The 72,089-nt window shown below is 30.7% G+C and overlaps 2 non-coding genes and 1 pseudogene across 2 annotated transcripts; all 3 read right to left on the bottom strand.

Annotated features, from left to right (window-relative positions):
- Nucleotides 1–20,810: 20,810 nt before the first annotated feature.
- Nucleotides 20,811–53,184, bottom strand: LOC149516869 (aspartic proteinase A3 pseudogene; annotated as a pseudogene).
- On the bottom strand, nucleotides 51,535–51,640 carry LOC149516870 (small nucleolar RNA R71). The gene has a single exon (XR_016345420.1). It is a non-coding gene; the product is annotated as a small nucleolar RNA R71 (small nucleolar RNA).
- Nucleotides 53,185–61,058: 7,874 nt separating the features above from the next.
- LOC149516868 (small nucleolar RNA R71) lies at nucleotides 61,059–61,164 on the bottom strand. Its single transcript, XR_016345416.1, has one exon. It is a non-coding gene; the product is annotated as a small nucleolar RNA R71 (small nucleolar RNA).
- Nucleotides 61,165–72,089: the final 10,925 nt, after the last annotated feature.

The following is a 72,089-nucleotide window of genomic DNA, read 5'->3' as shown; positions in this document are numbered from 1 at the left end:
AAAGGATTTTCATATTCTTATATAGTTTATATATATTTATTGCTTACTTGAAAATATATGAAAGACGAATTTCGATATGAAAGATTAAATTAAAACAAGCATAGAGATCCAAACAATAAAGAAATCAATAACACATAAAATTAAGCTTGCAATTAAATTTAAGCTATCATGAACAAATTGCATGAGCATAATTAAAATCAAACACACCTAAAAATAAACTTTATTAAAAACAAACTTTAAATTTTATATTTTAAAATTTATTTGTCATAATATTCTAAATGAATAAAGTTGCCACTTTATTATTTTTGTAATTATATTCATATCCAAGTTAAAAGAAATATATGAGATCTATCACCATGGTCCTATGTCATCCCTTTTTACTGCCTAATTGGTGTTAGCATTCCATTTTAAACCAATCCATTAAAAATGCAAAGAAGAAATAAAGAAAGCCACAATAGTCCCCATGCCATGGCCTTTATTTCTTCTTCATATGTGGTTTTCTTTGTTTGACACTATTTCTTTATAATGAAAGAGCACAAGCAACCTACATGTAGCAAGCAATGCCTTATATAATGACTACAAACCAAGAAGAGAAAACAATGACCCCATTAAGGTATCACAAGCACACACATTACTACCCTACATTCCTTAAGACAATACCTACATATGACATCTTTTCTATTTCATTTTTTAAAACCAATCAACATGGAACGATGAAGAGATACTCAGCTTTGATAACAAGGACAACAAGAACCGAAACTAGATGGCACAAACTAGTAAAAGAAATCAAAATGGCCTAAGTTTTCCTGCAAGTAGATGCATGGAAAATAAACCATAAGCAAAGGACATGTTGAAACTTTAAGTCTCTTTAAACACACAAGGCAGCAAACATATGAATGATGGAGTTTTAAGACATGTTGTTTGGGACTTCATGGCTTGTACTAGACCCACATGTGAAACTAAGAGTTAGATAAGAGAGGGCGCTCAAACTTTTAAACATTTATTCCCCCTCTAACAACTTACATCCTTACTTTAGAAACCACATTTTGTTAAAGCATTCTTTCCATGTCAAAATGGGAGGGGTTGTATATATAAAAACATCCAAATTGTGACTACTTATGGAAGCTAAGCAACACAACTTGGAAATAGCTTTTTAGGTGTCTTTTTTTTTCAATTTATACTAACTAAAGGACAGCCATGAAAGATGGAAGAGAAAATGACTTGTCAAGACTTTATGGGATGAAGGTGATTGCTGCAGCTGCCATTAGAGGAGGTAGAGAGCATTCGATGGAACCAAAAAGCAAGAAATGGAACTCCAACTATTTGTTAAAAACAAAGAACATGTAAAGCTTCAAAATTTATCAACATTCATACCAAACATAAAGCATGTAAAGTGAAAAAGGAACACTTTGTACAAAAGACCATGAACGATGTAGGAATAGTGTAAAAAAAAATAGGGATGCAAATGGTAGCATATGCCCTTTGTATGGGTTGCCTCACCTTAAAAAATTTTTCTATTTTTGGTTCTCTTCTCTTTTTTTTTTTGGTTTATCTTCTCTCTTTCTCTTTTTTTTTCTTTTTTCTTTTCTCATATGCCTCTCCTTCCTCCCCCCCCACTTTTTTTTCTAGTAGCTTCTCTATACCCTTGTATTTGGCAGTTGCTTCTTCGAAGAGCATGATCTCAATCTTGCTCAATGAGGGCCCTTGGATGAAATCTCATCCAAGCGTCATAGTTCATCTTTTTCTTAATTTCAAGGAGCCACCTTTGGTCCTTGGATTAAAAGTCAACAAAAGATCGAGTGGCTTAGATTAAACTCTGCAAAGATTGAATTTTTATGCTCCCAAGCCCATGAAAAAGACCATTTTGCCCTTTAGTGCAAAGTTTTGGTATTTATGGCCATTTTCTTAGAAATCATTGCTTCGTTTCTCATTTTTGAGATTTTAAAGCACCAAAAATCATAAAATATTATGAAATTGAGATCTAAAAATTTTTGTAAAAATCTGAGCTCGGGAAGGTCAAATTATGAAAATGCCTTTATAAAGGTATTTTCATAATTTTACCCTTCTCAGGGTATGTTATGATTTTAAGTACACAAAAAATCATGAAATTTTATAAAATTAAGATCTAAAAGGTTTCATAAAATTCTAAGCTTACAAAAGTCAAATTATGAAAATATCCCTATAAGAGTATTTTGGTAATTTTGCCCTTCCGAAAGCACCATGAAAATTTTAGTGTTTTGAAAAAAAATCCTAAATTCAATTTTAAACCATATTGATTTCAATTAGGTTTTGAATTGTTAGAATTGATTCAGGCTTTCATCCATTTTGATCAAATTTTATGCAATTTTGCCTTTGTTTGATCGAATTTGACCCGAGTTGGCATTAGGTTTTTGAATAGGTGAATTCGTGAGCTCTTTATAGGTCACAAATGGTCCTCCTAAATGGTCTTGGCCCATGTTTGTAAATAAGCCCCTGATCAATTATGTTGAAAAAATATTCGGGATAAAATTCGTTGCCTACAGTTGTCGCTTTTTGCATACTTCTAAGGATCAGAAGTAATGCAAAGACATAGATAACAATTTTGTCTGGATAATTATTCTGAGTAGGCAAGCCCTTACTTTTTTATATTTTTTATGTTTTTTTTTGTTTCTTTATATGTTTTTTTTTTTAAATAAGATGACTTGGACAACCTACAAGTTGAAAAATAACAAAATGATCGAAACAATACCGTAAGTTGAGAAACGAATAACAAAGAAATGACACCACAAGTTTAGAAATGAATAACAACAAAATGACACCGCAAGTTGAGAAATAACAAAATGATCGAAACGACACCACAAGTTAAGAAATAAATAACAACGAAATGACTCCGCAAGTTGATAAATAAATAATGATAGAATGACATCATAAGTTGAGAAATAATAAGATAATCATAACGACATCGCAAGTTGAGAAATGAATACCGACGAAATGACACCGCAAGTTAGGAAATGAATAATGATGTAATGATACCACATATTGAGAAATAGCAAAATGACCAGAACGACACTGTAAGTTAAGAAATAAATAACAACAGAATGACACCACAAGCTGAGAAATGAATAATGACTGAACGACATCGCAAGTTAAGAAATAACAAAATGACCAAAATGACACCATAAGTTAAGAAGCAAATAATGATAGAACGACACTGTAAGTTGAGAAATAACAAAATGACTGGAACGACACAATTAGTTGAGAAACATGACCGCTAATCTGGGTTTATGTGTCAACTAATATGGGCTTAAAATTTGCATTTGGGCTAGCTAATCTAGGCTTAAATCTTTCGTTAAAGGCCAGCTAAACTAGGCTTAATAGTTTATTAGGGGACAGCTAATCTGGGCTTAATATTTCATTGGTGGTTAGCTAATCTAGGCTTAAATCTTATTTTTGAAGGCCAGTTAAACGAGGCTTAATATTTCATTAGAGGCCAACTAATCTGGGCTTAATATTTCATTGGTGGCCAGCTAATCTGGGCTTAAATCTTTCTTTGAAGGTCAGCTAAATTGGGCTTAATATTTTAATAGTGGCAAACTAATCTAAGCTTAAATTTAATCTTGTATCATATCTCATTTTTCAACAATCTCTTCGCATTTTACAGATCATTTTGCTTTTAACTTTTCAAACTATTTTTTTCCTTTTTTTTCATCTTTCCATGATAGATCTTTTTTTTTTTTAATTTTTTTACCCTTTTTTTCTTTATCCTTTTTCTAATATTGACAAATATAATCATGATATGAATGTCTATTTTCGTCGAATTATGCTAATGCAAAAGTCAATGCGAATGCAAGTATCAATGCAATACAAGAATATGAATGCTTGATACAAGTACAAGACTTTTTCACAATGAAAATAACAATGTTCCTTTCATGTGAATGCCTCAATAAATACCTTTTTTAGGATGCAAATACCATGATGCAAGTGCAAATATCTTGCATGAAGCAAATGCAAATGTCTTAAACAAGTGCAAATACAAGTGATTTAAATACGAATGTCTGTCCTGTGACGCAGGTGCAAGCAATGCAAATGCAAATGTCTTTCATGATATACACATAAGTGCAAATGCAAGTGCTGTAAATGCGAATGATGTAGATGTAAGTGAGGCAAATGTAAATGCAAATGTGAATGCCCTTTTCTTTTTTTTTTTAATTTTTGTCAAATAAATTAGGCTTAATATTTCATTGGGGCCAACTAATCGGGGCTTAAATCTTTCTTAGAAGGCCAATTAAATAAGGCTTAATATTTTTCTTTGAAGGCCAACTAAACTGGGCTTAATATTTCATTGATGGCCAGCTAATCAAGGTTTAAATCTTGTATCATATCTCATTTTTCAATAATTTCTTCTCTTTTTGTAGATCATTTCTTTTTCAACTTTTTAAACCTTTTTTTTTTTTTTTACATTTTGGTTTTCTGTCAAACTAATTTTTTCATCTCTTTTTTTTTTTTTTCGATAATAGATTTTTCTCTCCTTTTGCCCTTATTTTTCTTTTTCTCCTTCTAATATTTACAAAATTGACAAATATAATCATGATACAAATGTCTAATTACATGAATGTAAATGTCAAAGTGAATGCAAATGTTAATGCAAATACAAGAATGGGAATGATTTTTCACAATGCAAATGCCAATGTTCCTTTTATATAAATGCCCCATACTAATACTATTTCTAGTATGCAGATACCATGATGCAAACGTAAATTTCCTTCTTGTGGTGCAAATGCAAATGTCTTATACAAGTGTAAATGCAAGCGATGCAAATACGAATGTCTCTCTCGTGATGTAAATGCAAGCGATGCAAATGCAAATGTCCTTTCTTTTTCTTGTTATGCAAATGTGAATGTCTTTTTTCTTTGTTTTCTTTTGTCCGATAAACTGGGCTTAATATTCATTTGGGGCCAACCAATTTGGGCTTAAATTTTTTTTGAAGGCTAGCTAAACTGGGCTTAATATTTTCTTTAAAGGCTACCTAAACTAGGCTTAATATTTCATTGGGGGCTAGCTAATCTAAGCTTAGATTTTTCTTTAAAGGCCAGCTAAATTGGGCTTAATATTTTTCCTTTAGGGGCCAGCTAATCTGGGCTTAACTCTTTCTTTGAAGGCTAGCTAAACTAGGCTTACATACCTGAAAATTGGCGATCTTTATTAGAAATGAAAAATAAAAATTCTTTCCAAATGGGTTGAATGGTTCTGTATATGGAGATTTTTGTTTATTTAAAATGGTTTCGACACCTACAAAAAATAAAAAAGGCATATACTTTTTCCATACAAGTTCATAAATGAAACATAAATTTTTTCGAAAACATGAATTCCTTGAAAATCAAATATGTTAAACATTTTCTTTAGTCTCTAAATGTGATATTTTGATTTATGTCAAGGTTAGTTGTAAAGGCTTAAGATTTTTAGAGGGTTTTTTTTTTTTTTTTTTGGAAATGGACAAAGGTTAAAATTTTCAAAATCAACTCATCTTAGACTTTCGTGACTTTGATATTTCAGATCTTTTAGTAAGATTTGACTTATCTTGGTTTAGCATCTATATCACATTTAACATTAGGAGTGGTTTTCAAGGTTTGCTCAGACTACCCTTTTTAAGGTTTTCACCTTAGAGCCACTTTTATTTATATTTTTTCTTTTTTCCTTCATTTTTTTTTATTAATACAACTTGCACTTAAGAAATTCAAAACTAATTCGGAAAAGGAAAAGAATTTTTTTGAAAGGGGTTAACAGTCTAAACAGGAAATTATGTAATAAATAGGGACTCAAATGTTTTATGATCATTTTTTCAAGAGAAACTATTTAATTTTAAGCCTTCATACTTGATCTAATATAGATTTTTCAAAAGTTATAATGTAGGTAAAGGTTAGAGGTTGTCAAAGAAAAGGATAGAAAGGCTCAATACAAGTATTTAAGGGTATTAACTAAGAATCATTCTTTCATTTGAAGGATATACTCTGAGGTCCATTCTTTTTTGCTAACAACCCATTCCTTTCTTTTTTTTTTTCCTTTCCTCTCATTTTTTCTTTTCTTTCTCATTTTTTTTTGTATTCTTTCATTGAGTGGATTCAAAACTTTTGCAAACTTTTATATTGGACTTTTGCCTTCATCACATGAGATTTCATTTTGACATCCCTATTCTTAACCCCTAAACGTGTTCTTTTTTGCCCTTCAGTGTGGAGGGTGATCTTAGTTAAGGTTTATTTTGAAAGATTTTAATTAGGGTCAAAGGGGTAACAAGAGATAAATTTTTACATTTGTGAAAGGATAATAAAAGACAGCCATCTGTCATTTCAAGTATAAAAAGCTTAAATTGAAGAATAGTTCTCTAAAGAAAGGTTTTCATTTCAATAGCTTTTTATTTTTGGATTTTCTATTTTGCGCTTTTTTTTTCTTCTCCCTTTTTCAAAGCTTTGAATTTGTCAAGATTTGTTCAAATTTCCTAAATGCATGGTGTTATAACCATTTTTCTTTTCATTCATTCTTTTCTCTCTTTTTTTTTTTTAAAAAACTTGCCTCCAATAACTCATTCATTTCATGAAAGATGCCTAATTTTAACAAACCACTCTTAATGAAAGTTATTGCAAAAAAAGTGTTATGTGAATGAATGAGGAAAGAACCATGCAGGATAAATTCATTTAAGGTATCAAATAATCTGAGTTACTCCACAAAAGAAAATAAAAGGGTTTATCTAATTTATGTTGTCTTAAGGGCAATGATGTCTTTTTCTTCTGATCAACATGCCCTTAAGACACATGAGATAGGCCAATTTTGAGATAAAGAGATAAAAAGGTTGATAAATCTGAGGTCTTTTTATAGGACTTAGGTTGGCTTTGGTTTCAAAAAATTTTGGAAACTATAATGTAATATTGACATATCAAATTACTGTATCTGAATTCTTAAGAAAAATGTCATATTTGCCTGATCTTTTAGGAATCCCAATTTCTTCCCATTTAAATTAGATGTTTCATTATTCATTGCCATGAAAAAGAATATCACCTTTTGATATAATATTGTTATAAGGTGAAAGCAAGGTTCACAAATTCAACTTTATGGCTTTTGAGGGGTCATGGCTATCGAATGGAATTATTTAAAAGGCATAAGGAAATGAGTGTAAGTATCTGACAAATCCCTAATAGTGATTGCCAACTTATACAAGACTCAAAAAAAATTTTTTCTTTGGTCTATTTTTTCATTTTTTTCGAAGTACTTTTTTTTTTTTTTGTTTTTTAACCTTGGGATTTAATTATGTAGGGCTGTATTCAAATCTAACTTTTTTCTCTTATTTATTATTTTTATTTTTTTTACCAATTATAAGTCCAAGATATAATAGAAATTGAAAATATCAAATGACTATGAAATATTCCTGATGCATAGGATTTATTCATGCAATGCAAACAATCAAACATGACCCAAAAATTCATATTCCCAATAATATTCTTAAGATGACACTCAAACTTACAAACAAAGGTTTTTTAATTTAAGCATCATTGACCTGCAACCCTCCCAAAATCACTAATCCATTCTTTAAATTTTATAGGATCAGCATTAATCAAAGCCTGAATTGTATCTTTGAAAGTAGTATAGTCTTTTATGGAATATCTTTTAACCCCATTATGAAACTCACACTTAACATTTGGATTATACCACTTTGGGTACAGAGGTTTTCTGGGTTTTACAGGACCAAAGATCATATGATTATTAACCAATAAGGTGAAGAGCTTAGTGTAAGATATTCAAAGTGAATGATACATCTTGGCTCTCTTTTTCTTACAGCTTCGTGAATGGCTTGAATTGATCCTTGGTTCCGTAAATGTTTATGGTGAATGAATTGGAGCACACAGATGAAGCGGTTGAGGAACTGGAGCATACAAATGAAGTGATTAAGGAAATCACTGGCCCGAAATATGGGTTAGGGACAATATGGTGACCATTGTAAATAGTCATCCATTAAATTTTCTTGTATCATGGTGAGATTTTTCTCATTTCGCCCTTTAACAATTGTTTCTTGGGCTTGTTCAACAAAAATATCTCCCTTTCTTTCATCACAGCATCTATAATTTTTCCTCTTTTTAGCCTATCCTTAATTCTACCCACAATAAACAACAAATTTGTAAACTTTGATGAAGTATTGCTAATCAAATTATTGTAATAGAGAGAAGGAAAGATATTCACAAACAAAGAATTCAGTTCTTTATTAGTAATAGGTGGTCATACTTGTTATGCCATCTTTTTTCATCTAATAGCATATCCTTTGTAGCTATCATTAGGGCTCTTTGTCATGTTTTGAAGGGTTAATCGTCTGGAGCCAACTCCAATATATGCTGATATTACTTTAGGAATGCCCAATAAATCCCTCTAAGTATGAAATTTGACTACTTTTCATATTGTAATACCAATGGGCTATTGCCTCAATCAAACTTTCTTGAAAAACATGAATAAATAGCTTTTTGTCACTAGCATATCCAACCATTTTGTGATAGTATTGAGCCAAATGTATATTAGGACATCCAATTCCATTATACTTTTCAAATGTCGAAACCTTGAGCTTAGGTGAAATAACCACATCTGAAACTAATTGATATTCCTTTACATTAAAAGATTCATCCTTAGCTTCAATAGCTTGAACTCTTTTTTCCAAAAAATTATACCTTAACTCTTCTCTTTTGGGTTTTAAGCTAGATCTTTTAGGTTGATCATTTCCTTGAGCACAAAATCCATTGATAATCTTCTCTATCTCTCATTTCAAATCAAATATTCTTTAGACCCTTTAAAAGAAATCACAAAAATTATGTTTGAAGAAATCCTTATTTTGGAGCATACATGAATTGCATTATATAAATACATAAATGGATGAATGGATGAATGAATGAATGGATGAATGAATCATTGAGTGAATGAATAAATGACAAAGTTTTTTAATGGAAAGTATAAAAAATTGATAAAGGAGTGAGAATGAAAGACAAACCATAATTTACATATCTAATTTCAACAGACAAGTCATATCAACATAGAAACATTTTTTAAATAGAAGAAATTCATAAACCTATCACTTGAAGACCCTCATTAAACATAAGTCCTATCCATGTTCATTATCTTATCATATCTTTCTCATTATTCCTAGATCTTTTAATCCCTTATTACTGTTGGATCAAACCATTTCACATTTGAGTGACTGCACCTTATGCTTAAAACCCTCACAATTCTCAATGGAACACCCCGTATTCCTACCATGGTATTTGCATCTTACATTTAGGCCAAAATATTTTGGGTATGAAGGCTTTAAAGACTTTGAAAGCACAGGGACGATATGGTATCTCTTAAATAGAGAAGGAAAATGTTTTTCATATAAAATGAGGAGAGAATCTAATTGTTTCTTTTTTTTGAGTAATTTTCGGGTAACAAGTTGACTAGGAATCTTAGGATTTGGCAATGGTGCAAAGGTTCACACTCGAGCAATTAGCTGAATAGGTGATTGGGGAATGAATGGCTGAAGATTTTTGTTTAAATATGGACTTTTTAGAGGTTGTATGAAATTTTGGGGCCTGATCATAGATGCTTGGAAAAGAGATTGAAAATAGTTATGAGAATAATTCAAGAGTGGGTTTGGAATCAGAGTGGTTAGTGAGGGTTGTTTGAGGCCAGGTAACTCTATCTTGAAATTTACACTTTTGAGTTTAGCCATTTGTGTAGTCAATTCACCCTATTCCTCTTTTGAGCTTTCTCAAATTTTGGTCACTGTTTGAATCACCCAATGCCTTAGTATGCTCGAAAAAGGTGTTGGAACCAATAAGAGCCAGTTGAATTTGATTTGATGGAATCGAAAGTGATAATGATCCCTGAAGAGCAACAAACTCAACCATGCCACTACCTTTAACCATTTCCAACAATTGAGCCATCTATTGTTTCATCTCTTGAAGCTTGAGCCTAAATTCCTCTTGATTTAACTCCAACTCACTAATCATTCCTTCCAATTGATCTCTCATTTTTGCCCTTCTAATTTCCACCAAGACTGACACTTTATTCTGAGACTTAGGCCAAAAATTTTATATTATTACCCTTGTTGAATGAATGCCAAAAAAATAATTTTTAACTTATATGACACAAAGAATCATGTTTGTGAACACATGAATATGATAAAAATGTCATGAAATGCAAATATGCCTATGACAATAGATTTTTATATGTACAGGCCCCGAATGATGAAAGTTTCCTTATCCATGAATGCGTATGCAAGGAATGTAATGTTATGTTATAAGGATAGTGGTATATGAAATACAATGCATGTGCTGTAAGACCCTACCATTCATGAACCTATATGCATGAAATGCTATGATATACTTACATGAGTGATGAGATATATTCCTATGACAAATGCAACATTCTTGTATGGAATGTATGAACCTATCAAGTGCATAAAATATATCTACTTAAAATACAATGCATGTATCATGTTGGCCTAATGAGGTTGACTCTGCCTTAAAATATGTGATAAGATGGAGTGCATGCACCACCTATTAAAATGTGCATAGGAGGCATGTGCATTTATCAACCTGTATATGAAATAGGATGCATGTATTATCCACTTATGTGAATGGGATGCAATGCATGTATTATGTTATTATGATGTGCATGTACTATCTATGGGGATGCATGTACTATCTATAAGGATGTATGAGATAGGGTGTATATATTACCTTATTATTTCTTCTTTTTTTTTTCAAACATGTTAAATATGTATGTAAAAGATCAAATGAAAATGTGAAAGATTAAATTTTTTTTTCTTTTTGTTGATGACTACCCTATAATGCCTATATGATGCAAGCAACAAAATCAAAGAAAATAAAATGATTCAATAATTCAAAACAAACAAACAATATAACAACCATATAACAAAATAATAGAATGTATATAGTGTCCTAACTTTTGGTATATTTCTTGAGAAGGATGGCACGGCTCTATCCTAGGCTAGATCTTTAGGGTTTACGATATGCTAGGTTAGGATTTACATGTCTAAAGGTTCCCAGACTATTTCCTTACATCATCGTCTATTATAAACTAGTAAGACTCCTTGATCCTCACCCATTACAGGTTACTAACGGAAAAGGTTTAATCTGAGTGAAAGTGTTTCGCTAGCAAATGTGGAGGTTATCACCTCATGAAAGTGTAGCTATTTCACTTTCACTTAAAAAGGACAGAGCCGGGATCTAGAGGTCATGCATGTAAGTGCATATGCAGAGTGTGCAAAATGACATATTAATCAAAATATCATAAATAAATCAATATCATAAATCATAAGCACAAAATCAAAACAAAATAACTAACATGCAATTTATTTTATTTATTAACTTATGTATATATATGTATATATATATTTATTTTGAAAAGTTACAATAAAGGGAATTAAATTAAATATCAAATAAAACCAATTAATCCAACAATTATTGATAGCGCATAATTAAAATTTTTGGTCTAATTCTCAAAAGTTCCTAGTGGAGTCGTCAAGCTGTTGTAACGTATCGGTCTGGAGACTCGATTGCTAAACATAAAAATATTTTAAAAGTTGTGTAAAACATGAAGAGTCATCACCAATCTTTTTTAGGGTGTGATTAGCCACCTACAAATTTTATCTTTTCAATAAAATAATAAAATGGGTTTAAATCTTTATTAAAAAGATGATTTTGATCTACGAAAACAAGATCAGGTTTGTGAGTCAGTTATATATGGGAAATGATTAGCACCCCCACTACACCCATAAAATTAGTACCAATTAATTATGCGCTAATGATAATTTTGGACAAAAATGGTTTCTATATGAAATTTAATTATAATTTCCTTTGTTTGTAAGAAATAAAATTAGTTAAACAAATTTTTTATTGAGGAATATTAAGAAAATCTTCAAATTAAAAAAATACCTTTGAAGTCTCCAACATAAAGGCATAATTCAAAAATAGTCTTTCCATTTAAGATATATCATAACATTCCTTCTAAAAATAAAATAACATTCCTTATAAATTACAATTATTGATGACTCTCCAACATTTAGACAAAGTACCAATTAATTATATTTCATAGAATGCTATTTTAATTTTATTTGTTTAAAACCAAAATTTTAAGAGAACTTTTTATGTCGTAAAAAATGAAATTTAATAATATAATTAACATTAAATAACCATAACTAAAGCAAACATATATATATATATGTATGCATTATAAATGAAGACATTAATTTAAAAATGAAACATATGCAAATGATGATCAAATACGAATTTAGGGTCTTTAAATATAATGAGACCATGCTGACTCTCTAACATTTAGGCAGAGTTTGGGTGTAACTTTTTATATTTAAAAAATTCCATCCTATTATCTTTTATTAAAAATTGTATTTTTATAACCAAATTTTAACAAAATGAATTTATTTTTTTAAGCCATGAAAATGTATGAAAATTCTTAATTATATAAAATTTCCTCAATACCCCAACGTCGAGGTGGCATTTGAGAACAGATTACTTCCTAAAAGATTTTCATGTAAATCCTTATAAATTTTAAACGAGTTTTATGCATTGGGTAAGTTTGGGCTTAAATTTCAAGATTTTATGAACTTCTTTAAAAGTCTCCAACATCTAGACAGACTTTCGAAGCAAGTTCGTTTTTATAATTCCTTTAAAAAGAATTTTCATATGCTTATATAGTTTATATATATTTATTGCTTACTTGAAAATATATCAAACATGGATTTAGATATGAAAGATTAAATTAAAACAAGCATGGAGATCCAAACAATAAAGAAATCAATAACACATAAAATTAAGCTTGCAATTGAATTTAAGCTATCATGAACAAATTGCATGAGTATAATAATTAAAATCAAACACACCTAAAAATAAATTGTTAAAAACAAACTTTAAATTTTATATTTTAAAAATTTATTTGTCATAATATTCTAAATGAAGAAAGTTACTACATTATTATTTTTATTATTATATTCATATCTAGGTTAAAAGAAATATATGAGATCCATTACCATGGTCCCACGTCATCCCCTTTTACTGCCTAAATGGTGTTAGCATTCCATTTTAAACCAATCCATTAAAAATGCAAAGAAGAAACAAAGAAAGCCACAATGGTTCCCACGCCATGGGCTTTGTTTCTTCTTCATATGTGGCTTTCTTTGTTGGACACTATTTCTTTATAATGAAAGAGCACAAGCAGCCTACATGCAGTAAGCAACGCCTCATACAATGACTACAAACCAAGAAGAGAAAACAATGAACCCATCAAGGTCTCCCAAGTACACCCATTACCGCCCTACCTTCCTTGAGACACTACCTACATATGACATATTTTCTATTTCATTTTTTAAAACCAATCAACATGAAACGGTGAAGAGACACTCAGCTTTGATAACAAGGACAACAAGAACTGAAACTAGATGGCACAAACTAGTAAAACAAATCAAAATGGCCTAAGCTTTCCTACAAGCAGATGCATGGAAAATAAACCATAAGCAAGGGACATGTTGAAACTTTATGTCTCTTTAAACACACAAGGCAGCAAACATACGAATGATGGAGCTTTAAGACATGCAGCTTGGAACTTCATGGTTTGTACTAGACCCACACGTGAAACTAAGAGCTGGGAAAGAAAGAAAACTCAAACTTTTAAACATTTCTTCCCCCTCTAACAACTTACCTTCTTACTTTAGAAACCACCTTCTGTTAAAGCCTTCTTTCCACGTCAAAATGGGAGGGGTTGTATACATAAAAGCATCCAAACCATGACTGCTTATGGAAGCTAAGTAGCACGGTTTGGCAGTAGCTTCCCAGGTCTTTTCTTTTTTTTTTTCTTTTCAACTCATACTAACTAAAGGATAGCCATGAAAGATGGAAGAGAAAAGGACTTGTCAAGACTTTATGGGATGAAGCCGATTGCTGTAGCTGCCATTGGAGGAGGCAGGGAACATTCGGCTGAACCAAAAAAACAAGAAATGGAACTCCAACTATTTGGTAAAAAACAAAGAACATGTAAAGCTTCAAAATTTATCAACATTCATAGCAAACACATAAAGCATGTAAGGAGCAAAAGGAACACTTTGCAGAAAAGACCATGAACGGTGTAAGAATGGTGTAAAAAAAAAACAAAGATGCAAACGGCAGCACATGTCCTTTGTATGGGCTGCCTCACCTTAAAAAATTTTTCTGTTTTTGGCTCTCCTCTTTTTTTTGGTTTGTGTTCTCTCTCTCCCTTTTTTATTTTTTATTTTTTTCTCATATGTCTCTCCTTCCTCCCCATTCTTTTTTTTTTTTTTTTTTCCAGCAGCTTCTCCACACCCTTTTGTTCGGCAACAGATCCCTCAAAGACCATGATCTCAATCTTGCTTAATGAGGGCCTTGGATAAAATCTCATCCAAGGGTCATAGTTCATCTTTTTCTTAATTCCAAGGAGCCACCTTTGGTCCTTGGATTAAAAGTCAGCAAAAGATCTAGTGGCTCAGATTAAACTCTGCAAAGATAGAATTTTTATGCTCCCAAGCCCACGAAAAAGACCATTTTGCCCCTCAGTGCAAAGTTTTTGTATTTATGGCCATTTTCTTAAAAATTAATGTTCTCATACTCATTTTTAGTATTTTAAAGCACTAAAAATCATAAAATATTATGAAATTGAGATCTGAAAATTTTTGTGAAAATCCAAGCTCTAGAAGGTCAAATTACGAAAATATCCTTATAAGGGTATTTTGGTAATTTCACCCTTCTTGGGTACTATTGTGATTTTAAGTGCACCAAAAATCATGAAATGTTATAAAATTAAAATCTGAAAGGTTTCACAAAATTTCAAACTTAAAAAGATCAAATTATGAAATACCCCCTATAAGGGTATTTTGATAATTTTGCCCTTTCAAGAGCCCCATGAAAATTTATGTTTTGAAAAAAACCTCAAATTTAGTTTTAAACCATATTGATTTCAATTAGGTTTTGAATTGTTAGAATTGATCTAGGCTCTCATCCATTTTGATAATTTTTTATGCAATTTTGACTTTATTTGACCGAATTTGATTCGAGCTGACTTTAAGTTTCTGAATAGACAAATTTGTGAGTTTTTTATAGGTCGTAAATGATCCTCCTAAATGGTCTTGGCCCATGTTTTTAAATAAACCATGGATCAATCATGTTAAAAAAATATTTCAGACATAATTCGATATTTACAACAGTCGAAACACCAATGCCAATAAAATCGTTTGTTATACTAACACAAGTTTTTACAGTACTTTAAAATGTCTTTATAAGTGATGGATTCTTAGATAACGCTTTCAAATGCCTTTAAAAGTTTCTTTGACTTTAAAAGTAAAAGAGACATTTTTACAAGCAATGAGTTTTATTTATTTTTTTTTCAATACTAGGCAAAAGTATTGAGTTTTATACCATAAACTACACTCTCTCATTTCCTTCAATAAAAAAATTTAAATTTTATTAATAATGTTATTTTTTGGTACAAGAAAATAACAGCTATCAAAGAGTAAAAGACATAACCCATAAAGAATGTCTTTACCAGTAGCAGGAAAGGCAAAATAGAGTTACCTTTAGCAGTGTAATTGCTAACTTGTAAATATGGATTTAAAAGAAGAATATCCAATGTTCAGCACTAAACTTGGCTAATAATTTTCCTTTTTGTTATCTTAAAAAAGCAAATAATTTTTTCAGCATAATATTTCCTTTAGCTCCAACATCTTTGAGTAAGATTTAGTTCTTACAGCCTCTTTCCATCCAAGTTGTTCACAATAGTAATTCTTCCATCTCTTTCAATCCTCTCTAGATCTCCGCAATGCAAATCGAATGGAGAGCAAGAGTAAAAAATCATGCAATACATTAATCAAACCTACAAATTCCTACATGGGTATAAAATTATCTAACCTACTTAGAATATTTTTTAAGAAAACAGATAGATCAACGAAACCTTAAAGCCGATCAAAAACAAAATAAGACGATAAGATACAGATAAAAACCTAATTTAAGTATTAAGGTCTAGGAAAACTCCAAACACCAAAATGTAATTGATCACTAATTAATCAAAAAATTAAATGAGCAAAAAGTAACCTGTTACACTGCTGGCAAAACCTCTTCAGAATGCCCTTAACCAAAATAGAAGTAGCCTTTGCATGTTGCTCGCAACTTTGTGGCACTGATGATATTGCCTTTTTTGTTTCAAATTCACACCACATCTATAAACTTTACAACATAAAAGATTATCACTAATGCTACAACTTGCAGAGTGAGTACTATATCAAACTCCTGTTATAGTAAAGTGTAAAAAAGAAAAACTAAAGGGTCATTTGTTTTTGTTTTTGTTTCCGTTTTCATTTCTTTTGAGTTTTTGTTTTCATTTCTTTTGAAAATTGAAAACAAAAATATGTTTAGCAGGTTGTTTTTGTTTTCTGTTTTTGAAAAATAAAAACAAAGTTTTAGAAAGTTTTGAAAATTGTTGAAAACGAATAAAAAAAAAAAAAAAAAAAAGGAATGGTGTTTCCAGATTTTTGGAAATAATTTGGCACCATTGCTTTATGGGCACTGTTGACAGAAATTATAATTAAACAGCTACAGTAACATGATAATTATTATATTAATACAAAATAATATTATATTAATAAATAATATATTATATAGATAATATAATACTATATTATATTAATAATATATTAATAAATTAGTACTGTTATCACAGGGTACTGTTCATAAAATTACAATTAAACAGTTATAATGACATGACAATTATTATATTAATAAAAAAATATAATATTAATAAATGATATATCATATTGATACTATAATAATATTTATTAATACAATATTTATAGAATAATATATTAATAATATTATTATATTAATATTATAATATTATTAATAACAAATCTAGCCTAAAAACTTTAACCACTTTCTCTTACATGTTTTTGTTTAAACACATTTTTAAAACAAAAACGTTTTGTCCAAACATGTTTTTAAATTTAATAAATAAAAAATAAAACAAAATAAAATTTTTAAAAACATAAAATATAAAATATAAAATAAACAACAATGCCAAACTACCTCTAAGTAACTACCTCTTCATTTAAAAGAAAAAAAAAAGCAAGTACAAAACTAAAATAATATATAGCCAGTAGATTTTTAAAATACCTTTATTATAGAATAGTTTCCTTACACTGAAATACCATCAGTGAAATGATAAGTGTTTAAAATACACTTGAATCTGTTATATTTTGACAAGTCAGCAACTTGAACAGAAAGTTTCAAGGCATACCAATGACAAACTTCTCTACTCGTAGCTTGGTAAAGATCATAACCACTACGTCATCATAAACCTGCCGATGAAAAGAGCAATTTTTTTGGCAAGGAATGAGTATTAATTTTTTTGGCAACTAACGAGTATTAATTTAAACGTGCATTGAATAATACGAAAAAAGAATTTAATAAAATGTCAAAATTTTTTAATGAAACTTATATATAGAGCAACAATATATACATTCAAATTATCTCATTAGTTGACAGAATCATATCAATAACCACACAAAAGTGCTGAACTGATAAAATATTTGGATAAACTGCCTAGGGGATAGAGTGGACCATGACAATGGAAAAAGGTTTTCTTTAGGATTTTCAGCACCTTATCACACGTGATTGAGTTGAATTTACTAAATGATAATTCCATTATTTATAATTCAATTGGTATAAATACGCTGAAAGTATAAACTTAAAACTAGTAGTTCCTTTTTCTTCTGATTTTAGAGGTAAGGGAGTCAAATCTACTTTTTAACGAGAATATATACACATACATATCATTGAGTTAAATATTCATGTACATATTGGTTCCATCCAAGCCTAACATCCTGACAACTTTATATCCTTCCAGGAACCAAGGACTTATATCCTTGCTCAAATTAGGAATAACCTCTTTCATATTTACAGTAATTGTTTTCCTTAGTAATAAGATACGACCCACAAACACATCGCCAAAAAATAACAAACTAAAGGCCTAAGATTGCTCATTTCATCAAACTGTTACAAGCGGGAAAGAAATAATTCAGGTATATATAAATAATCTCATCAATCTTCAATTCGTCAATGTAATCACACACAAATGTATCTACATTGAGCACCCTGAAATTAATCAGAAAGAGATATAAGGAGAGCAAAAGGCCTGATTTATTAATGCTGGAAGGTGGATCATCAGGCTTGTTAGAAGACATTTTCTATCGTTAGGAACCTAGCAACCAACCAATACCCAAAGCAGGGTTTATTTCTTTATCAATATATGTACATGGGTCTTTTTTTCTATCTCCTTATAAAATCCAAATGCAGGAGCTTTCCGATACCATAACAAGATAAATATAATCTTTTAAACAATTTGCACTACTTTACAACCGCATCTAAGGCTTAAATTCTAGCAAAACATGTTGAAACTAAACCGTTTTTAGGAATTTGTTTTTTCAATGATCCTTTTTATGAGTTACCTGTGGGGAACATCTTGTTGATGTACTCTAGAATACTAATTTTGTCCATTGCTTCAAAAGTCTAATCCTATAGACCTGAAAGCCATGTAAAAACAATCTTAAGCCAAGTTAAAAGTACGACATTAATCCAAAGCTACACTTAACCCACTACATAAACTTCAACTATTACACAATCCAAGATATGTAGACCGCATTAATCCAAAACCATGGCTTTTCAGTTCAAACTGCTCATAGATGAGCAGCACTAAGAACGGTGAGTAAAGCAACTGACAATGAAACTTAAAGGAAGAAAAAAAGGAAAGAAAATGCAGTAATGCTTTACATCAAACAACATGTGTGCCCCCATAAAAGCAACAAAAAAACTAGAATGAGACAATTAAGCATCTGAACATTAGTGTCAAATGGAGTCGAACTTTTCAGCATTCATAGCAACAAGTAAGTAGAGAAAAGAAAAAGAAAGAATTAAGACGGCAAAGAACAACAAGAACGCAAGACAAGGAACAGTAAAGCCACCAAATAATGAGAATCTAAAAAAGGCAACAGCTAATAATAAAAGGCAAATCTAAAATGCAAAACTTGCAATGGTAAAATTTTCAAGGCCAAGTGTAAGTAGAAGTTAAATTTTCATTTTCAGTGGGTAAACAGCCAAATAAAAAAGGAATTAATAGAAATTTCTGTTACCATTCTGATCAAATATAAATAGGCAATTTTATTGGGCAAATAGGCAAATCAAATGTATGTAGAACATGATCTTCATACGAGCTACTAATAACACATTCATTGTAACCATTCTACATCTAAAGAACCACGATAAAGCAACTTTAGTTGTACTTATCAAAATAGTAAGTAAAATATTTTTTCAGTTGCTAATAAAATATAACTAAATAATTGCATGCATGACTAGGCTTTGATGTTGATCCTATGGTTCCATATGTTGCGGAGAGAGCTTACCTAGGGTCACATTTTATAAGAAAAATAAAGGAACAAAAGCTAAACAAATAAGATCATGTGATTAACAATGATGAACACCTATTTTATACACATACAAGTGCCATGTTATAGGAATAAATGATACCTAAATAACAAGGTTATTGACAATAATCCCAATGAGAAGAGGTCCGGCAAATGGCAGTATCCATGTGGCAAATATTAAGATTCACACTTATTATATTCCATTACTGGTGGTGCAAACAAATGTCCAAAAATTTGCGCACGCATATTGAAAAAACAAATGGCAATAAAACATGAACACTTACTGTATTCCACTACAGTAAAAGCAGCCAAAATGTGAAGAAAACTTAATGTGCCAATAAAACATGAGCACGTACTAATCCAACTACAGGTGGTGTGAACAAATCTCCAAAATTTTGTGCAAACATATTGAGGCCCCTGCTTAGTCGACAAGTTAGCAATTGGTAACACTATGACAGAGAAAGTATATGTATTACAAAATTTACAATTTAAAGGAAATCAGACTCAATTTAATATAAGGAAAATGCTGCAAAAAACATATTTTAATTACGAAATTTCTAGAAGCAACATTTCGAAAGGATATCTAAACAAATATTTTATATACCAACGTAAGGGTCATAATAGATTCAGCCTTCTTCATCAATTGATTTCACACCTATATCTAAATGAATAAAATCTAAGCTATTTCATTTACAAATGGAAAGAAATGATCTCAAGCTGACAGAGAGAGTGAAAGCACTCTGTCATCAGAACCAAGAAGTAAATAAAAACTCCTGTTCAAGCTCACTATTTGTGCTGCCTATGTTAAAACACATTGTAATCAAGAATGAAATGTGGCATGTATCTAAAATATATATAATGCAATAATGCAAAATTTCAACACCTTACATGTTTTTTAGGCGTATGCTTTAACAAATTTTCCTTGGGACAAAAAAATTTTGAGAATTAACTTCAATCACATTATATAACAGAAGTAGAAATTAAAAAGTGATATTTTTGATATGAGCCTTTAAGAAATTAAATGAGATTGCTAGAAAATAAGAAGAAGAACAAAGAATAGAAGAAGGATTAGAATAGAAGAAGAAGAAATTCTTAAAGAGAGAATTGAAATTTGTATTTCTTAACACAATGATTTACAATACCCTCTTTCTCCCTTTTTGAGCGGGTTTAGTAGACTATCACAATTGTTTCCGATTATTTTGGATCACACAAGCAACCATAAAATATAAGGGTCTTGTCAAAACTTAGACCTTACAAACAAATAAAAGTAAAACAAACCCAATTCAGCATACAATAACAATCCAATCCATTAATTAATTGGGCACGTAACAATACTTCCTCCGTGAAGATGATCCTTGTCCTCAAGGATCAAATGCAGCAAAATAATGTTGCACGTTAGACAAATTCTCCAAGTTGAACCTTTCATCTCGCACTGTTGGTTATCCACTTCAGAAGCTCCAATTGCTTGGTTTGTCATAGTCATCACAGTCATTGAACTTGTCAACAAAAAAGTTCCAGAATCTACAATTGTTGCTAAGCTGCCAGCGCAACATCCAATTGGTTTGTCACAAAAAAGAACATCACCGATGCCACACTGTCAATATCCTTTTTGTGTTATAAGAAGACATGCGAGCTTACCCTTGTAAAGGTTTGGATCAAATGCAACTTCACCTATTTCTTCTTTTACATTGTGGTCAAACCAAAATGAAAATACCAGTTCCTTGATAAGACCTTGTTTAATCATGTTATACCACACCGAAGTGGCATTCCCAATTGAATTCTCCTGAAACCCAAGTTCAAATATCTCATGACATTTGGCTGCTTGAGTTGTAACATCTCGCTCAGTAGTAACCTCAATAAATTCTTGATCTTTCACAACCATGTCAACGTGGTCATAACTAAAGTAACTAGAAATAGCTCCAGTGCCATAACGAATTGAAGCAGATTTCCCATTCTTTTTATATGCACTCGGCTCGATGGCCTTGTACTGGGAATGAACATAACATGCAACCAAAAGAGAGCATTTAGTTGATGGTACCCATTGATTTGAACTATATATGTCAAATATGACAGTGAACTTTTGTGGTAGATTCCAACAGCAATCTTACCATGGCAATGGGCATTCTTGTTGTAGACACCCTAATTGATCTGGACTCAAGTTCATTGGACCTAGTTCGATAAGGTCTGGGCCTAAGCCCATTGAGCTCAATTCAATGAAGGCCAAGTGGTTAGGCCCAATTGTTTGTTATTTTATTTATTTTGATTCTTATTTTGATTTTGATTTTTTATTATTTATTTATAGGATATTAGCTTAAAAAAAAAGGGAAAAAGGAAATTTTACCATGAATTTAGGGGCTGGTGTAATTGTAGAAGGATTTAATCTTTAAAAAGATAAATACCATATTTTCGGATAATTTTGAATCCCAACCAAGAGGGAATCATAATTAATCAAAAACTCTTCTGATTAATGCCTATAAATACCCATATAGAGGAACTGATTGACACAGAAAAAACACATAGAAACAAAAATAAAAAAATCACAAGTAGAAAGCAATCAAAAATTTTTTTTAAGATTTTTGGGTTTAGGGGGAAAAAAGGAATTTTTCTTGAAAAATCTGGAAAATTCCCAGATTTTGTTGATTTTTTCCCATTTTCGATGAATTTTTCAGCACTGATTGAATTTTTTGACAATGGTTTCTAGAATCCGGTAAAGATTCTGGCGAAGTTTGAATTTTAAATTTTTTTACAACCGTCCGGCGAACCAACCCAGATTCCGATGATATTTTTCAGAATCAAATTGATATTCAACCAGAGATTCAACTGGGTTAGAGAGAAGGGAGAGGAAAGAAAGGGGAAAAGAGAGAGGGAAAGTGAAATCTGAGGAAAAAGGCTAGGAGCTACCTTTTATGCAAGGCTCAAAATGATGTCATTTTCACCTTAAGAAGACCCTAGGATCTACGTGTTTTTATATGGGTAATCCGACCCGAGCGCAACCCGTTTCACCAACCCATGCCTTATTCTAGCTGAGCGGAGCTCTTGAGCCGAATTGTCGAGCTATTTTCTCTGTCGAAGCCGAGCTGCACTGAGCCATTTTATGTTTTTTTGTGCTTTTTTTTGGTATTTTTTTATTTTATTTATGTGTTTGTGTTTTAATATTTTTGTATAATTAAACTTAGAAAAAATAAAAAATTATTAAAATAACAAAATTTGAAAATAAATATTAATTATCCAATGATGGAATTTATAGAAATTTCAAATGGTAAATTTTTATAAAATTTTTAGGTGAGAAATTTTATCTAAATTTGTGCCAAATGATGGAATAATTTAGATAAAGTTTTAATAACAATAATTAATATTTATTTTCAATCCAATAAAAACCAAAACAAAATAAAAAATAAAATTTTGGTTGAAAATATTTAACAATTATCCAAAGATGAGATTTTTAGAAATTTTAAATGATAAATTTCTAAGAAATCTCTAGGTGAGAAATTTTCTTTAAATTTGTCCCAAATGGTGGAATAATATAAATGAAATTTCAATAAAAATAATTGTCATATTATTTTCTTTCCAAAAAAAAATAAAATAAAGAGAATTTCTAAATAAGCCCAAATGGTGGAAAGTTTAGAAATTCAAAAGAAAAAATATTTCTAATTTGGCTCAAATGGTGGAATAATTAGATATTTTTTGACAAAAAAATCAGAATAAAAATAATTAAACATTTTTTTGATGACGGAGCCTCTTCAAGAAAACAAATAGGATTCTTGAATACTTTTAAGGTGAGAAAATATTTTTAAAAATTCTACCAGATTGATGGAAGAATCTTATAAATTATTTTCAATATTTAACATAAAAATTTGAAACCATTAGAACCAAGACTCTATGATGAATTTAAAATAAAGTGGTACCATCATTCGAATAGGCATGTGTGGGTGCTGTAACATTCCCCACATGTAATCGAACTCTCATACTCTGTTCTAGTTAGTAGACCCGAACCTATTCTTTTAGCAACCCTTAGTCAAGCTTAGGATTTCCTTAAGAAGATAGATTCCTTAGGTGGCCAATCACACCTAGTAAGAAAGATTGGTGGCACTCCATTTTGTTAAGTTTAGCTATAGATTTATGGATCTATATATTATGACAGTTTGGTGACTTCACTAGGGATGCTATAGAGAGTTAAGCCATAAACTTTTAATCTATCTTATCCTTCAGTCTAATGGTTTTACATTGTAATTATTTGTTTGCTAACATTTTTCCTTTTTTGTCTTGTATTTTATTTTTAGGGCATGGACCTATATGTTCCTTCACACACACTATCACATGCATTTGTATTACATGAGCTCTATACCCACGCTCTGTCCCTTTTAGGAGGAAGTAAATGTGATATGATAATCTCCGCAATGGCTAATGAAATACTCTCACTCAAATTGAATCCTTTCCATTGGTAACCTGTGATGGGTGAGGATTGGACTGCCTTACTAGTTTGTGATGGACGATGATGTAAGGAACAATTTAAGAACTTTTAGTAGTAATATCACTTAACCTTGCAGATAGTGTACATTTAAAAGGCCAGCCTTAGGATAAAGCTTTCCTACCCAATGATAGATGTAACCTGAAGTTAGAACATAAGAAAAAATAGTTTGTAATCTAACTATTTTGTTTGTTTGACTTTGTGCTTTTGCATTATCATGTCATGCATCAATTTCATTGTCATTGTGCATCTGTATCATTTTCATTAAATTTCATCCATGAAAATACACATTTCATTTATGCATCAACATATCATGCATAAAGCATAGCATTTCTAATAACATAATTGTGGCGCTCAAAGTTTAAAGATAGCTCTACCAAGCAAGAACCTCACTCACCAATACAATACAAGGGCTCGAGCTAAACAGAGGGAATAAAAAAATTTCAACTGTCTCGAGAGGATAATGAAAGCCCAAGATAAGCTTAAAAGAGAATTGAATAAGTTGAATAAAGGAAAAGGTATAAAAAAAGTACTAGCCAACAAGACCATCCATCACAATAGGTGACCGACCTTCTATACCCTCTTGGTTTTGGGCCACAGCAAGCCCCCAACCCACACACAATCCACCACCACAGCAGTTTACCTATCTTGTAGGGTACACATACCTTAGAATGCCATTAGCTTCAAATCTAAGACAGTATTAGAGTTATATAAATCCTGTCTTTACCAATAAGGCAGTGGAACCAGTATCAGTCCCTAATTTAGATGATCCAGAAGAGAATGAAAAACTGAGGCCCAAGGAGAATGAGACTTTAGAAGTTTCAAAAGCTGACAGAAGATGAACTTGTTGGAGGAAAGGCTGTAAGCAATGGAAAGAATTGGTTTTTATGGTTCAGTGGATGCTATTGCGCTTTGTTTAGTCCCAAATGTAGTTATTCCTCCAAAATTAAGGTTTCAGAGTTTGAAAAGTATGATGGGACAAAATGCCCAAAGACCCACATTACCATGTATTGTCAAAAAATGATTGTCCATACTAATAATGAGAAACTACTTATGCATTTTTTTCAAGATAGCTTCATGGGCTTTGTTGCTAGGTGGTATGTCCAGTTGGATTGAACCCACATTCGTTCTTAGAGTGATATGACCCATTCGTTCTTAGAGTGATATGACCCATAACTTCATTAGTCAGTATCGACATATCATAGATTTTACCCCAGATCACCTTTTTTTACAGAATATGAAAAAGAAAATGATTAAATCATTTAAGGAATATACACAAAGGTGGATGGATATAGCTTTTCAAGTGCAACCTTCTTTAATTGAAAATGAGACTATAGTGTTGTTTGTCAGCACTTTGAAATCTCTCAATTATGAAAAAATGATAGGGAATGCAACAAAAAATTTTGTTGACATAGTGATCTCATATGAAATCATTGATAATGCCATTAAAAATGGTAAGTTTAAAAGAAGGAAAACCAAAAAGGTGCAAGAGAAGAAAGAGACTGAAGCTCAAACTGTGAGCCTTGATAAATAGTTCAGGGGATATCAACCCTATCCATCGTAAGGTTAGTCTTCGTATTATCCTACTATGAACAATATCTCACCTTACCCTTACCAACCATATCCACAACCAGCTTACTCACCAACTTACCAATTAGCCTTTCAAGTACCTACATATGATTCTAGTCATATCACTACATCAGCTTCAAAGCCTAACAACCACGCGAGTGGTTTAAGGAGATCTTGGGATAACTAAGAAAGGACACATATTGACCTTATCCCTATTATTTATATTAAGTTATTCTCAAAACTAGTCAAAAACAATTTGGTATCTTCAATTATTCTAGAACCATTGAAGCCACCTTATCCAAAATGGTACGATACTAATGCAACGTATGATTTTCATAGTGGAAACATGGGTCATTCTATTGAAACCTACCCTGTTTTCAAACATAAAGTGCAAACTTTGATCCGAAAAGGCTTAGTGAACTTTGATGAATTAAGGGGATAAGATGTCAATAAGAATCCTTCACCTGATTATACAAGGGCATAATTTTGAATAAGATGTCAAGGTTGGTTGAAAGTTGCTGGTCATTTTAGAATTTCTTTTAGAGTAATATTAGGATTTCTTTTTTGTAATAGAATTTCATTTGTTATCATTTTAATAAAAGACAAGTTGATGCATTTCATTACATTCTCTTTTTCATTTAACCATTGTTCAATGCTTTGTTACATTTCATAACTTTTCATTTCCATTCTCAAATTTTGGATGGTGAATATTTAGACAATGATAACAATAATTCTTGGATTTAATTTTGAGAATTCATTCACATTGATTTGAGGAGATTATTTGAGTAAAAGAAGCAAGCTACTGGCAGATGTGAAATAGATATATCTTAAAGATATGCAAGGATCCATGAGCTTATTTTTGTTCAATAGATGATCTTTGAAGAAAGTATTCATATTTGGGATTAAAAATAACCATCTTACTTTTACCATTTGAAAAACCATTCATTGCTACCCCTTTGAGCCTATTACGATTTCTTTTTTCTAAAGAACCCTGACCAAAGATCAGTCTCCACACGAAGGGTAATTTTTTTATTTTTTTAAAAAAGAGGTAAAGGATCGCAAAAGGTCTAAAAAATGGAAAGCAAAAAAATAAAGAAAGAGAAAAAAAAAAAAGCAAAAAAAAAAGAGAAAAAAAATGCCATACATGATTTGGGGCAAGGTAAGGAGAATCCTTTTGAGAAGAATAAGGTGAATGTAAATGAAGTGGAATGGGGTAAAATGTCAAGTTGTATCAAATGATATGAAATGATCCTTTGGTTTTGAACCCTTTAAACGCATATTTTGAGCCTATCTTATTAATTTCTTTCATGATCCCTCACTATGGCATATGTTACAACCTTTAAAAGTCTATTTGGATCAAGTGTGAATGCTCGAATTGAATGATCATGTTTTAGACTATGGCATGCTTGTATGGAACAATGAAATCATGCTACATTGTTCTAAAGATTGACGTGTGAAAAATGTCAATAATGGATGAAAAATGAAAGAAGAAAAGAAAAAAATAGAAAAAAAATGAAAAAAATAGAAAAAAATAGAAAAGATGAAAAAGAGAGAAAAAGAAGACTCAAATTGAAAATTCGAAAGGGCGATTTGGGTAGAAAAATCTTTGAATTGAAAGTTGAAAAAATAGTTCACATTAAGGAAGGGCAAAGACATCTAAAGATTTTTCAAAGCTGGGGCAAAGTTCACTAAGTTCAAAATGATTTCGTAATTCAATGGAATGAGTTTTTGAAAAAGAATCCTGTATTAATGTTTAGAATTATTTGGATATTCATTGTTTGGGTATACCATTCATCCCAATGACATGTATCCAACTTGTTTCCTTCCCCATTTATTTTTGTACTAAACTCGTTCCTCATTGATTCTTTTGTCCCAATTCACCTTGTGTTCTTCTATTCTTATATCCTTAGAATGAATCGAGAAAACGTATGAATGCATTATATATGTCATGATTTGAAATGATGATGAATGAATGACGATGTGCATAAAAGATTCTTGCATTCCTTTGAAAAAAAAATCCAAGATGATAGGGAGAAAAAAATAAATAGTGTAAAAACTTGGAAAAATGATTCGAAATGACATATGGTGTGACCAAGTAATGAATGTGGTGATGGATTGATCAATATAATTTATGAAAGGTGATCAAATGATAAGAATCAGTGGACAAGATTTATTTTAGAATGGCTAGTGCTGAGAAGCCTGTCAATGGTAATCAAGTGATGAACATAATGTGGATCAGATGACATAATTTGTTCTGGAATGGTTGTTGCTGAGAAACCTGTGAATGGTGATCGATTGATGAAAATACTATAGATCAAAAAATATAATTTATTTTGAAATGGCTAGTGCTGAAAAACTTGTGATTAAATGATACGGAGCAATGGACAAAATTTGTTCTGAAATTGCTAGTGATGAAAGGCCTGTGAATTATGGTCAAGTATCAATGGATGGAACTTATTCTAAATGGATAGTGCTGAGAAGTTGAAAAAGAGATATGAGAGATGGTGGAGTCTTGAGAACCATATTACCGTATTTAATTAGAATTTCATGATATGGACATCCGCATTACATGCATTTTGTTTGCATTGTTGTTTGGAGAATATTTAAAACTTTGGTTTGGCTATGCATTTGGATTATGCAGTAACCATTTGAATCATGGTTGGGAATAGGGCATTGTGAGAATCTAGATTATTGCATTTGCATCATTAAGAAAGTATTTGCATCATTGATCATGATATTCATTACATACAAAATTTTGACTTTGGTAAAAGTTTGGAAGTCATCTGAAAAAGAAATTTTGAATTTTTGGATGAAGTCTTTTGAGATAAAATTGTTAACCTTCAAATGAGAATCTTTGAGTCTTAAATGAGAATTTTTAAGAAATTTTCTAATGAGAATCTTTGAGTTTCAAATAAGAATCTTTGAGTTTTCAAATGAGAATCTTTGAGTCTTAAATGAGAATTTTTAAGAAATCTTCAAATCAAAATCTTTGAGTCTTCAAATGAGAATCATTGAGTTTCAAATGAGAATATTTGAGATGTGAAACCTTAAAATTCATCGAATGTGAATCTTCGAGCTAGAATAAAAAGTTTTGAACTTTTAGATGTCCAAAATTCAAATGAAAAGCTTTGAACTAAACTTTTGGATGTGAATTTCTAAATTTTTGAGTGAGAACCTTTGAACTTAGATGTGAAACTCTAAGATTTTTTGAATATGAAACTTTGAACTCGAACAAGAAGTTTTGAACTTTTGGATGTGAATCTCTAAAATTTGAATGAGAATCTTTAAATGTTGGATGCCAGTCTTGCGATTTGCAAATACGAATCTTGAGATTTTACGAATCAAATTCTTGTAAAACTAAAATTTTGATAATCAAATTTCAATGAATTCTTGTGAAGCTAAAAGGTTCTTACGAATCTGAACCTTTGATTTTCAAACTCAAATTGTGAATCTTTGAGTTTCCATTACAAATTTTTTTTAGATCTGATCATGACTCCTCTAAACATGATTGTCAATGAGCATTTTACTTTTCAAAGTCATTAAACCTCTGTTTAAAGGAGCTTTGTTTACTTAAAAAAAAAACAAAAAAAATAAAAAAAATGAAGGTGTTGGGATGATCATATATAGGGTGTCTACGTCTTTGAACAATTCCTGTTGCACAGGAAATGTACAAAGAGGGATAGTTGTAGACACCCTAATTGGTCGACCCTAAGCCCATTAGGCTTGTTCCGATAGGGTCTAGGCTTATGCCCATTGAGCCTGATTGGGGTCCAAGTGGTTAGGCCCAATTGTTTGTTACTTTATTTATTTTGATTCTTATTTTTATTTTGATTTTTATTATTTATTTATAGGATATTAGCTTTAGAAAAAAGAAAAAAGGGAAAAAGGAAATTTTGTCATGAATTTGGGGGCTGGTGCAGTTGTAAAATGATTTAATCTTTAAAAAGATATATCTCATATTTTCGGATAATTCTGAATCCCAATCAAAGAGGGAATTAGAATTGATGAGAAACTCTTCTTATCAATGCCTATAAATACCTATATAGAGGAGCTAATTGACACATAGAAAAAACACACAAAACTAGAAATAAAAAAATCACAAGCAGAAAGCAATCAAAAAGTTTTTCAAAGATTTTTGGGTTTGGGGAAAAAAGGAATTTTTTTGAAAAATTCCTAGATTTCGATGAAAGTTTCTAGTTTTCGATGAATTTTTTGATGTCGGTTGAATTTTTCGGTGACTTTTTCGATATCGGTTGAATTTTTCAACGATGGTTTCCAAAATTTGGTGAAGATACTGGCGAAGTTTAAATTTTTTGGTGACCATCTGGTGAACCAACCCAAATTTCGATGATATTTTCCAGAATCCAGTTGATATTCAACCGGAGATTCAACTGAGATAGAGAGAAGAGAGAGGAAAAAAAGGGAAGAGAGAGGGCGAAGGTGAAATATGAAGAAAAAGGTTGGGAGCTGCCTTTTATACAAGGCCTAAAACGATGATGTTTTTGCCTTAAGAAGACTTTAGGATCCGCGTGTTTTTATTCAGGTAATTCGACCCCAGTGCAACCCGCTTCACCAACTCATGCCCTAACCTAGTCGAGCTAAGCCGAGCTCTTGAGCTGAGTCACCAAGGCATTTTTTATGTTTGAAATCGAGCCGCGTCGAGCTGTTTAATTTTTTTTTTAGGTTTTTTCAGTATTTTGTTGGTATTGTTTTATTTTATTTATTTGTTTGCGTTTTAGTATTTTTATATAATTAAACTTAGAAAAAATAAAAAAATTATTAAAATAATAAATTTTGGGAATAAATATTAATTACCAATGATGGAATTTATAGAAATTTCAAATGGTAAATTTCTATAAAATTCCTAGGTGAAAATTTTGTCTAAATTTATCTCAAATAGTGGAATAATTTAGATAAAATTTCAATAACAATAATTAATATTTATTTCCAATCCAATAAAAATCAAAACAAAATAAAAAATAAATTTTTGGTTGAAAATATTTGACAATTATCCAAGGATGAGATTTTTAGAAATTTCAAATGGTAAATTTCTAAGAAATCTTTATGTGAGAAATTTTCTTTAAATTTGTCCCAAATTGTGGAATAATTTAAATGACATTTCAATAAAAATAATTGTTATATTATTTTCTTTCAAAAAAAAAGAATAAAGAGAAAATATTTCTAATTTGGCCCAAATGGTGGAATAATTAGATATTTTTTTATAAACAAAAATCAAAATAAAAATAATTAATCTTTTTTCGATTACGGAGCCTCTTCAAGAAAACAAATGGAATTCTTGTATACTGTTAAGGTGAAGAAATATTTTTAAGAATTTTACCAGATTGATGGAAGAATGTTATAAATTATTGTCAATATTTAACATAAAAATTTGAAACCATTAGAACCAAGACTCTATGATGAATTTAAAATAAAATGATACCATTATTTGGATAGGCATGTGGGGGTGCTATAACCTTATCCACATGTAACCGAACTCCCGAATCCTGTTCTGGTTTGTAGACCCGAACCTATTCTTTTAGGGTTCCTTAAGATGATAGATTCCTTAGGTGGCCAATCACACCTAAGGATTGCCAATCACACATGCCAAAATTACTCACAACACCATTCTTTTCTTAAGGTTCATTGTCATCATCATTAAGGAAAGTAATATCTTCTTTTGAGTCACTTTTATTTGTTGACACTAAATCAGAGTTACGCTAAACATTACCATGTAAAAGAAATGGTGATAAGGGCTATACAGTAGTTTGAATGGTACAGGCTACATCTGATATAGATGGTTCATAAAACCAATACTCTAAGTGTTTAGCTAATTTCAAAGCATGTGTTAAGGATTTTGGGGAAAATAATCTTATTTTTTTAAAGAGATCAAGCTTTAAATTGTTAATGAAGTGATTGGCAACATCTACTATAGGAGATTAGGTCTTTGTGGCATTTTTTTTTATGCTTAGCGGCATTTATAAATGCTATAAAAAGATTCACGACATTTACCAAAAATGCCACTAAGAGTGTCGACTATACTTGTATAAGAGAAAATAGCGAAGTTTCTCTAAAAATGCCATTAATTTAGTGGCATTTGTGTTTAAAAATGCTGCTAAATGCTAAATTTTAAGGGCATTTTCAGTAGAAAAATGCCACTAAATTTAGCAGCATTTTTTACTACAAATGTCGTTAAAATTCAGTATTTAGCGACGTTTTTAAACACAAATACTGCTAAATTAAGAAATTTACTTTTTTAAAAAAATTTCTTTTAATATTGATTATTATCATTAAATAAAAAATGTTAAAAGAAATAAAAATGAACTTAAATTCATAAAATGAATATTATAAATGTATAATTTGTTTAAATATGCATGTAATACAAAGTTTAATAATACTTGCAATTACATTCAAATTATTTTAGTACATTAACCAAAAATTTAAAATGTATGATATTGATGATTGCATAGATTTGGAATATTGCTATTTGATGAAGGATTTTTTTCACCTTGGTCATTAGTGTGCTCAAGAACCTACTTAATAAAATAATACAAGTTTTAACACTTAATAATAAGCTATTTTTATATAAAAAAAATATACATAGTTACTAAATATAATACCTGAGTTGGTGGATGATCTAGATTAGTTTTTTTAAATTGTTGTTGCACAAAATTCATAAAAAGTGTCAAATTGATCTTGCAACTGTTGAAATTTTGCACACTTTTGGTCCATTCTAGCATGTTTTCTTCAATTTTAGCACACTCATGTTCTCTTTCTACTTCCATTTGCTTGACATGTTGTTGCATAGTTTGCAACCCTTCTCTCAATATGGAGATGTCTCATGAAGATTGACTTATTGAGAATGTAAATTGCTAAGAGCTATGTCTATAGTAGCTAGATGACATTTGACCCAATTCAAGGTCTCAAACCTATCCATGTCTTTCTTGTCCAACAACTTCTGTGAAAATCCATTTTTCCAATTCTTGCATGTTGACAGAACCATCAAATGCTACTTTAATCTCAGTGGCCATTTTCTCTTTTACTTTCTCCTATAAATTAATCAGATAAAACTATCAAGTTTAATAATTAATTCATAATATATTTATATTTACTATTTGTATAAAAGAAATCTAACAAATTATCATAATTTCTTGTATTTCAACATTCAGGTAAGTTCCATCTATTTTTGTGTAGGTTAATCGAAAAAGTTCCACATGTCTAGTTTTTTTCATCCATCTCAATCTCTTATATAAAACCATATGTTATTGTTAAATACATATCAACTACAACTTATTCATGCATATCAAGCCTGTCAATGAAGTTCAAACATTCGAATAAGTTTAATATCATGTATTTAATCTATCTAAATTGTTAAAATAGAAATATAATTGTAAAATTATATTTTTACCCTTTAATAGCACAAAAATCTTAAACAAACATAAACAATAATAGCATTTTGCGTTTTCACACATATTAATCATAGAAACCAAATTCAATCATTTGGACAAGTTTAATATCATGTATTAAAGTTATCCAAACTGTTAAAAAAAATAATAATAGCAAATTTGTATTTTTTTCCTTTTAACAGAACAAAAAATCCTAAATAAAGGTAAACATCAACTTTTTCACACATATCAACTGTGAAAAATAAGTTCAATCATCCAAAAAAGTTTAATATTATGTATTGAAGCTATCCAAACTGTTAAAATAGAATAATAAATACAAATTTGCATTTTTACCTTTTAACGATCGAAAATCCTAAGTAGAAGTAAAAGCAACTTTTACACACATATCAACCGTAAAAACCAAGTTCAATCATTCGGACAAGTTTCTTATCATGTGTTGAAGCTATCCAAATTGTTAAAATAGAACAACAATAGCAATTTTGCATTTTTGCCTTTCAAGGCCATAAAAAGTCCTAAACAGACGTAAACGTTAGCTTTTTCACAGATATCAACTGTGGAAACTACGTTCAATTATTCGAACAAGTTGAATATCATGTATTGAAGCTATCCAAATTGTTAGAAAAGAACAATAACAACAATTTTGTGTTTTGCCTATTAACGGCACAAAAAGTCCTAAATAGACGTAAATGACAACTTTTTCATACATATCAACTGTAGAAACCAAGTTCAATCATTCAGAGAATTTTATTATCATGTATTGAAGCTATCCAAACTATTAAAATAGAACAATAATAGCAAATTTGCATTTTTACCTTTTGATGGCATAAAAAGTCCTAAATAGATGTAAATGTTAGCTTTTTCATATATATCAACTGTGGAAACCCAGTTCAATTATTTAGAGAAGTATAATATCATGTATTGAAGCTACCCAAATTGTTAAATAGAACAATAATAGCAAACTTTCATTTTGCCTTTTAAAAGCACAAAAAGTCCTAAATAGAGGTAAACAACTTTTTCACACATATCAACTGTAAAAACCAAGTTCAATCATTTGAACAAATTTATTGTCATATATTGAAGCTATCCAAACTATTAAAATAGAACATTAATATCAAATTTGCATTTTTGCCTTTTAACGACTTAAAAAGGTTCTAGATAGACATAAACATTAGCTTTTTCACATATATCAGCTGTAGAAACCAAGTTCAATTATTCGAACAAGTTTAATATCATGTATCGAAGCTATCAAAACTATTAAAACATAACAATAATAGCAATTTTGCATTTTGTATTTTAGCAGCATAAAAAGTCCTAAATAAAGGTAAACAACAACTTTTTCACACATCAACTATGGAAACTAAGTTCAATCATTTGAAAAAGTTTAATATCATGTATTGAAGCTATCCAAATTATTAAAATAGAATAATAATAGTAAATTTGCATTTTTTCCTTTTAACGACAAAAAAAATCCTAAATATGTGTAAATGAAAACTTTTTCACACATTTCAACCGTAGAAATCAAGTTCAATCATTCGACAAGTTTAAAATTATGTATTGAAGATATCCAAATTGTTAAAATAGAACAATAATCGCAATTTTGCAATTTTGCCTTTTAACAGCATAAAAAGTCTTAAACAGATGTAAACGTTAGTTTTTTCACATATATCAGCTGTGTCAACAAAGTTTAATTATTCAGACGAGTTTAATATCATGTATTGAAGCTACCCAAATTGTTAAAATAGAACAATAACAGCAAATTTGTATTTTTGCCTATTAATAGCACAAAAAGTCCTAAATAGACGTAAATAATAACTTTTTCGTACATATCAACTGTGGAAACCAAGTTCAATAACAAGTTTAATATCATGTACCGAAGCTATCCAAATTGTTAAAATAGAACCAAAAATAGCGAATTTGCATTTTTGCATTTTAATGACATAAAAAGTCATAAACAAACATAAACAACAACTTTTTCATATATATCAATCATGGAATCCAAGTTCAATTATTCAGATAAGTTTAATATTATGAATTGAAACTATCAAAATTGTTAAAATAGAACAATAACTATAAATTTTCATTTTTGCCTTTTAATGGCACAAAAAAGTCCTAAATAGACATAAATTGCAACTTTTCATACATATCAACAATGGAAACCAAGTTCATTTATTCGGATGAGTTTAATATCATAAATTTATCTTTTCTTTTTGCTTTCTTGCAAAACTTTTTGATCCACTTGTGTGGTTATATTTCTATTTTTTTTTTTGCTAGCAATCCCAATCTTTTCTCTTTCCTATCATAAAAAATAATTGCGTATAGAGTAGAAATACAAATATTACCAACTAAAGTCATAAAACACCTTTATTATTAAAACTAATATTAAAAGTTATTAATTAGTACCTCTCCTTTTCTTGAGAACCAAAATCTATCTAATTGTTTATATTGCCATCTATTCACATTACGAGGTAGATTTTCCGTTGTAACCTCTACAATACTATTTCAATCAAAATACTTTTTCTTCAAATTAGCTTATAGTCTTTCCATTTCTTTCACAATGACTTAAGCACAAATGAAGTTGGTATTTCAAGTACAAATCTTAACTATAATAATATAAAAAGAAAAGTTATAATCAATAAACCAAATTTAAAATAATTATTTTTTATATGTAATTAATTATACTAATACTTTAATAAAGTTTAAAGCATCAACCTTAACTTCTACTAGAACTTTATGCCATGTTTCATAGTGAATAGGCAATTTCATTCCATTATGAGCAATCATGCCTTAAAATCTAGTTAACAGTTGAGACTCTTCACCAATTGGTTACCTATCAAAATTTGCAGACACTATAATATGCTTGTTCAAAGGTAATACAAACAATTCCTTCAAAGTTGTCCAGCCTCTAGTCTTCTATTGATCATTGTTATCAACTATAAAAAATAAAAAATAGTTAGCAAATTATCAATACTTTAATTATTATAATCGAAATCTAAATATGAGATTTATGATACCTGTATTCAAATTATAAGCAGAATCAATTACCGGGATACTATCTAAATCTAAACCTCTTGTATTACCAGATCTAGTATTAGTTGAATGGTTAGAAGTGACAGAGTTAGAATCGATAGTAGGTACATTCCCTCCAAAAGATTAAGTCTATGGCCAAGGTCAATAGGTGCTGTAAATGGTTCTAAACTAATATCTCTTATATGTATTTCTTTTAGTCTACACCTTAGCATTGTAGCTTAGCTGCATCATGAAAGTGAATATATAAAAAAACATATGTCAAGAACATATATAAAGACACTGAGAAGTTAAGAAATCATAACCAACGATATATAAAAAATATATTGATTTAATTAAATTAAAAGATAATGTATGATTTACAATATAATAAATATACAAAAGTGAATGCGACGTAAATTACATACAAGCATTTACTACATTATGTTTTAAACACTCTAATTACAAAATATAGATGATCCATCATGGTTCATAAATATTGTAGACACCCTATTTCGTCCGAGAATATTTTTTCAGAATTAGGCTTCAACCATAATAGAGAGATTTTTAAGATTTAATTTCAGAATCAATTGGCATTAAAAATGATGTGGAGAGATTGTCGAGATTTAATTTCATAATCAATTCACATTAAATTGATAGGGAGAGATTTTGGGATTTGATTTCAGAATCAATTCTTATTAAAATGGAAATAAAATAAATCATAGATTTAAGGGGAATTGATTGAGCATGAATTCCTATATAAACCCGTGATCAAAGTAAGGAGATCATTCAGAGAGAAAAAAAAGAGATTATGCAAAAACTCTGCAGAGAAAAAAAAGATAAGTTTGTTTAACAACCAAGAGGTTTTAGGTCCTGGTTTTGATTTGTTTAGATTTTCTAGGATTGGGATTGGGTGTTTTTGGGTTTGAATTTCTATAGGGTTTTGCATTCTAGGGATTTTTGGGTTTAGTTTTCTAGACAATTTGTTGGGTTTTCAATAACTCCCTATCAGCATTTAGGATTTATTCATCAATTTCTAGATTAGTTAGAGAGAAGACAAAAAAATAACCATTTTAGAAATAAAGACATAAATAATTCTGAAGAAAAGTTGAGTGGTGTAGCTTTTATACATCCCCAACACAATGCCATTTTGGATAGCCTAGGATCCGCGCGTGACCCCTTGACCCTTATTCTGACCCATGTGCCGACTCGATCCGAATCGTAGGTTTTCTTTTTCTATTTTCTCCTAATTTTTTGATTTTATTTATTTTATATTTTTAACTTATTTTATTTTCAATTTCTCTTATTTTATAATTTATTCTACCTCTTTTAAAAAAGAAAATAAGACAAAAAAAATCCAAAATAAAAATGTCTTTTCAAATAGAGTTTCAAAATAAGAAAAGAAAAACCTTTCAATAACAATAATAAAAATCTTTTCAAATAAACAAAAATAATTTTTATCCTCTAAACTATTGGAAGGCTACTTTGAAGTAAGCCCTACCAAACTATTAAGAGGCTTTACAATTTTTTTGGAATAAAAATTAATAAATTTGATGACGGAGCCTCTTCAGAGTGGGACACTAGTCTCCATGAATACTCTTGAGGTGAGAAAATTATTTTGAATTGCTACCAAACTATTGGGACAATTATAAGATTAATTTTCAATATTAAATTATTTGGTAAATCATAAAAATGATCAAGGCTTGGATAATTTGAAATCAAACTAGAACCATCTTTTCGATGAGCTACAACCTTCCCCATGCATAACCAACTCCCAAACCTAACATCTATTTTTGCAGATCAGAATATGTTTCAGATGGCCAATAACACATAACCAAAAAAGATTGGTGGTGACTTTTTTCATCCATGTCTAGTGCTAGGTCGACGGATCTATACGTTATGACAGCATGGTGACTCCATTGAAAATACTAAGAGTCAAGCTAATAAATGATTTCTTATTATCCAAGCCTTGCTTAATAAGTTTGAAATTATTTTATTCCTTTTTATTGCTTATATATGCTTTATTGTTTGTTTTCCTTTTCATTGTGTATACCTACTTTTTATTCATTGCTTATATTGGCCTAATTATCTATTTATTGTATATATTTGTCATTCATTTGCATGTGCATAACATAAGCCCTCCACCTATGCACTACCCCTAGGAGGGAGTGAAGTACCTATGCCATCGTGAGATTTCATGTCTCCGTATGGGCCTACGAAACACTTTCACTAAGATTGAACCCTTTTTGCCTGAAGCCTATGATGAGTGAGGATTGGGGTGCCTTACTAGTCTGTGATGGACTATGATGTAAGGAACAGTTTGGGAATATTTTAGAATTAACCCAAATCATATATAGTTAACTTTAAAAGCCCAACCATAAATAGATCTATGTCCTTTCACTCTTTATAATTAACCCAAATTTAGGGTCATGATGTTATTTTACTTGCTTTATAGTGTTTATTTTTTATTTTTTTATTTGAGATGACTAACTGATTCTCTTGTCTTTTTTTATTTCTTTTCTTTTTATGCCTATCCATAAATATCATGTAGATTACATATTATGCTTACTAACCCTATTTTATGTATGCATGCATTCATTCTTATGCATAATTTGATAGATCCATCAACATCATTCTAAATTTGCACCATAATTGTGGGAAATCAAGGTTCAAAGATAGATCAACACAAGTATTACACTCAAGCTAGAGCCAACAAAATGGAACAAGACAATATAGACCAACTTGAAAGAATAAAAAAGACTTAAGAGATATTGGAAGGAAAATTAAGTAAAATCCTAGAGGCTTTAGAAAAATGAAATAAAGGAAAGCTAGTAGAAGAAGACATTTCACATGAAGATACTGAGCCACTATATCCTCTAAGTTTTGATCCACATCAGACTCAGACTATTTCAAGCTTTCATCAATAATAGACCACGTTCCCAAATTTCAATCAAGAAATGTTCAGAGCTATACCAATCTTATCTTCACTGAAAAAGTAGATGAGCCAATCCAAATTCCCAAAATGAATGAAACTAAAGAGAAAAAAAAGCTACAAATGGTTGTACCCCCAAAAGACTCTAAGATCAATCAAGCCATGATTACGATTGAAAAAAGATTACGGGCTATAGAGGGCATTGATTTCTATGGATCCATGGATGCTGCCAACCTTTGCCTAGTTTTAGATGTTGTGATTCTTCCAAAATTTAAGGCACTAGAATTTGAGAAGTATGATGGTACCAAGTACCCCATTACACATATCATAATGTACTATCGTAAGATGGCAACACATGCCAGTAATGAGAAACTACTAATGCATGTATTCCATGATAACTTAACTGGGTTTGCTGTAAGGTGGTATGTCCAGTTGGATAGGACTCACATTAAGTCAAAGAAAGATTTAACGCAATCTTTCATCAATCAGTATTGCCATATTATAAACATGGCTCCTGATCATCTTTCATTATAAGGTATGAAGAAAAAAGCATTTGAGTCTTTCAAAGAATATGCTCAAAGGTGGTGAGATGTTGTCGTAATGATCTAGCCTCCCTTAATAAAGAAAAAAACAAAAATACTATTTGTAAACACTCTAAAGTCATCTTACTATGAGAAGATGATAGGGAATGTGACTAAGAATTTTATCGATATGGTGATCTTAGGGGATATTATTGAAAATGCCATCAAAAGTGGTAAGCTTAAGGAAAGAAAGACTAACAATGCCAAAGAAGGTGGGATGCCTAAAAGAGAATAGGATGAAGCCCAAACAGTGAGTTTTAAATGACAACAATCTAAAAGTTATGCTCCACATCGACCATATGTTCATCTTACTTATTATCTAATAGCCAATAATGTTGCACAAGTTCTTTACCAGCCTTATCTCCTAACCGTGAACAATGCCACTCTAAGTTTTCATTAGCTAGTTTTTCAAGCACCTGTATATGGGCCTTATCCTGTTATTACACTAGTTCTAAGGTTTAACAATCAAGCGAGTGGTTTAAGAAGATCCAAGGGCAATAAAAAGAGAGCTCATATTGATCCTATCTCCATAACCTATACTAAGCTATTTCCAAAACTAGTCATGAGTGACATAGTATCCCTAATCTTTTTGGAACCATTGAAGTAACCCTATCCCAAATGGTACAATATTAATACCACATGTGACTATCATAATGGGAATGTGGGTCACTCTATAGAAACTTGTTCTACTTTTAAGCATAAGGTACAAAGTTTGATTCGAGTGGGCTTGATAAGCTTTAATGAGTCAGGAGAGCTAAATATCCATAAAGGCTTTTTGCCCAATCATCTAGGGGCATGACTTTGGGAAGGCTTATTGAAACTGATTATCATCTTAGGATTTTTTAAGAATATGGATCTCTTTTATGAGCTTGGATTTTAGTTTATTTTTCATCATTTTAATAAAAATAACAGATATGATGTGTTTTCATGACATTCCTCTTTTGTGTGAATCACATTATTTACTTTTACCTTCTCATACCTTTTTTTCATATCCATTATTTAATTCCAAATAATGAATGTTCAGATAGACAGAATGATAATTCAGATTTGATTTTGAAAACATCATTTACGATGGTTTGATTGATAGATAAAGATTGTTGATTCATTGGAACTACTAAATAAAAAGAAGATAAATCTGGTGAAGAATTTTAGAAGTGATGTGACAAATGATCTGTGAGATTGTTCACTCACAAGCTTGCTCCTAGTCGATGAATGTTTTTCATTGAGAGTATTCATGTTCGAAATGAGAAATTACCATTTTTCTTCAATCTTTCAATAAATAAAATTATCCCTTGCTACCCCATTTAAGCCTATTGAAAATTTTTTTAAAAAACCTTAACCAAGGATCACCCCCCACTAGGGACAAAGTTTGAAAAATTTATTCATCCTTAGGGCCAAAGCTTTTTTGTGATCAAGTTTTCTTGACAAATGAAAAAAATAAAAAAAAGGGAAAAAAGTGATGGGCAAAATGTCAATATGCTCCACCAAAAAAAAAAAAGAAAAAGAAAAAAGAAATTGATAGGGCAAAATGCCAATGTGCTCTACAAAAAAAAAGAAAAAAAATTGATGGGGCAAAATGTCAGAGTGTTCCACTTGAAAAAATGATCATTGATTTCATTACCCTCTAAATACTATTTGGGCCTATTTTATCCCTTTCTTTGGCATCCCTTTACCCTAGCCTACATTACGTACCTTAAAAGTTCATTTCGATCAAATATGAATATTTGATTTGAAGAATCATGAATTGAATTGGGGCAAGTCTACCACTGGATTGTGTCAAGCTTTGATCAAAATGTCAACAAAAGAGAAATGAGAAAAGGTATGCAAAAAAAAAAAAGAGAAAAAAAAAGCAAAAAGCAAAAAAAAATGTAAAAAAAAAATTAAAAAAAACAAAAAAAAATAAAAGAAGAAAAAAAATAAAAGAGGAAAAAGAAAGACTTAAACTGAAAACTCGAAAGGGTGGTTTAAGTGCATATAAAAACATAAAAAAATAACTTCATGTGAAGGTCCCTGAAAGGAGGATGATGATTAGCTCAAAGATTGAAGATATTAATGGAATGTGTTTCTGAAGGATGATCCTGAGTTTGAGTTCAAAATTGTTTGAGCAGTCATTATTTTGGATGTCAATGTCCTATTTGAATAAATTGTAGCATTTTGCCTTTGTTTACCCCTAAGTCATTCTTGGCCATACCTTTTTGATCTTTCAATAATAAAGACCCATTTTTTCTTATCCTTCATTAAATGAACATTCCTTGAAAAAATGAAGGAAATGTATCATGTCTGTTACTAATTTGAATAATAGCAAATAAATGAATGACATGTTTCATAAAAAGTTTTTAATTCTTTTGAAAGAAATCCAAGATGAGATAAATGAAAAAAAACATAAGAAATGATTTACAAGGGGGCAAACAAGGTGACCCAATGATGAATCCAATGATAGATTGGTTAATACGACCTGTGAGTTATGATCAGATGAAAAGAATGACATGGATTAGCTGATAAAATTTGCTTTGAGACTATTGATACTGAAACGCTAAGAAAAACTAGTAGAGTCTTGAAAACCTTGTTACCACAATTAAAATTTCATGACATCAGCATTATATACATTGTGTTTATATTTGCATCCTAGATATGACATGCATTTGCATCATTGCATCATTGCATCATCACTCATCACTCATTTTTTATCTCGACTCAGGCCAAATCACTTTTTTGACTTACAACATTGTTTCGATCATTCGTCTTCAACCTCGACTAGGTCTTGGTCATTTTATTTTTTTGATTATTTTAATTTTATTATGAAACCTTTGTGAAACTTGAAATCTTGTGAATCTTTCATTTTTGTGAATTTGAATGTTCTTGCAAACCTAAAATCTTTACGAATCTAGAACCTTTGTGAAACTTGGAATCTTGTGAATCCTTTTTTCTTGCAAATCTAAAAGTCTTTGCGAACCTTGCACCATTGCGAAACTTGAAATCTTATGAATCCTTCTTTCTTGCCAATTTAAAAATTCTTGTGAACCCTGCACCTTTGTGAAACTTAGAATCTTATTAATCTTTTTTTCATGTGAATCTAAAAGTCCTTGCGAACCTTGCACCTTTATGAAACTTGAAATCTTGCGAATTTTTTTTTCTTGTGAATCTAAAAATCTTTACGAACCTTGCACCTTTACGAAACCTAAAATCTTGTGAATCTTTCTTCCTTGTGAATCTTGCATCTTTGTGAATCTAGAACCTTTACGAAACTTGGAATCCTACAAATCTTTCTTTCTTACGAATCTGAGAGTCCTTGAGAACCTTGAATCTTTATGAATCTAGAACCTTTATGAAACTTGATGTCTTATGAATTTTGCATCTTTATGAATTTGAAAATCCTAGTGAGTCTTACATCTTGTGAATCTTTCTTTCTTGCGAACCTGAAAATCCTTGCATCTTGCGAATCTTCCATTCTTATGAATCTAAAAACTTTTGCAAATTTTGAATCCTTGCGATTTTAGGATCTTTTCAACTTTTGTCCAAATTACGAATCTTTGGATTCAAAGTGAAATCTTAAACTTCAATTTTGAATCGTGGTTTTGTCTCGGTCACTCAATCTTAGCTTAGTCCAAATCATTTCTTAAGACTCATGGTTTTATCCTGATCATTTATTTTTGACCTCGACTCAGTCCTGGTCTCTTCATCTTTGACTCTTAGTTTCATCTTGGTCACATGATCTTGGCTCAGTCCAGATCATTTCTTATGACTTATGGTTTTATCTCGGTCATTTGTTTTTGACCTTGACTCAGTCCTGGTCGCTTCATCTTTGACTCGTGATTTTGTCCCAGTCACCTGATCTCAACTCAATCCAGATCATTTAATATGACTTGTGGTTTCGTCCTAATCATTTATTTTCAACCTAGACTTGATTATGGTTACTTCATCTCTAGATTGTGGTTCAATCCCAATCAGTTTTACTTACTAATGTGACTCTTGGGTTGGAACAGAGTAGGTGTTTAAGTCTTTGCACCATCCCTATCTGATAGGAACATGCAAAGAGGGATAGTTGTAGATAACCCATTTTGTCCGAGAATATTTTTTTGGAATTAGGCTTCAAAGATTTTTGAGAGTTAATTCCAGAATCAATTGGCATTAAAAATGATGTGGAGAGATTGCTAGGATTTAATTTCATAATCAATTTACATTAAATTGATAGGGAGAGATTTTGGGATTTGATTTTAGAATCAATTCTCATTGAAACAAAAATAAAATAAGATCCTAGATTTAAGGGGAATTGATTGAGCATGAATTCCTATATAAACCTGTGATCAAAGCAAAGAGGGCATTTAGAGAGAAAAGAAAATGATATTATGCAAAAACTCTAGAGAGAAAAAAAAAGAGAAGTTTGTTTAGCAACCAAGGTGTTTTAGGTCCTGGGTTTGATTTGTTTAGATTTTCAAGGATTAGGATTCAGTGTTTTTGGGTTTGAATTTCTATAGGGTTTTGCATTCCAGGGATTTTTAGGTTTGGTTTTCTAGATAATTTGTTGGGTTTTCAAAAATTCCCTATAAGCATTTGGGATTTATTCATCAATTTCTAAAAAATTAGTTAGAGAGAAGACAGAAAAATAACCATTTCAGAAAGAAAGGCATACTCAAATAATTCTGAAGAAAAGCTAAGTGGTGTGGCTTTTATACTTTCCCAACACAACGCCGTTTTGGATAGCCAAGGATCCATGCGTGACCCATTAACCCATATTCTGACCCATGTGCTAACCTGATCCGATTCGCAGGTTTTCCTTTTCTATTTTCTCCTAATTTTTTTATTTTATTTATTTTATATTTTTAACTTATTTTATTTTCAATTTCTTTTATTTTATAATTTATTCTACCTATTTTAAAAAATAAAATAAGACAAAAACAACCAAAAATAAAAAATCTTTTCAAATAGAGTTTTCAAAATAACAAAAAAAACCTTTCCATAATAATAATAAAAATCTTTTCAAATAAACAAAAATAATTTTTATCCTCTAAACTATTGGAGGGTTGCGTTGAAGTAAGCCTTACCAAACTATTGAGAAGCTTTACTGATTTTTTTGGAATAAAAATTAATAAATCTGACGACAGAGCCTCTTTAAAATGGGACACTAGTCTTTATGAATACTCCTAAGGTAAGAAAATTATCTTGAATTGCTACCAAACTATTGGGACAATTTTAAGATTAATTTTCAATATTAAATTATTTGGTAAATCATAAAAATGATCAAGGCTTGGATAATTTGAAATCAAACTGGTACCATCTTTTGGATGGGCATTATGGGGGTGCTACAGCCTTCTCCATGCGTAACTGACTCTCGAACCTAACATTTATTTTCGCAGATCAGAATATGTTTCAGGTGGCCAATCACACCTAACCAAAAAAGATTGGTGGTAACTCCTTTCATCCATGTTTAGTGATAGGTCCATGGATCTATACATTATGACAAATATCTTCATTAACATCTTCGTGAACCCATTGAACAGAGATACTGGAGATATTTTCATCTAAGTTTTGTTCAGCAAAAGGAAAACATTCAGTTCCATGTTCAACATCATCTTTGGTATATGACTCTATATTAAATAAGTCTCTAGGTTTGTTACGAAGAACAACAAAACAACCCAATTCTTTAGGGTCTTAAAAATAAAAAACTTGTTTAACTTGAGAGAAAAAAAATAAGATTCATCAATGAGTTGTTGTTCAATGTGAATTAATTGAGAGAAATTCACAATTGTAAATCTAACCTGATTTTTCTTAATATCCCTTGCACTATTCATATTAGCCCAATCACACCAAATTAAGATAACTTTTCACTTGCCATAATAATCCAACTCAATGATTTTATTAATCATGTTATAATAGTCAACATTTTCCTCTAAACGGTTTGTGTCTCTAGCACTAGCGTAGCTAGTAGTTGATGAACTAACAACAACTTTTAAATTTTGTGTTCTTCTAAATCTTTCATGAAATTTAGTGTGAAATCTATATCCATTGATGATGAAACCTTTGTATCGTTTCACAATCCTATTCGGCCCTTTTGAAAGACACTTCACCTCTTCACTAACAAGCTTGCCACTCTAAACCTATAAAGGTAGAATAATATATATGTTATTAAGTTTATTTATATCCTAAGCATTCTATGTAGAATTCTCATAATGAGAAGTATGGAATTACTTACAGTTGCTCCAACCATTAATGAAAGTTTTTGGTGAACAACTTATCAAGCTCTAGAGGGTTTGATTATTAATAATATGCACGAGCTCTCAAATTATTTCTATATTCACTACATGCATCAAGATAAAATATTAACAATAAGAAAAATACAATAGATTATGCTTAATGGAATAAATTATTTCCTTGTAGGAAAAGTTACGTGCGAAACAATTCAATTAAGTCATGATGAAAAAAAACACATCGATGTGCTTGTGCCCAAGATTTATCATCTAACTCCACCACTTTAGCTTTGCTTATTGGTTGTCTAAAACTTTCAAAAAGATAAGTGTAGGCAAAGTCATTATGCTGCATACCAATATTTCTTAATGGTCTATTGAATCTCGCTTCAACATCTTCCAAATAATGAGAATAAAATGTCATACACTCTTTTGCTAAATATCCTTCAGCAATAGAACTTTCCGGATAGCATTTGTTGAGACAATAAAACTTTAACCTTCCCAAAAACCTAAGGCATAAAACATTTGTCATATACCTTTTTAACTAGAGTGATATGATCAACACTAACAACCTAATCAAGCTATTTTTGATAAGATACATCCATCGATAATAAACTGGTCAACTGACTTTTGCTTCATATGAAATGTGGATAACCAAATGCATCTTAATAGTGGAGAAGTTTAGAGGGAAAATCTTTTTTAAATGGCATAAAGTAATTACGAATCAATCTTGAAGTTTGTCAAGCTTTTTCACATTTAGAACTTTCCCATAGATGGCTTTAAAAATGTTACTCAATTCAATTACTACTAAAGTGACTTGCTTTGACATTGATGAACATAAAGCAAGGGGAAGTAAGTCCTTCATCAAAATGTGATAATCATGTGACTTCAATGAAGAAAGTTTTCATTCCTTCAGATTCACACATCTTGATATATTTAACGCATAGCTATCCGAAACTTTCACATTTTGCAAAACCTTACAAAACACGTCTTTCTTAGCTTTAGACATTCCAAAATAGGTAAGAGGTAACCGGGATTTCCCATTAGAAAGCAACTTTGGATGAAAGTCATGGCAAATCCCTATACAACTAGGTCAAGCTGAATCTTTAAGTCATTATTTGATCTTTTATTCATATGAAAAATTGCCTCGATAAAATTTTCACAAACATTCTTCTCTATGTGCATTACATCAAGGTTATGACTTAATAAATTATATTCCTAATAAGGCAACTTAAAAAAGATAATTCTTTTTTGTCACAAATCAGACTCACTGGGGTCATCTTCTTTATCTTTCTTCTCATCACTTTGAACATCAAGATCACCAACTTGAATAATAAGTGGTTGGACAACTTCAAAGATCTCCCTCACTCTTTTCCTTGATTGAGTCATTTTTTCATAAGTGAAATTGATATCTTTTAACTTTGACAAGATATTAGACCCACTAATTGGTAATGGCACTCTCTTCAACTATTTAGTTCCATCAAAGAGATTTTTTAGAATCTAAATCGATGATTATCATCTAACCATCGATGATGTGCCATATAACTAAATTCCTACCATTATGTAACCACTTCGAACATGTCTGCGCAACACAACATGGACAAGCATAATGACCATTTTTGCTCTAGTAGATAAATTCACATAAGAAGAAAAATCATTGATAGTCCATAATAAAGCAACACGCATATTAAAGTTATCTTTTTTTGATACATCATAGGTCTCAATTCCTTCCCTTAATTGCTTTAACTCTTCAATAAGAGGCTGTAAGTAGATGTCTATATCATTACTTGGACCTTTCTCTTTAGGAATTATCATAGACAAGATAAATAACTATTGCTTAATGGCAATCCATGATGGCAAATTGGACAAAAGCAATACAACTGGCCAAGTATTATAAGAAGTACTCATCACTTTGAATAGGTTGAATCCATCAGATGCTAGTCCAAGTATAACATTTCGAGAAGCAAAGTCTAAAAACCTAGAATAAAATAATTTGCGTGCCAAAAAATTAGCAAGATGCCTCAGTGATCCATCATTCATCTACTTGTCATGATGCCACCTCATAGAATCTACAATTTTGGAAGACATAAAGAGTAGTTGAAATCTTGATATTAATGAAAAATATCGTAAAACCTTTACAGGCTTTTTTTTTTACATAAACTTCATCATCATCCTCATTCAACCTTTTATCAGGATTTGTGTCCAACTAATGAGAATTACCACACACATGATAAGATTCTTAATTTTTTCTATCACCCCAAAACAACATGCAATCATTGGGACAACTATGAATTTTCTCATATCCAAAACCCAAATCCTTGATCATTTTCTTTGAATCCTTACAAGATTCAGAGATTTTTGTAAAAGGAAACTTTTCTTTCATAAACTCCAATAATAAATCAAAGAGTTTCCCGTCCATCCACATAAGCATTTCAAGTGAAAAAGATGCTCATAGAAAGATAACCTTGAATGCTTAAATCCCTCATAAAGTTCTTCATTCATATCCTTAAGCAACCTAGAAAACTTTTATGCTTCTCTACTAGGTTGTTGGTCACCTACACCTATCTTATGTTTACCAAATTCATTCATTTCAACTTTTGACTCATTAAATCCATCATTTTAGGGAGAGGGATTATGGAAATATTGATTATGAATGTTAAAAGCATCTCGCAATATGCCTTCAATGTCATCTTGTCTAATAAGATCATGTTGATGTTGGGGAGACCTTGAAGTTGAAGGAACTTTAGTTGATGACCTTGACAGTACCAACTCTCCATGAAAATATCAATTAACATATCTCGAGACAAATTCAATACAAATTAAATGTTTCAAAACAACTTCATGCATTTGCCAATCAATATTAGCACGCCTTAAACATGGGCATAATATTATAATATCTTTACTTGTATTCTTAAATGCAAAATTAAGAAAATTTTCCACTTCATCTTGGTACTTTTGACTTTTGCATCCAACTCTTATCCATTTAGTACTTGCTACATTACTAGACCAAAATTATATAATTAAATTATATGAAAATGAACTGTAACATACTTAATTATACTAAGTATTAAACTAAAAATAATAACAATTAGATATTAGAAAAAACCTATTATAATGCGAAAATAAAATAAAACCTATTACATGTCATGCATTGATATCATGTTTCTTAAACAATACAGAAAAAAAATAAGGATAACATCAATTAAAATTTATACAATTTTTAATCAAATATTCATACATCTAAAAACCTACTGTGTAATAGATGAAGATTAAGTATATGGCAAATACTTTACCTTGCAGTATTCACAAATGACTATAGCTATCTTTTTTTGATTCTCTATCTTCTGTTGTTGATGGTTTTCATGCACAAGAAATCTTTTCAAGTAAGATTAAGTCATTTCATCAAACACTATAATTTGGAAAAATAAACAAAACAAATGTCAAGATAAGATGAGAAAATTTTAGGTAACAATAAAGTCTAGACAAAATATATTCATAAAAAAATTAGTTCAAATAAACTTATTTATATTTGGCTTAGTTATTATAATAACAAAAACTAATAAAAAATTATAAAGCTCCACTAAAACATCAAACATCTATAATACAAACATTACACATTTTATAGATCATTCTAATAATTCTAATAATTGTTATAATAAGCAATTGAACAATCATTCTAATAATTTTCATTTTATCCAAAATTAATTATTAATAAAAGGATGGACAAAGTTACAGTATTGGCAAGATCATATTTATAACACCTATTTTTCAAAAAATAAAAAAAATTAATCTTTTAATTTTATTGTGCATTTAAAAAAAAATATTGATAATATATTAATTAGTAATCTCACAATTGATGAGTTTTAGCTAACAAGTTTATAACAACAAGGCCATGTTTTGCATGCCTCAATCACATTAATAAAATCAAACAATTGAAAATTTTCCCATTTCAATCTCATTTTCACTTTATCATCTTGAGTTTACCTTGATTTAAGTTGTTTAGTATTCCATCTAGATAGTAACCATAGCTAATAAAATAGTTGTCCAAATAAATTTGGCCTAAAAGTGAGGTACCACACCTTTTGTTTAGCAATATGAACTCCAATACTCACACTTTTACCACAATCGCAAGGTCCCAAATCCCCTCACACTGTGCAATAACTTGTGTCAGTATTTTGAGGATTTTTTTATGAGTTCTTGGAAAAAAGAGGAAAGTGAGTCAGAATGAGACTTTGTTGGTTTTGTACTTTATTTTGTTGGGTTTGTGACAACATAAATTTCCTATTTTTAGAAGAAAAGCGACAATAGAATGAATCAATTATTTGAATATCATTTGTTTAGATAGTTAGTTGTTTGGAAAGTGACTTGGGGAGCTGGGATTTTAGTCTCATATTTCCTACCTACTTTCATCTCACTATAGGAAGCTTCATATATTGATGAACCTAAAATTGCTAGCTAAAAATTATACATATACATGAAGAAAACCAGTGATCTAGGATAGTGATACCTTATTTTTTATGGAAAGATAAAATTATTAGTTGTGCTCAAATATTAAGGGTAAATACCTTTAGCTATAAATCTTCAACCAAGGGAAGTATGGTGAAAAGGAAAAGTTTACCTATAATACACAAGACTTCTAAGCAGTTAGCCTTGTCATTGAGTTAACTTTGGCTCAAACATCATCCTATTCAACCATTCTCTCAAAATATGTACTACTTAATGGTAATTAAGCAAAAAAAACACTATTGGTATATAGATGAGGCAACAAATAAACTAGTACTATGTTAATTTTAGCTTTTTAATGTGCAAAATACATTAGCAAGCAACCAAAAAAAAAAATTTAACTACACATAGTCTACCCTCTTAAAGCAGAGAAAAACATGGGTTAGGTTTAAAAATCTAACCTTGTTACAAATCTAGCAAGCTAGATTTTTAACAACAAAAAAAATTTTAAAGCAGGGAGAAGCCAGCAACTCCAAAACCTTCAAACATAGGTGACTATTTTAAGCCAACTTGTAACATCACTCATAGTTTTAAACCTAGAGAGTCAAATACAGCATGGGCTCTTAATTCTAAAAGAACCTATGCTTTTGATCGAACAAACAAGGATAAGCTTTAATTGTTTTTAAATGTGGATACAAAGGTCAACTATGTTTTCCAATGCACAAGAAAGAATCTTTACATGAGAATTAAAAAAAAAGTACTACTGAACTAGTTGAAGGTGAAAGATTTGAGCATAAAGTTGAAAAATACATAAATGGTGAAGACAATGACCACGGCAACATGAAACTAACTTTATCAATGTCCTAAAGAGTTTGTGTGGTAAGGCAGCTATTAGCAACAAAAATGGTGGAAAATAAGGAAAATTGGCTTCAAACACTCTAGTCAAGAGCATCGACAAGTTTTATAAGCACTATGTTAGGAATTGTGAGTTGATTTTTTTAGATCTTTGGCTTGAGACTACTCAAAAGAGGATTAAGAGGGAAAGACAAATCAATCTTGCCATCATCATAGCCGAGAAAGACACTAGAGCCCTTAGGGATTATGCTATACCTGATCTTTATAGTTTTTAGCCTAGTATTAGGAGGCTAGTCATACAAGCCAATAATTTTGAGAGTAAACCTACACTTATCCAGATGATACAATTGTCGATGCAATTTAGTGATCATTTGAGTAAGGATTCGAATGCTTATCTTTGGAATTTTTTAGAGATTTGTGATACATTTAAATAAAATGGTGTTATTGAAGATGTCATTAAGCTTAAGTTATTTCCATTTTCCCTTAGCAATAGAGCCAAGAGTTGGTTAGCCTCAATGTCACTAGATTTCATTACCACTTGGGATGATTTAATGCAGAAGTTCATGGCTAAATTTTTTCCTCTGCCCAAGATGACTAAGTTTCGAAATGAGATTACTACATTTTTCAAGCATGACTCAAAGATCTTGTATGAGGTATGAGAGAGATTTTGAAAGCTCCTGAGGTAGTGTCCACACCATGGACTACCAAAATTGCTGGAGATTCAAATTTCTTATAATGGGTTAGTGCCTAACACTAGGACACTTTTAGATGCTGTATTAGGAAATGCTTTAATGAGTAAGACTTTTGGCATAGCTTATATGCTTATTAAGGATATGACAACTAATAATTGTTAGTGGTTGAATAAAAGTCAACATCCTAGAAGAGCTTTAGGGATGTATGAGGTTAGTAAACTTATAGTGATTAGTGCTAAGGTAGACTCCCTAGCTAAATTTGTAGTCATTTCATAGTAAGGTTACACCCTTAAAGCCAAGTCCTAGTCATTCTAGGTTTATTCATACCCATATTTCCTTAGCTATGTGTGATGTATGTGGGGTAGTCATCCAAAGGAGTCATGTCTAAGCACCCACCCAGAAAGTATCCATTGTTTAAGATAGAACTTTAGGCAACCCAACAACCCTTATATTCCCATATACGGCCTAGGTTGAAAGAATAACAATGATTCTAGCTTGTCTATTTAGGTACCATAGTAGCCTTAATACATTAAACCACTTTATCCATCAGGTTTTTAGTAGCCATCATATCAATAGCAACACCTACAACACATAATTTCATATCCATCTATGCCAACCCTTGAGAAAAAACTATCAGTTAAGGATCTTATAGGTTCTTTTATTAAGATTCAAACCTCATTCATACAGAACCAAAATACCATGTTTCAAAATTAATCTGTATCCATAATGAACTTACAAACCTAGATTAGTCAGTTAGTGACCTTTTTAGTACCTAATCAGAGGGCTCCTTACCTAGAAACATAAAGGTCAACCTTGGGAGAGAGGGGAAGGAGCACTGCAAAGCAATCACACCTAGAAGTGGAAGGTAGTTAGCAAGTGGCCAAATTTTAATAGGTTCTCAAGATGTCACAAATAAAGAGTCTAATGATGATGAGCCTAATAGAGCCTAGTTCATGATAGGGGAAAGGGTAAGAAGAAGGATAAAGGTGTAGCACCTGTTCTTACTTAGTTACCACAGATACCATCTTCTAGTGCTTTATTGAATTCATCTAGGCTTACTTCTTTTAGAGTTGAGCCACCTAGATTTTACATTCTTTTCTTTTAGAGTTTGAGAAGTAAAAGGAAGGAAATAATTCTTTAAATTTCTTGAGGTGTTTAAGAAATTACAAATTAATGTCCTATTTATAGATGCACTTGAACAGATGCCTACCTATGCAAAGTTTATGAAGGACACTATCTCTTTGAAAAGAAGATTAGAAGATTATGAGAAAGTTGCACTTATTTGTGAGTACACATCAGTGATTTAAGGAAGACTACCTACAAAGCTTGAAGATCTTGGTAACTTTATCATTCCATGTACTATAGGTAGTATGCCATTTGATAAAACCTTATGTGACCTAGATGCTAGCATTAACTTGATGCCTTGGTCTATTTTTTAGAGATTAGGCATAGAAAAGGCTAAACCTACCTCAGTTACTTTGTAATTGACCGATAGGTCACTAAAATACCCTAGAAGGATTGTGGAGGATGTCTTGGTTAGGGTAGAGAAATTCATTTTACTTATTGACTTTGTGGTTCTTGATATAGAGGTGGATCATGATATCTTAATTATTTTAGGGAAACTTTTTTAGCCACTGCTAGGGCTTTGATTGATGTGCAAAAAAGGGAATTGACCATATTAGTTCAAGATCAAAAGGTTACTTTTAATGTTTTTAAGGCTTTGCCATTCCCTGATAATTTTGATGAATGCTCAGAGTAAAGGTATCTAGTGATGTGATTCAAGATGTTTTACACTTAGAGTACCTTGTTTCACATTTTGAGAACTCCCTTATAGTCAATGAAGCAAAAGACATAGATTTGAGTGATGATGATGATGATGATATATTGATATTCTCTACTTTTCAATTTGCATCACCTTCTAAGGGTGAGCATTTTGTTGATCCTGACAATTCTCCCTATGAGACATTTCATTTTGATGATACTTATTAAAGTCCTAAAGGTGATGGTCTAATTGTTATTGATGGGATATCCTTTTTAATTGATTTATCGATCTTTGAGTAATTTTAGTTTAGTTATACCTATCATAGTCTTTTTAAGAAGAAAGATGTGGATATGCTACAAGAAGGATATGATATGATTTATGTTAATGATTGGATGCTAAAACCAAAACCCATTTACCTTAGTCTTTCTAAGTCTGAGGTTGACAGTTTTCTTGAGAAGTTTACTACTACTTTTATTTGCCCACATGATCCATAATTAGACCATAGTTTTGATAAGATGGTAAAGAAAGAGGTCTTAAAATGGTAAGATTCGGGACATGTTTTACTTTCATGTATTTTGCTTACCTTTTCTTGTACATATTGATGTTTGTTCTTGTTGTAGGTATTTTCTTTGTTTTAAAAGTGAATACGAGCTTGAAATGGATACACTCATTTTGACCAAAGCTTTAATGAGAGATTCACTTACCATGTTTCCATGATGATAGGGGAGTTTCCTTATTCTTCTCTTTTGTGGTTTAGTGCTTGATGTTTACCCATTGAGGAAAATGTGTTGTTTAAATTTGAGGGTATTATGGGAATTTTTGAAAATTCTTTGTAAAATTTTATGAATTTTCCTTTATTTTTGCTTTGAAATTAAGCTTGACTAATGGTAGCTTGAATCATTATTATGCTTGCTTTGATTAGTTTTTCATGAAGCCAATGATAGGTAGTGATTGATAATGAATATAGCTTTAGGAAAAGATTGAATGTGTTTGAAATATGAGATGATGCTTAGGCTTAAAGAATTCTTGGATATGGCATTCATTTGTGAGTTGATACATTGAACATTGAAACGCATTTTTTATCTAGTATTGATTATGTGAGCATGAGATTGTTTTTTGCATTGGTCTTTGAAGTTTTGTTTCATGATTCTAGAATTTGTTTTGATTGTCTCTCAAGGTGAAATTTTAGAGGACACATGATTAGAGAAATGATATAGGCCATCTTTGGATCAATTGAGCCTTTTAGGCCATCCTTGATATAATATTTCCATAGTCACCCCATTTGAGCCTTATGATTCCTTTTCTTTGTTTTGAAACCACATTCCAAGCCCATAGCCTTATTTTGATATTTCTTATCTTTTTGGTCCCTTACCCTATATGCATTAGGATATTCATGTACATTTGTGAGCTATCTATTATTAGAGAGGAAGGATGGAGCTTCGAAAAAAATGAGAAATTGAAAAAAATTGAAAAAAAGAAAAAAAAAAAGAAAAAGTCAAGTAGCAAAAGAAAGAAAAGAATAATTAAAAAAAATGAAAGAAAAGAAAAAAGATAAAAACAATAAAGTGGTGAAAAAGCAGAGACAAAAAAAAAAAAAGAAAAATGGGCAAAATCAAAGTTTGGGTGGGGGGATTCTTTAGCCAAGCTTACCTTTATTGCCTTGAGAGCTCAATGATGATTGATCCTTGACAAGTGATGCATTGTTAGGGTACTTGAGCCAAAATGACTTTTGTCATACCTTGACCCTAGCTTTTCATTACAAGTTTATTAAAGTCCTAAATGATCCTTGGTCATGTGTTTATCTACATTAGTGGAGAGAGATGTGATAAACAAACTTATGGAACATGAGCATGCCTTATTGATCAATGTTATAATGTCTCATGAGTTGTGTAATATTATTACATTTCATGCAAGAAGATATGAAAAAAGTTGTTTGCTTGTGAAACCTTAGTTAAGAATGCTTTCAACCTAGGTAGATTCTTGTGTAATAACACTCATTCTTGATTTTACTTTACTTATATTTACTAATCAATCAATGAGACTATAGTGTTGGATGAAATATTAGAAGTATAATGTGATTCTTGCTAAATGTTGTTTTGCTTGAGGACAAGCAAAAGTTCAAGTTTGGGGGCTTGATTGCATTTAAAATTTTAGTTTCTTAGTGCTTAATTTTAGTGCAATTTGACTATTATTTTAGCTTGTTCTTTAGCATTTCTTATAAGAAATACTCCTAAAATCACAATTTTCTTATGTGTAGGTAAAAATGAAGACAATAAGAAATTTTGGTCAATTAGTGAAAATGGCCTAAAACTAGTATCATTAAGTTAGATTGCCTATGAGGGAGCTTTCTTGAACCTTTCTTCCATGAATTTGTTATTATCATTATTTATAACATTTTTCTAGTGATTTTATTGTTAAATTTGCTCATGAAATACTTGAAATTTTTGTAGCAAAAAATGAAAACATATATGCATGCAAAAGGCTTAACAAGGAAAAAATAGTGCACTAATGGCATGGAATGCAACTTTCATTTGCATGAGAATTAGGCATCACATTTTGGCATTCAATGGAAGACTTCAAGAGGTGATGACATGGCATATTGGAGTGCTTTCATTGGTCATAACTTGAACGTTTTGGAAGTGAAAAAACACACAAGGAAGGCTTGCAATTGAGGAAAAACAATGAAGCCAAATAGCTATACACCAAGTGCAGAAGCAAGGAGGAAAAAAGTCTCTAGAAGCTCACCTCATTGTAGATATTTTGAAGAGATTTTTTGAGGCTCCATTCATCACTCACTTGTGAGCTAGCCATTTTAAGGAGACTTTAGCCTAGGATTTTATTTTTCTTGTTCTTTAATTTTGCACTTTCTTTTACTACATTTTATTTTCTTAGCAATCAAATAGTCCTTGATCTTTAAGTTTTTCTATTGATTTTGATTGCACTTTTACATTTTCTCAAGTATTTTTCAGTTTTCTTTATAGTTTTGGCAATGAAACTAGCAAATTTTATTGATTTCTAGCTCAAATCTTCAAGTTTTCTTGTTGATCTCAATTCTATTTCTGCATTTTCGCACTTGACCTAGTTGTAATGTTTTAATCAAAACTCAATCATTCCTTATTTGGTTTTGCTCCAATTTTTTAAACAATTTCTTAGCTCATTAGGCTCTAACATAGTAAAAAGTCAAAATCAAATTCATTCCCAAACAATACAGTTAATTCTCTCAATTTGAGGTTGAAATCTAGATCCAGTGCCCAAGCATGATCTCCAAGCTTGAGCACAACTTTTCTATCCACTGGGAAAATTGTTTGATCCTCCCAACCTTTGATCTCTTAGATTTACTTTTTGTCTTTTTTATTTCCATTTTTTTGCAATTTTTTTATGATTTTGATAGCTGTTTGGATTAATTGTGTTGTTCATGCTTTGTTTTCTACTTAGTTGTGTACTGTTTGGTTTCTAGCTTAGTGAACCTTTGATCTCTTAGATTTACTTTTTGTCTTTTTTATTTCCATTTTTTTGTAATTTTTTTATGATTTTGATAGCTGTTTGGATTAATTGTGTTGTTCATGCTCTGTTTTCTACTTAGTTGTGTACTATTTGGTTTCTAGCTTAGTGAGCTGATTTCCTTGTTAATTTCTATGATTTTTAGGTTGAATCTTATAGAAAACTTATTCATAAATCATTCCTTAGCTCAGTCCTAGTTCATTTTCATTAGAAGCTTTTAGATCTAAGTTTTCTCTTATCAATTCAATGAGTTTAGGATGGAATTTCAATTTATGTTTTGGTTTTTCTTAGTTAGATCGTACATTTTCTTGCACTTTTTGTTCTTTAAATCAGTTTTAATTCTAGGTCCTTAATTGATCTTTTCATTCCCAATTCATTTGCATTTTTTTATGCATCATAGATCTAAAAGAGTTGATTCAAGTTTAGTTTATAAGCTAGTTACTAGTTTCAGTTTCATTGGTTCTTCCATTGGGTTTGTGTAGATTTTCTTTGATTTTTTTCTTTTCAAAGTGATTTTTCATGTTGTTCTCTTATAGAGCTTCAAAATTCTAGCTTGTTTAAATTGATCATGTGAAATTTTAATGCAAAATAGTAGCTAGAAGTTTGTTCAATTTGCAATGTTCATTAGTTATAGTTTTCATAATTTTCCTTCTAGTTTTAGTTTAGGCTACTTAGTTGAATTTTATGACTTTTAGTTCTTAATTTTTATTTTAATTATGATTTCATTTAGTTTAGTTACTACTTTTTTTTTTTCATTTGACATCATTTATATACTTGTTATTCTTGATCATTTTTTTTTTCATTTACTTAGCTTTATATTTTTTATGCTTTATCCACTTTTATTTTTTTAGTTAATTTTCATGCTTTTTTTTTTATGGAACCAACTTTAGAAGGGTATTGGGATAATAGCTACTTAGTTTAGGAACCTTTTTACCTAATTTCTATGGGATGATATCTTGACCAAAAGGTCACTATTATTACTTGTATAGCCTGTGCACTTGCAGTTTTGTCTAATCAAGTTTTTGACATGACGTGGCTAAAGTGTCAGGCTAAGAGTTAGAAGATGGGGGGGCCTTGACATTATTAAGGAACTATTTGACTATATTTTCATCCTTCTCATTTGAGTGGTATTTTAAGAATTCCTAAATTACTTAATCATCAAGCTTCACATTATTATCAGCCGTTTGAATATTTCTCAAGAACTCTTCAAACTTGTTATCAACATCTTCACTAGGCTCCATAAGACATGTGGTTGAGGGTGTATCTAGATTTTTCTTTAAACACCCCTTATCAACATACGTATCCACCACATTCATTTTTGACAATCCAACATTTGTTCTTAAAAGTGTTGCAAAAATGAAACGGCTATCCTAAAAAAGGCTTAGATAAGTCTTCATCAACATAATAGATACTATCCCTTGAATTTTAGATCCTAGAACTAGTCCATCATCTTGACTCTGGTCTTCAATTTCCTCTAAAGACTCTAAAGGATATGGTTCCACAAAATCACCACAAAACTCTATCATTTTTAGACTAAAAAACATGACCCAACTCTTGATCATACCTCATATCATCTTGATCTCTACTCCAACCTATAGTTTCCTCTAAAGGTTCTATAGGTTGAGGCATTTCATGTTCAGGCCCCCTATAGTACTCCTCACCTACCCCTAAAAGCATGGATTTAGTATCACTAGGTGAGGTATCCTGAGGATAGGTGCTAAGGGTGCTATGAATTTGACCTACATGAATCTCTATATTCCTTATGGAAGTTTCTTGATCTTGAAAAATGTTTCTTACATTTGAAGCATAACAGACTGTTGTGATGCAATTATGTCGAGCATCTCTTTTAAGGATTGTGTTTCCTCTTGAAAAGGAAGAAATTATGGTGAGGGGAATTGTTATGGTGTGGTAAAGTAATCTGGTAATATGGGGTGGGATGGATATTATGGATCCTGAGGATATTGATAAGACAAATTGTAAGGTGGAAAATACTGTAGCGAATCAAGATATTACAGTGAAGGATATTGAGGTGGAGAAAATTCAATTAGGTAAGTCAAGGAAGATATATAGATATAAAACTGAATGATTGCTCCTGACTCAATCTTATAAGGAACTCGAATGATTTTCCCACTCTAGAGTGTAGGTGTTTAAATAGAATTCAAATTGTTGACTATCTGGGTAGCCCATAAATTGAATAGGTTCAATGGTAATTAGACACCTATCATTAAAGTGATTTCCCCCACAACTATCACAACATAGAAATGGGCTCAGGGATGGATGGACAAGACTAGGTTCATATTGAGTTCCAATGGCATCTATTTTATCAGCTAGAGTTGCTATTTAAAAGGTAAAAGCTTTAATGGGATCAGATTCATATTCATTAGTAGCACTCCTAGATATTGAATTCTCATATGACTACTGGTTTTGAAATTTTGACTCAAATGGGGAAGTGAAATCTCTAAAAGTATTATGCCCTAAAGGTTTGGCCATAGTGCTTTGAAATCCATCAATGTGAGATAAGGTATAATCACTCCAAAACATAGGCTCAAAAAGACTTAATAGATTATCCCAGTTCATTGAAGAGCAACTTAAAGTACAAAAGCTAAGAAAAAAATGATCGGAACTACACCTAGGTATGCTTGGTATTAATATTATTGCTAAACTATGCCTATTATCCTTAGCAACGGCACCAAAAATTTGTTGCTTCCTTTCAAGATTACCATAAGTGTATGGGTTGCAAAAGTAATAAGATCAGAAGTATTTTGAGTTATCATCTCCTTATGGATTGGAAGTTCTAGACCTAAGGGTAAGTACCAATTTGACACTTCGGATATATCTAATTTAATGAAATTTTTTTAGTGAACTAATTAACCTAAATTAATCTAAATAAAATTACCAAATATATAAACCTAAATTGCTACAAATTATAAAGAGAGTAAAAACCTAAAGTTAAACCTACTAAAAATAAAACATGCTAAAAATACGAAGTTTCTAAAAATAAAAAATTTAAACAACTTAGTAAAAATTAACAAGGCATGAAAAATAATTTCTAAACACTTAAATAGGACATTAAACATGAAAGCATAATAATTTAAATGCAAAAAATTAAAATAAAAATAGAAAATTAAACATACAAGCAAACTAACCTATATTCCTACATGACCTATGTGACTTGTAATCACCTAAACATGCATGAAATATAATTGAACATCAAAACAAACTACATAAACATGAAATAGACTTAAAACGCAACATCTAACTATTAATAAATTACAAACAAAATAGAATTGAAATAGAAGAAACTTATCATGCAAAGACTGAACATGACATGCTAGCTTAATGCAACCTACGGTCTAAAATACTATGCAAATGTGACCCACCTAAGGAATTTGCAAAAACTGTTTAATGCCTTAAAATATACTTAAAATTGAACAAAAAGATGCATGTGACCCCTACCCAAAATAGAACACAAAATGCAAAAATTAAATACAAACTGATACACTAGAATGCATGGAAGCTAAGACCTATGAACTAAGATGCTAGGAAAATGTACCTAAGGAGTTTGCAAAAACTATTTTAATACCTCAAAATAGACATGAAAACAAACAAAAACGGTGAATGAAAGCTTTGCCTAAAATTGACCAAAAACTTAGCAAAACTATGTTCAAACCAAAAGCAAAATAAAGGCCTAAAATGAAAATCTAATAGGCTAAATGCTTTCTAAATAAAAAATGCCCATATGTAACATGAAATCTAAGCCTAAAATCTTAAAACAGACATGAAAATGAACAATAAATATGCAAGGAACTTCATCAAAACAAAACCAAAACAAGTTGAAAAACTAGGTTTAGAAATGATAATCAAAATGCATGGAAATGCTTGGAAACAAAAACCATAACAAAGTTATTTTAGCAAGCATGTAATAAACATCAAATAACCAACATTTCCATCCACTCAATGTCAATAAAACAAAATGTAAAAATAACCCAAAACCCATAACACAGAACACAAAAATGAAATAAAACTAGTAGAAAATATCATAATGCAATAAAACATGAAATAAAATTAAAATGGAAGAATCAAGTCCCTTAGGCCCCCATGGGAAATTTCTCAAGCTGGCTTTGTTCAATTCTTGGCTCATTTCTTTTCTCCATCCAAAATGGCCAAGATGCATAATGATATTATATCTTTTAAGCAATTTGAGGCTAAATCCCTATTTGATGAATGGGAGAGGTATAAGGAGTTGTTAAGGAGATGCCATCACCATGGTTTGCCAAAAGGTTACAAGTGCAAATTTTTTATAATGGGCTAGTGGGGCAAGCTAGGACCATAATTGATGTTGCTAATAGAGGGGCTTATATGAGTGAGTCTATAGATAAAGCTTATGATTTGATTAAGGAGATGGCCATAAACAGTTATGAATCAGCTAATGAAAGGTTTGTACCTAAGAAATCTGTTGGGATTAATGAACTTGATGCACTTGCTACTCTTACCTTCAAAGTGTCCACCTTAGCTAAAAAAATTGAAAACTTAGAATCCAACCCTTCCCCTAACCTTATTAATGCCATCCAAAGTCCTTTTATTTTCTTGTGATAATTGTAAGAGGAATCATACTCTAAATAGGTGTCCCATTAAAGTAGAGCATATTCAATATGTTACTTAATTTAAGCAACAATTTAATCCTTATTCTAATAGCTACTACTAGTGTGAAAGAAACATTCTAACATTTCATAGGGTAATAACCAACTTCAAGTTTCAAATTTATATTCTAAACCTATGAACCCACTTGCTTTCCATTAACCACTACCATAACAATACTATCCACCACTCACCTCAAGAAAAAAAACCATCATTGGAAAAGATTTTTACCTCGATTCTACAAAACCAAGTAGACTCTATTAAGAATCTTGAAGTGCAAGGGGGTCAATTAGCAAATGCCCTTAATAGCTGCCCCTAAAGAACCTTAGCTAGTACCATTGAGCAAAACTCAAAAAGACAAGGTAAGGAACAAGTGTTAGCATTTTTACTTTAGAGAATGAGAAACCGAATAAGGTTATGGGAGAACATTTTATTGAAGAGCCCATGTTGTTGGAAATAGAAAAAGATCCTAGTGAGGATGAGCCTGAAGAAGAAGACATGAAAGAAAAGGTCTAACTAGCTATGGGAGTTTTTAATGAGAGAGAAAATTTTAACATTGGAAATAAGGCAAGAGAATAAATAACAAGTGAAGCTTACTTTAAGATGTCTATTACAAAGGGGCTACAATTCATTCTTGCACATAATGACAAAAAGCCCATTTTGAATGAGTTATTAGATCAATTAGAGGATGCTACACTTACTAAGAAGTGTAGTATTATGCTTCAAAAGAATTTGCCATAAAAGCTTCATGATCCAAAGAGTTTTTTTATTCTTTGTTATATTGATAATCTTTCCTTTGATAAAGCTTTATGTGATATTAGAGCATGTGATAATTTGTTGCCTTTGCATGTTTCAGGAAATTATGGATTAGAAAGTTAAAGCCTATGACATATCATTTGAAATTTGCTGAAAATTCTACTAAGTACCCTTTAGAAATAGTGAAAATATGCGTGTGAAAGTGCATAAGAATGCACTCCCAACTGATTTTGTTATGATGGATGTAGAGAAAGATGAAGACATCCCCATTATTTTAGAGAGGCAATTCTTGGCCACATTTAGAGCTGTAATTGATGTTGAAAAAGATGAGGTAACCTTGAAATTTCATAATAGGGAAATTATTCTTAGGTGTAGTAATTTTGGTTTGGTTAATGATGATGTGGGAAGGAATAACAATTTGGTTATGGATAGTGCAAAAAGAAAAAAAAAGTGGCCAAGGAGAAAGCCTAAAGACCAAAACCAAAGGCAACCTATAAGAGCCCACAACTGAAAAAAAGAAAGATCATTAATTATTTCATTAATAAATTAGGGGTTCACTTAAGTGTGATTGAAGAGTTTTGGAAGGAATTAGTCAAGCTTGACTCTAACTAGCGCTACTTGGGAGGCAACCCAAGTTTTAATTTTCAATTTTACATATTTAGTTTTAGTTTGTTTATTTTTATTTTTCTTAGGAATAGATAATGCTTTGGTTTTCTTTGTTTTTGTTTTTGTAGGAACTAAGAACAAGAAAAGACATAGAACAAGGTTTGGCAATGAAGGAATTCATGCAATTTCAATTTTGATTTTTGAACTTTAGGGGAGTATTTCTCTTCCTTTTATGTTTTGTACGTTATTTACGCACAATGAGGACAATGTGTCATTTAAGCTAGGGGGAGAAAAAGTGCCAAATTTTTTCAAAACTTTTTAAAATTTTCTTTTTTTGAGCTTAAATTATCATGTTTAGAATATTACACTTTCCTTAATTATTTTCTCATAATCCAATGATAGTAACCTTAATTGACTTTGAATCTAGTTTTTTAGAAAAGATTGAATGTAGTGAAGGCATGTGATGAATTTTTGAATTTGTTTCTTTCTAATTGCAAGAATTCTATATTCTTGAGCACTTAGTCTTGATCATTAAGATATAGGTATGTTTAATTGAAGTTTATGTAGATATGAAGTTGTGTTGATCTTTAAAGTTATGTCCTTATTTTAGAATTTGTTTGAATATCCCTTAAGGTGAAATCATAGACCACACTTAACTAAGGAGATGATTTAAGTCATCTTTGGATCATTTTAGCCTTTCAAGCTAACCTTATTTATGTTTATCCCTATTCACCCCTTTTAAGCCTTATATATGTATATATATATATATATATATTTCCTTTCTTTGTTTTCTTCTACATGAATTAAGCCACCCTTTGATTTATTATCTTTATCTTTTTACCTTACCTTATGTGCTTATGATCAATTAATGATAAATATGAGAGCTATGTTTCATTTGGAAGGAAAGGTGGAGTTAAAATTGAAAATATTATGCATAACTCTATTTTCAAGCAAAGAAAAGCAAGAAAAGAAAAGTTGAAAATAGTTTTTCAAAAGAAGAAAAAAATAGAATGCAAAAACAAAGAAAACAAGTAATTCATGTCAATTAGGTTGAGTTGATGTTTGAAAAGAAAAGAAAGAAGAATTCAAGTTTGGGGTTATTATATTCTCTTAAAAGTTCTCTTATGAAAAGTGAAAGATCCTAAAGTAATGCATGTTTGGTGTTTATTGAGCCTAAATTTTCCTTTATCATACCTTAACGCTAGTATGACATTATAAGCTTAATAAAGACCTATTGATTTTTGGTTAAGTTGTGGTTACATTAGTGGAGAGAGTATGTGAAATCAAAATTATGAAATTTATGCATGCTTTCAGGAGATTTGTTGATTTCATGTTTGCATAACTTTAATTGAATATCTTGCATTGATGTTAGATAGATTATTCACACACACAGAGAAATTTGTAATTGGAATGAAAGCTTATTCTTGAATGATTCTTAAGTTGGATTTATGTTTATAGTTTTCTTTTAAGTTATATTAATCATGCAAATTTTGAAGAATTTTTAGACAATGAATTATAGGAGTGTGGGTTTTGGTCTCTAACATTATGCTTAGCTTAGTTTTATTTTGCTTAAGGATACGTAAAAGTTCAAGTTTGGGGGTTTGATAACTCTATAAAATAGAGTTATTTCAAAAATGATCAAAATGGTTAGAACTCGAGTTAACTTTCAAAATTCACAACCAATTAGAATCAATGTAGTTTAAATTGAATTTCATGATTTTAATGTATTAAAAAGTACAATTGCACTACCAAAAGCGTAAAATTATTGAAATGCTCTTATGGATATTTTTGTAATATGATATATTTGAAGTCGAAGTTTCATGAAAACTTTCAGGTCATGATTAAATATTTTTTAATGACTTTCATTATACTAAAAGCCTTGATCACATCTTAGGAAATGTGAAATTATTAAAATACCTTTAGAGGTATTTTCATAAATTAACCTTCCCTAGATTAGAATTTCACGAAAAGTTCTAGATCATGATTTAATAGTATTTGATGATTTTTGGAATATTGAAAACCTTGATCGTACCTTAGAAAGTGTAAAATCACTAAAATACCTTTTAAGAGTATTTTTGTAATTTGTCCTTCTCAAGGTTAGTTTTTTACGAAATGTTCCAAATCATGTTTTTAAATTATTTGATGATTTTTTGTGCGTTAAAAACCTTGACAACACTTCAAGAGGTGTGAAATTACAAAAATATCCTTAAAAGGTAATTTCATAATTTGACCTTACCGAAGTCAGATTTTCACAAAAACTTTCAGATCTTAATTTCATATTATTTGAGGATTTTTTGTGCTTTTAAAATCATAAAAATGAGGAAGGGAGCATTGTTTTCCAAGAAATGGCCTTGAAAATAAAAAATTTTCTAATAAGGGTAAAATAGTATTTTCACTTCATTACAACAAGATTAAAAATCCAATCTTTGGCAACAAGCATTTTCAAACATGGGATGATCTTGAGGGGTTGGATTCAATGGTGAAAGGCGGCTCCTTGCAGGAAAAAAAAGGAAAAATTTTTAATCTTTAGATGAACTTTTAATCCAATGGCTTATATGCATCAAGGGGGAGATATTTTCTCTTTATAAAGGCTGGGGGGGGAAGAGAGGGTTTTTGAGAAAAAAAAAAGAGGAAAAATTAGTGGAAAAAAGAAGAAAATATAGAAAATTTGGATAGTGTTTTGGAGGTATAATTTCTAGTTCCCATTCTTGCATTTCAAGGAATTTCCTATCACTTTTTTATAGCATTTTCAAATTTGTCTTGTTTATTTTGTATTTTTTCTTAAGAAAATTCATAGTTGTTTGTGTTTTTAGATTCAAATTTGATCTAGAAAACTTAATCATCTACTCCATAGTTTGATTTGAGACAAAAGATCAAAGAAAGCAAAGAAAACTCCACTATTAACACCATTTGGAGGTTTGACCAACCTTTATTTCACCATGGCCAAACCCCTTTGTGGTTTTCTTTGTTGATATACTTGCTTTTAAACAATGTTTATGTTGTTTAGATGATTAGCTTGCATGAATTTTGGTTAGTTAGTGATATAATTTGGTGTTTGGTTAATCTTTTTGTTTTTATGGCTTTCTTACTATTCTAGTTTGCTACATGTTTGATAGAATTCCTCTTGTGGTAGAAATGCTTTTATATGATGAATATCTTGATGTGTAATACACTTTTGAGTTTAAATGAATGACTTAATGATGGTGGGAGGCCATTGAAGCATTCGGCCAAGCCTCCATTGCTTGAGTCAAATCTTCCCTTTAATCTTCATGGCTGGATGTTGTTTGGTTCATCCTTAATTATTTGTGTTCTTGCTTTGTTCATCAAGTGTTCAATGTGTTTGATTTAATTCCTATGAAAAAAAAGTTATTTTGCTAGCTTGTTTGGTAATTTTTATGTTTGTTTACATGAATTTTCAAAAGACAAAAAAAAAAAATTATGGAACAGGTTTTGGGAATTTGAAAACTTTAATGTTTGAACCATTTACATCATGTTTTCACATGCACATTTAGTTTGTCATATAGTTTTTAAAATGCTTACATTTGTAATTAGTTTACTCCTTAGTTATGCATATTTCATGCATTAATATTTACATTTTTACAATGGCATTTTTGTTATTTGTCACATCCATTAATATTTATATTTTTATCAATGGCATCCTTGTAATTTGTTTCTACCATGTGCATTTTTCATGAAACCCCAAATCCCAAACCCCAAATTCTAAACCCCAAACCATATACCACCTATGAAACCCTAAACCACTTTCCAAACCCTAAACCTTAACTTAAACCTTAAACCCTAAACCCAAACCTAGACCCCAAGCCAACCCTAAAACCTAAACCAACCCATAAACCCAAACCTAGACCCCAAACCAACCTAAGCCCTAAATTGAACCCTAAACTCTAACCTAAACCCCGAACCAACCCAAACCTTAAAACCAACCCTTGATCCCCTACATGTATTTGCATTCCATTTTATTTAGTTACATGCATTCATAAATTATCTTGCATTCATATTTTTCATTCACATTCAATCATCATGCATTTATATTATTACTATGTTCATGCATACATCCATTAGTTTTATATATAAAGTTTTACAAAGAAAAATATTCTTAAATAAGAAGACATCTCAAGTAAAAATAGCCTTCAAAATTTGGCCTAAACATAGAGAGACTCTCAATGGCTATCATTTATGTAAGATGATGTTATCTCGATTTATGTGGAAACCTAAAAACCCTTAAGTTAGAAATGCTTTTGAAGCTTTACCTAAATATAAGAGAGTGAAAAAAAGTGCTTTGATACTTAAAGTGTTTTCACTTTGATCCAAAAATAAAATGTTTTATTTTTCAAAAATTGATTTGTTTTTAAAAAGAAAAAATTCAAGTTCTTTTATAAATTAATGAAAAAAGGAATTGATTTTTAAACACTAAAATAGGACCATTTTAACTAAAGTCTAAGGATAGCATGCAATCAATTGGTATCATCTTCGATAGGCGCTATGTGGGTACTAATCCTTCCCCACATGTAACCAACTCTCGAATCATAAATTTAATTTCACAAACTTCAATTTCTTCTTTTTATAAAACCTTTAAATCTTTTAAATGTTTAATAAAAAAGGACAAAAATTTTTGAACGGCTAATCACACCTTAAAAAAGATTGGTGGCAACTCTTTATTTTGATTTTTACTGAAAATGGTTTTTAAACCCCTTTTGCTTTTCTCATTCCCTTTGCGTTTGGCAGACGGGCACTCTTTGATCCTAAAATGTCATGACAGCTTGGTGACTCCATTGGAGACATATTTTTTAGAGTCTAACCAAATATTGATTGCATATTATCCAAAATTTTGGTTTAATGGTCCTAATTAATGTTTAATCTTAATTTCTTGATTTTAATTTTCTTGTTTTCTTAAAAAATGGAAAAATTACAAAAAAATTTAAAATTTTTTTATTTTAATTTCCTTGTTTCCAAAAATTAGAAAAAAATGTGTGTGTTTTACATTTCATGCATAATTTAATTATGTCATTTGTTATAAATTGTTACTATTTATTTTGTTTTAATAACTATAGTGCATTTAGGATAGGTGCATTTTAGTAAAAACGTGAAAGGTTTGTATGTTTCTTCATACACACTCACATCTGCATTACATGCATAAGCTCTATTCTCGGGCTTTAACCCTTTTAGGAAGAAGTAAAGTAACTATGCTTTCATGAGGTGTAAACCTCCGTAATGGCTAGTGAAACACTCTCACTCAGATTAAACCATTTTCGCTCACAGCCTGTAATGCCTACAATGGGTAAGGATCAAGGTGCCTTATTAGTCTGTGATGGATGATGATGTGAAAAACAATTTAAAAACTTTTAGATGAGTCAATTCTCAACCTGACATATAGCAAGCCATGGGGAGCCAACTATAGGTAGAGCCATGCCTACCTTTTCTTTTGTAATTACCCTATATAAGTCACATGAAGGAACATTTATTACCTTTTACATTTACTTTACTATTAGTTTGATAATTTGAATCACTACTTTTAATTTTAAAAAAAAGAGTCATTAAGAATTACAACTCTTTACAAAAAAAAGAAAAAAAAGAAAAAAGGGGTTTAAAAGATTGATTAATAAAAAATGTGTTTGTTAACTTGTCATGTTACTTTGCATTTGTGTTTCTTTTTTCTTTTGACTAATTTTTCTATGTTTTCCATGTTTTCCTTTTGCTTGTTTGTTCCATGCATCATCTTAACATAAAAGCATCTAAGATATACATTCTAGATAATTCATCGGTAGAAGCTTTCATGGCATTCCAAGAATCACAAGTAGGATCCTCAGTAAAAAGGTTAGTCTAGAAAGTTAAGGATAAGTCGAAGAATAAGTAACAAATGGAGGGAGATTGACTAATACATATGTTGCAAGCCTTTCAAAGATGATATATGTGGACTTAAGGAGAATGATGTGACAAATTTAGAAGGTATTTGGAGTTAGTGGGCCCTAGAAATGAAGGTTATTTTCATAGCCAAGTATGGAGACATTGCCCTATTGTTAATGGTGAAACCTAATGATTAGATGTTGAAGGCTACACTAAGGTTTTGGAATCTAGCATATGGATTTTTCATGCTCAACAAGAAAGATATGAGACCTACCATAGAATAGTATTTTGCCTTGCTATGCTTAGATTTGCCCAAGCGTAATAAAGTGTACTGGAAGGCACAGAAGCTGTCAAGGTATAAGAAGAAGTTAGCAAAGATAGTCGAGGTTGAGGTTCAGGTGATTGATAAGAATAAAGGAATTAAAAAAGGTATACCATGGGTTTTCTTATGAGTCAAAGTTCCAATGAAGACTAGGTTATAGATATGTTTGCATTAGTGATTTACGGTTTAGTGATCTTCGCAAGAGTTTTAGGGTATATAGAGGCTTCTAAGGTTGACTTTTTCATATAGTTGGAGCAAAAGATTAACCCTTCACCAACCATCTTAGTGCAAACTATTAGATCCTTGAACCATTACCAAAGGAAAAAAAAAAGGAAGGATGATTGGCTATGTTCAGTTGCTTTATAAATGGATTCAAACTCAATTTTGAGGCATCGATCGCACTCTGTTATTGCTTTATACCAAGTCCATAATACCTATAACTAAGTTTAATGTAAGAATGGCCTAGAAATCTTTTTGAAAAATAGTGGATAGTGTTCTTTCGAAGCCTAAAGAGGAATAAGATGACTTGGAAGGTAACATGGATACCTCATATCTTGATTTTGTACAATTGTGGAGATCATCCTTAGGTTCCATTGTTTGGTATTTAGGGAGCCACTAGCTATCCATAATTTATGGTCAGAAGACAATTTAGGTCTCAGCAGTTCATTTTGACAACTCAAGGGCTAGATTAGATAGAGTTTGACTATAGTTCAGAAAGTTACATAGTTAGAGTGCATAGCATTACAAAAGCATAAGCGCAAACATTCCTATCAAAATTAGGTAGGTATATAAATGATGTGACCCTAGGGTATCTAGTTTGGAAGGCTAAGCAAGTTAATAATTTGATGCCACTATTTTATCTGAAATCGATCCAATCGATTGACCCCATGGGCCAAGCTGCCATTACTAGAATTAGAGGTTGTTAAAGTGGAATTTGAGGCAAAGATAGAGAAAATGAAGAAAGAAAACTAGAGGCTATAAGAAGAGATAGGTTAGCTGAAGTATGAAGAGAATACACAAAAAGATAGGCTAGAGAAATGACAAAAGAGAAAGACTTGGCTTAGAATGATCTCAAAGAGTTGCACTCGAAAAACCAAAGGTTAAGGGCTAAGTTAAAGGTCAAAAGAAAGGAAAACAAATACCGAGAAGAGTTAGAGTAGCTCAAGGAAGAGGTTTGGTTTTGAAGGCACAAACCTCGAGATAGCAAAGATAGGATTATTTTGACAATACAAGAAAAGAAAGATTCACATAAAACCCTTATAGCAAACAAAAAAGAGTTAAGTAAGATCCAAGAAAAGAATGAAGATTGAAAAAGGAGTTGAGAAGTGAAAAAAAAAAAAGGCATTTAGACACTCAAAGGGAAAAAAATGCATTTGTTGTAGAGATCAAAATCCTAAAACTATAGCTGTAAGAAAACAAAGACCATATTAGTTTTTAACACAAGGAATGGCAAAAAAAGAAGGTTGAATGGAAACAAGTGTACAACCAAGAGTTAGAATCTCAAGACAATAGAACACTAAGAGTTAAGGGAAACAATGTCTATTGACCACCTTAGTGCTCAAATTTAAAAAGCAATTAGACAGGCTAAGATGATGATGAAAAAGGTAGAGTCTCTGAGGTGAGAAGTTGTTCCTACTAACAGTCATTGTCAGATTCTTTTAAATTTCTTAGATGACGTAAAAAGGCAATATAAATAAGTTCAACACTTTTATGGCTTTAGTTTTAAGAAGGTTAAGGATGTAAAGATTTTCGAATTTTTGGAATGAATAAGTCTTTTTTTTATTTGAATTATCTATAAATGAAAATCTCTGTTTACATCTTAAAATTATGTTTAAAGAAGCTTATGAAAAGGATGATGGTTATGAATATACTTTCATCAAACTTTTAAGGTGAAAAGAGTATCCCTAAATAACCCGACCTCAACATAGGAGGGAGATTTAAGTTCCTTTTCAACAATAATAAAATTTGACTTGCATATTATGCATCATTTGTTTAAACATTTTTTTATGCCAGCTTATGATAAGGAATGATGGTTGTAAGTATACTTTCATCAAACCTTTGAAGTAAAAAGATATCTCTAAAAGTCTTACTTAAATATTAGATAGTTTTTAAATTATCCCTTAAGACTATATAATAAAAATTCACATCATGCACTTCTTATTTTTGGGAATCAATAAAAGGTTCAAGAATAGCATGCCCTAAGAAACAAGATCAGTTGGTTTTTTACATCTATAACATGTGAACTCACTCAAGGATCATGGAAAATGAAAATGCTAGCTTAATTGATAGGATGGAAAGGACTCATGAAGAAATCATAGGAATAGTTGTAGGGATGCAACAAAATATAGATAGGTAGTTGGCAAAACTAAAATAGATGTTGGCAAGGTTATCTAAAGGAAAAAGAGTTGTTAAGACACATGATGCAAGGGAATAAGCAATAGTAAAAGAGCTAGTGTATGTGAGATTCATGTACCCTTATCCCCATATTACTTAAACACCATCAGTAGCTCGTTGCCAATATGCTAGTTCTTCTATCAGACCATCACCAGTCTAGGTAAACAGCAACCCTTTATCCACTCATTTTGACCTTATTATTGTGCCTATTCTAGATGATTTTAAGGAGCAAGAGAAATTGAAATGCATGTTTGACTCTATAAAATGTACTAAAATAAAGAACAAGTAGGATATGTTGGAAGAGAGGTTGAAAGTAATAGAAAGACATGATGCATATAGAAATGTGGATGCCTGAGAGCTAAGCCTAGTGCTTGATTTTATTATTCCATTAAAGTTTAAAGTCCCAAATTTCAAGAAGTATGATGGAATGAAGTGCCATTCAGCACAAATTACAATTTTTTGTAGAAAGATAATTGGCTATACACAAAATGACAAGTTCCTAACTCACTACTTTTAAGACAATCTCACTGGGTTAGCTGCAAAATGGTATGTATAACTATATTGTAGCAAGATAAACTTATGACAAGATTTAGCTAGGGCCTCCATAGTATAGTATAAA

Source organism: Durio zibethinus, chromosome 9, assembly GCF_047325235.1.
Source record: "Durio zibethinus cultivar Kanyao isolate XHJ-2024 chromosome 9, ASM4732523v1, whole genome shotgun sequence".
NCBI lineage: Eukaryota > Viridiplantae > Streptophyta > Magnoliopsida > Malvales > Malvaceae > Durio > Durio zibethinus.
The sequence above is the reverse complement of the archived record's forward strand: the minus strand, read 5'-3'. Positions and strand labels throughout refer to the sequence as shown.